This window comes from Muntiacus reevesi, chromosome 1 (genome assembly GCF_963930625.1).
Source record: "Muntiacus reevesi chromosome 1, mMunRee1.1, whole genome shotgun sequence".
NCBI classification, from domain to species: domain Eukaryota; kingdom Metazoa; phylum Chordata; class Mammalia; order Artiodactyla; family Cervidae; genus Muntiacus; species Muntiacus reevesi.
The window spans coordinates 164,103,676-164,174,602 of record NC_089249.1 but is presented as its reverse complement, the minus strand read 5'-3'; the positions used below and the strand labels follow the sequence as shown (position 1 = coordinate 164,174,602).

The 70,927-nt window shown below is 49.5% G+C and overlaps 1 protein-coding gene across 7 annotated transcripts; it reads right to left on the bottom strand.

Annotated features, from left to right (window-relative positions):
- Positions 1-18,878: 18,878 nt before the first annotated feature.
- RIMS3 (regulating synaptic membrane exocytosis 3) lies at positions 18,879-59,604 on the bottom strand. 7 transcript variants are annotated; one of them, XM_065915458.1, is made up of 9 exons: positions 59,349-59,604; positions 42,787-42,977; positions 37,654-37,822; positions 37,039-37,286; positions 31,468-31,609; positions 27,733-27,845; positions 24,189-24,290; positions 23,708-23,847; positions 18,879-22,831 (listed from the first exon to the last, which is right to left on the bottom strand). In XM_065915458.1, the coding sequence occupies exons 4-9, from the start codon at positions 37,253-37,255 to the stop codon at positions 22,619-22,621; spliced, it is 927 nt and encodes a 308-aa protein (XP_065771530.1). In that variant the 5' UTR covers positions 37,256-37,286; positions 37,654-37,822; positions 42,787-42,977; positions 59,349-59,604; the 3' UTR covers positions 18,879-22,618. The 7 variants fall into 7 exon arrangements, with proteins under 7 accessions (XP_065771530.1, XP_065771514.1, XP_065771537.1 ...); XM_065915442.1 differs by having other exon boundaries at positions 37,654-37,819; XM_065915465.1 differs by having other exon boundaries at positions 42,809-42,977.
- Positions 59,605-70,927: the final 11,323 nt, after the last annotated feature.

Sequence of the window (70,927 nt, the reverse complement as noted above, 5' to 3'; positions counted from 1 at the left end):
TTTTTAAGACACAGTCATCCCTAAACACCTACTCTACCAAGCTGCCCCCTGCTCTATATTTTTCCAGAGCATATGAAATATCCTAGATACTTATTATATTTTACTTATATATTTTCATTATATTATCCTATGTCTCTCCCCTCTCTCCCTCCCCAGACTCTAAACACCATGAAGGTAGAGTTTATCACTTTCACTGCTGTTGGTGTTTAATAATTTTATTTATTTCTTTGAGGGAGGCAGAGAGAGCAAAAAGTGAGCATAATTTTACAAAAGGAAGCCAGGAGGGAAGGCCCTTCCACCAGGCTGAGACTCACCAGAGGCAGCAGAGAGCTGTGCCGAGCGAGGCTGGCCAGGGAAGGTGCTGTCTGCTGAGCAGGGGCTCACTCAGGCTCCACGCTGCCTCTCCCTGGAACTGAGAACAGAGTCTGTCTTCACAGCCCTATTTATTGCCACCGGTAGGGAGGCCTTGATGGGATTAGGTAACAACCAGACTGAAAATCCAATCACCTTGATTCAGTTATGGGTTTTCCCCCAAACATCTCCTAAAGCATAATCCTGAGGGTGGGGACCTTCTTGGTTTATTTCCTCCACTGACCCATTTTCTTTAATTCTCCAGTGTAGGGTGGGTTCAGGGGAAGACAGTTTGCTTCAGCATCTTTAAAAAGGCGGGAGATGTGGGTATTTTGAGAAGTTATGGGATATGTTATTCCCAGTCCCTGACCAAGCACTTCCACTTGGAATTAAAATTGCTCTCACTGGGGCATTCCAGCGGTTAAGACTCCATGCTTCCAAGGCAAGGTGTGTGTGGGTTGTATCACTGGTTGGGGAACTGGGATTTTATTTTTCAGCTTGAGCCTCATGCCCCGGGTGTGGCTGAAAAATAAAAAATGAAAAAATGTAAGAAAAACAAATTGCTCTCACTACCCTCTGGCTTCCCTGATGCTCAGTTGGTAAAGAATCCACGTGCAGTGCGGGAGACCTGGATTTGATCCGTGGGTCAGGAAGAGCCCCTGGAGAAGGGGATGGTACCCACTCCAGTATTCTGGCCTGGAGAATTCCATGGACTGTATAGTCCATGGGGTCACAAAGAGTCAGACACGACTGAGCGACTTTCACTTTCACTTTCTTTCACCCTCTGACTGAATGTGGAAAGTCTGTATTTCCTTCCCTGATTGCTCACTTCTTAAAACGCTCTCTTTGTGTGCTTCCATGACACAAGCTCCTGGGTTCCTTCCTGCCTCTCAGACTACCATTTAAGTCTCCTTCCTGGGCACCTCAGTGTGACTTGGGCCATAAATGCTGTCTATTGGCTCAGGTGCTGTCCTTTCTCATTTGACACACATTTTGAAACTTATATTTCAGCAGATGCCTCTCAAAAGGGCATCCATAGTTCAGCTCTCTCTCCTGAGCTTCTGGTAGGCCACTCAAATGCCAGCTGATGTCCTCCACTGCACATGATTCCTAGTAAGTCAAAACAAGGACCACACCCACTGTCCCCCCGCCCCCCAAAAAACCTACTCTTCCTGTATTCCCCTTCACCCTGTCTCCTAAACCGGAAACTTGAGTGTTAAGCTTACTCCTCCCCATGTATTGCTCCAGTGGGCCAGGAGGTTCTACCTATTCTGTCTCCTTAATTCATCTCAGATTTCCCCCTCTATGATTTTCTTCTCCTGGTTCAGTGTAATATCTTCTTCTCCGACCCCGGTTCCTCCTGTCACTGCATCCCACACACTGAAGTCAGAGTAGTGTTTCTAAAGCATGATTCTAAACATACCTTTCTCTTTCTTCATAGATTCAGGAGCCTCCCTACATTTCATAGAATGAAATCCATTCTGTCTAAGGTGGCTTCCAAAGCCTTTCCAGAAGGGACTGCTGCTCACCATCAGTTTTTGCAAAATCTCCTTAGGAGCCCAGTTGTAATGAGCTTGGAAGCTCAGTGAACCTTCCATTGCTCTCTCTTGCCTCTAGGTCTTCATCGTTACTATTTCCTTTCCCTGATATTGCTGCCATAATATCCCCACCCTTTTTGCTCAGCTAATTCTCCTTCTTCTCTTCACCATCTGACACCACCATCTACCCTGCCCCGCCTCTAAAACTTTAAACTCGACCAAATTCTCATTCTAGTGTAGGGGCTTATTCCCATCCCATTGTTTCCATCCCATTTTCCAGTAGTCATTTAATGGAAAGAGTACAGACTCAGGTGCCAGGATTCTGGCCTTAGTACTATTATTCCAATGCTGAGTAGCCCTGGGCAAGTGCCTCTGCCAATCTGGGCATAGTTTCTTCTTGCTTAAAACGGAGGGCATGTCCCTGCCTGGTGAACTCTTAATGAGACAGTAAGAAAGATGTAGAAACATCTAATGCAAAGACTAGAGGGAGGATCTAAATTCCCCTTGACCTATCCCCCTGCTCCAGGTCTTCCTCCCCTATTCCCCATACTTCTAGCCCATTTGAGCTAAATTATTGTCGGTGGGGGTGGGGGTGGGGGTGGGGGTGTTCCCTGGTAGCTCAGCTGGTAAAGAGTCCACCTACAATTCGGGAGACCTGGGTTTGATCCCTGGGTTGGGAAGATCCCCTGGAGAAGAAAATGGCTACCCATTCCAGTATTCTCGCCTAGAGAATCCCCATAGACAAAGAAGCCTGGCAGGCTACAAGTCCACGGGGTCACAAAGAGTTGGACATGACTGAGGGACTTTCATTCACTTACTCACTCATTCTTGGAAGAGCAAGTCAGTATTGGTATTTCCTTCGTGTTCAGTCCCTTTCCTAGGTATATGTAGTGGGCTTTCTCATGGTGGGGAGATAAGAGGCTCTTTGCAGGTTCTGACAAAGCTAGACAGGGCTAGAAGGTACCTTTCAAAGATGGAGAGTAGGTACCTCCACTACCTCTATCTAGGGTGGGCCCTAATGGCCAGAGGGACCCCCTCCAGGCCCTCGAGAATCCTCCCATTTGACCCACTCCTTGACCAAGGAGTGGACTGTTTTTATGATTTCTAGATTGGATTTTGTCCAAACTATGCCCCTAACTAATTGTTGAGGGACTTTGGGAAACCCTCTGGGCCTTTGTTTCTTCATTTATAAGATGGAGAAGGCTGTACTCATGGATCTTAAAGGTATCTTCCAAGTCAAAATGCCACAGAATTTAGCACTGCCTGTTGATGCAATCTGAGTCAAAAAGGCATTAAGCACAGAATGAATGCAGAACCCTGAACCCATCACTTCTCAACCCAGAGTCATGCAGAAGGAGCTGCCCTGTCTCCTTCCTGCTCGATGGCCTCTCTGTCTGCCCAGGTTCAGCTTTTGACTCGCTTCCTTCCTCCTGTCTGGCCTTTTGTCCCTCTGCCGTCCCTGTCTCTTCACCCTGTGCCTGCCTCAGTCAGCAGCTACTCAGACCACACTGGTCCCCTTCCTACCAATGTGCAGACCGTCTCCCTCCTCTTACTGGTTTTGCCCCTTCCCACCTCCTGCCTGGATCACCTCTACCCTGGTCTATCCCCCTGCTCCTCCTCCCACCCACCTTCCCCTCTCCCTTCCATTCACTGCCCCTTCCAACTTGTTCCCCTCTTCTCTGACACACCTCCCTTGACCCCTGCCCCTCCTCCTCACCCTCCGTCTTCCCCCACCTGCGTGAGCCTTGGGCCCACATAAGCCTCCCTTGCCTCTGCTGGGACATCTGCCCCAACCAGCCCTCACCAGGCCTGAGGATCCCCACTCTCCATCATGGGCCTCCTGGCCCTCCCCGTGGGGCACCTGGCCCCTCCCAGAAGTCCTGAGAATGTGGTCTGCAGCATCCTGTGACCTGGGGGACATGTGGGACGCTGGATGATGGCCAGCAGACACACAGCCCGGTGGGACAGCTCCCTCAGGTAAGAGTCTCTTTCCCAAGATGGGCTTCTCGGCTACTTTCATGTCTTGGTTATTTTGCTGCCTGAGTTTAGCGTGTCTCTGTTCCCACTCCTTGAATCAAATGTAAATGGAGATTGTATTATTTTTATTTTTTAATATTTATTTTTACTTGTTATTTATTTGGTTTTGCCAGGTCTTAGATGTGAATATATTTTTCAGTTCAGTTCAGTTCAGTCTGTTAGTTGTGTTCAACTCTTTGCAATCCCATGGACTGCAGCATGCCAGGGTTCCCTGTCCATCACCAACTCCTGGGGCTTACTCAAACTCATGTCCATCAAGTCAGTGATGCCATCCGACTATCTCATCCTTTGTCGTCCCCTTCCCCTCCCTTCTTCAATCTTTCCCAGCATCAGGGTCTTTTCAAATGAGTCAGTTCTTCGCATTAGGTGGTCAAAGGATTGGAGTTTCAGCTTCAGCATCAGTGCTTCCAATGAATATTCAAGACTGATTTCCTTTAGGATGGACTGATTGGATCTCCTTGCTGTCCAAGGGACTCTCAAGAATCTTCTCCAACACCACAATTCAAAAGCATCAATTCTTCGCTGCTCAGCTTTCTTTAGAGTCCAAGTTTCACATCCATACCTGACTATGGAAAAACCAAAGCTTTGACTAGATGGACGTTTGTTGGCAAAGTAATGTCTCTGCTTTTTAATATGCTGTCTAGGTTGGTCATAGTTTTTCTTCCAAGAGGCAAGTGTCTTTTTAATTTCATGGCTACCGTCACCATCTGCAGTGATTTTGGAGCCCAGGAATATAAAGTCTGTCACTGTTTCCACTCTATTTGCCATGAAGTGATGGGACCAGATACCATGATCTTAGTTTTCTGAATGTTGAGTTTTAAGCCAACTTTTTCACTCTCCTCTTTCACTTTCATCAAGAGGCTCTTTAGTTCTTCTTTGCTCTCTGCCATAAGTGTGGTGTCATCTGCATATCTGAGGTTATTGATATTTGTCCGAGCAATCTTGATTCCAGTTTGTGCTTCATCCAGCCCAGCATTTCACATGATGTACACTGAATAGAAGTTAAATAAGCAGGGTGACAATACACAGCCTTGATGTACTCCTTTCCCGATTTGGAACCAGTCTATTGTTCTATGTTTAGTTCTAATTGTTGCTTCCTGACCTTCATACAGATATCCCAGGAAGCAGGTAGGGTGATCTGGTATTCCTATTTCTTGAAAAATTTTCCAGTTTGTTGTGATCCACACAGTCAAAGGCTTTGGCGTAGTCAATGAAGCAGAAATAGATGTTTTTTCTGGAACTCTCTTGCTTTTTTGAGGAGCCAACAGATGTTTGCAATTTGATCTCTGGTTCCTCTGCCTTTTCTAAATCCAGCTTGAACATTTGGAAATTCACGGTTCATGTACTGTTGAAGCCTGGCTTGGAGAATTTTGAGCATTACTTTGCTAGCGTGTGAGATGATTGCAATTGTGCAGTAGTTTGAACATTCTTTGGCACTGCCTTTCTTTGGGGTTGGAATGAAAACTGACCTTTTCCAGTCAGTGGCCATTACTGAGTTTTCCAAATTTGCTGGCATCTTGAGTGCAGCACTTTCACAGCATCATCTTTTAGGATTTGAAATAGCTCAGCTGGAATTCCATCACCTCCACTAGCTTTGTTCATAGTGATACTTCCTAAGGCCACTTGACTTTGCATTCCAGGATGTCTGGTTCTAGGTAACTGATCACATCATTGTGATCATCTGGGTTGTGAAGATCTTTTTTGTATAAATTCCTCTCTGTATCCTTGCCACCTCTTCTTAATATCTTCTGCTTCTGTTAGGTCCATACCATTTCTGTCCTTTATTGTGCCCATCTTTGCATGGAATATTCCCTTGGTGTATCTGATTTTCTTGAAGATATCTCTAGTCTTTCTCATTCTATTGTTTTCCTCTATTTCTTTGCATAGATTACTGAGGAAGGCTTTCTTATCTCTCCTTGCTATTCTTTGGAACTCTGCATTCGAATGGGTATATCTTTCCTTTTCTCCTTTGCCTTTCACTTATCTTCTTTTCACAGCTATTTGTGACGTCTCCTCAGACAACCATTTTGCCTTTTTGCATTTCTCTTTCTTGGGGATGGTCTTGATCACCATCTTGTATACACTGTCATGAACCTCCATCCATAGTTCTTAAGGCACTCTTATCTATCAGATCTAATCCCTTGACTCTATTTGTCACTTCCTCTTATAATCATAAGGGATTTGATTTAGGTCATACCTGAATAGTCCAGTGGTTTTCCCTACTTTGTTCAATTTGAGTCTGAACTTGGCAATAAGGAGTTTGTGATCTGAGCCACAGTCAACTCCCAATCTTGTTTTTGCTGAATATATTTCTTTATTTGTTTAAATTAATTTATAAATTTTATTATTATTTTTTGGCCACAGTGAGAAGCCTGACCAGTGGTTGAACCTGGGCCCTCAGCAGTGAGAACACCAAGTCCCTTTAAAATGTAACTAAGATCTGATACAGATAAATAAATAAAATGTTAAAAAAATTACCAGTCACTCCAAATCCTCAGGCAGCGCTGACTGACATTTTTCCCTACAGATGAGTTTCGTGTGGCCTAGAATTTCGTATAACAATATTTACTCTTTGTGTTTGGTGTCTTTCTTTCAGGGTACTGTTTTACCATCCTTCTGTGCTATTGCACATACCACTGATTCATTCTATTTGCTGGTGAGTGGTATCCTGCTACACTGATTTGCCACTAATTGCTTCTCCGTGGCACATGTTGCGAGATATGACTGTTGTCAATTTGTTGCCTCTCATTCCAAATCTACCCTTCATTACCTGCTCTCTGATAGCTGGGTAGCCCCCTTTACGGATTTCTCCTTCATGGTGAGAACAATATTAAGCTGTGTCAGTAGATGGCGATGGAGGGACACTGCAGGAAGAAGCTTTTCCTGGGTCTCAAGTGCTCTGTTTCTCTTCTTGGAATTGCCCTGCTCCCAGAGGCAGATGCCTGGCAGCGTCCATTAAAGTTCTGCTCCAGCTGTGTGTCCAGAACATGCCTGTGAACTCACAGCTCATGCCCACCTCACTAGAGCCTCCCACAGTGGGCTCTGTGGTCCTCAGCGTCATCCCAGTGATGAGCAGGCTTCCGACTTCCCTGTGCACCCACCTGCCAGCCTCCACCCAGCAGCGCCCTGGAAGGCTGTTTTCTCCAGACATGGGCACAAGTGTCCTAAAGCCTTCACCACTCAGCCTGCAAGTAGGTTCCTGACCTGGACTCTTCAAGGGTCTCCCTGGCAGCCTCTGCCATAAGTACCCCAGAGGGATGTTTCCTACTGGCCTGGAGGCTATGAATCAAGCCTGGCCTGGGCTCCAAGCACACCTCATATCACAGCACATGTTTTCCAACAAGTTTTGAGTCCCATCTTGAAGGAGAGGTCGTCTTTCCAATTTGTTTCTTCCTTGGACACTCCTTCAGCTTTAGAATATTTTGTATATCTCTCTTATCACCTTCTCTAACACTTGAAGAGTTAATAATTTTTAATGTTAACATTCCCTTGTTCAAGTAACTATGTGGTTTCTATTTTTTTTATCAACTCCTGACAGCTATATTAGGCATTTGTGTTGTTTCCAATGTGGGGCTATTATGAATAAAGTTGCCATAAGCATTTTTGTCTTTGGGTAGACATAGCCTTTCAATTTCCTTATAAACAGCTAGAAGTGGAATTGCTGGGTCTTGGGGTAAGTGTATAAGAAAGTTTAAAGGAATTGCCAAACTGTTTTCCAAAGTGATTATACCATTTTATGTTTCCATCAAATTGGCAATTTGTATAACTTCTTTTGTGACCCATTTGTTTGTCTTTTGCCCATTTTTTTACTTTGTCTTATTAAGTTGTCATCTTATTATGAGTCATAATGGTATATTTCAAAGAGAAGAAATTTTAATATTGATGAAATCTGATTTATCTTTTGATTTTTATTTTAGGGTTACTGCTTTTTATGTTTTAAGAAATTGCTGTTTACCATAGTTGTGAAGATATTTTTTCCTGTATTTTCTTGTAGAAGTTTTATAATTTTAGCTTTTATATTTAGATCTATGAACCATTTTGAGTTAATTTTTGTGTATATCATGAAGGGTTCATATTTTCCACTCCAGTATCCAGTTATTGCATCACCATTTGTATAGATTATTGAATGACTTTGGCACCTTTGTCAAAAACTATTTCCATAGTGTTCTATTCCATTGATCTACCTTTATTCCAATAACATTGTTACTTTATAATCAGTCTTATAATCAGATGATAGAATCTTCCAACTCAGCTGTTCCTTTTCGAAATTCCTTTAGCTATTCAAGGTCTTTTGCATTTCCAAATAAATTTTAGTATCAGTATGCCAATTTCTTCAGAGAAAACCTGTTGGGATTTTTACTGAAAATACACTGATTCTAGAGGTAAATTTGGGAGGAATTGACATCTTCACAATATAGTGCCTTCCAGTCCATAAACAGAGTATGATTAACTATCCCTATCTTCAGGTTTTAATTTTTGTCACAGTACATCTCTGACCATCCTTCTGCAATCACATCTCCTTTTGACCACAGCTGGTAAGTCTTCCATTTTTAAGACCCAGATCATTAGACTGGGCCCATCCATATAATGCAGGCTAATCTCCCTGTCCCAAAGTCCTTAATTTTGTCATATCTGCAAAGTCCCTTCTGTCATGTAAATTAACATAGTCACAGGCTCTGGGCATTAGGATGTGGGCATTTTCAGGGGGTTCACTATCCTACCAGCCCCACTTTACCACAAATAATGTCATGATGAATATTCCTTGTACATGTGCCTTTAATGGAGATATTTACAAATGTATATGTCATAGGATCTGCATATAATTAGACCAGGTAATGTCAGCTTGCTCTTCAAAATGGCTACACCAATTATACCTCCATGTCCTTGATGTCCTTTGGCATTATCAGTTTTCTAATTTTTACCAATTATTATTAGTACGAAGTGATATCTCATTATTTCTTTAATTTGTGTATCTCTGATTATAATGATTCTGAGGCTATTTTCATATGCTTATCAACTTTTGGAGTTTGCATGTTTGTTTCCTTTGCCCATCTTCCCATGGAAGTCGTTACCTATTTATTGTTGATTTGCAGGGCTTCCTTGTATATTCTATAACTGTTAGTCCTATGACATTTTTTAGCATTGTAAATTCCCATTCTTTAATCTGTTTATCAACTTCCGTCCATGGTGCCATTCATTAAATAGAAATGTTTACTTTTAATGTAATCACATTACACAGCTTTAAAAATATGGTTTGTGCTTTTGAAATATTCAAAGTTCTTCCTTGCTTTTCTTTCACAGAACTATTTATCTTACATTTTTCTCCCATTAACTTTATATTTCACCTTTCATTTTTGGGTGTACTGAACCATCTAGGGTTTATCTTTGTGTCTTGGTTCAGGTGGGTATGTGGTCAGGTCACTGGAGATGGCTGTTCTCGGGCTCTCTGTATACCCCCGGCTCCACCAGGGCCTGCTTCACTCACATGACTATCCGGTCCTTTTAATTATAGGGCTTAATCAGTAACTGCATACGTGCTTGCCTCCTTCCTGCTCCAGCCACGGGTTTCCCTGGTAACTGAGAAGCCAACCTGACTTCAATTCCCACTATAAATGGTAGCTTCCCTCTTCTCTGAGGAGCAAAGGTTGCTGCTGTGGCTGGCCTGCCAGCCAGCCAGCCAGCCATAGTGGGGTGCTTCAGACGTGTCAGATTTCCCTATCTGATAAACTGCTGCTGTCTCTGTTACTATCTCCAGGCCCTTTCTTTCATCTTGAGGCTGAGCAACTACAAGGTTTATAGGCCTGCGGGGTGCAGCCCAACAATAGGTGAACCAGTCAGGAGGCTGAGAGAACTCCTGTGAGTGCCGAGATGTCAAGAAGAAATAAGGATGGGGAATGGAGCCTTGTGGGGTGATCCTGATATAGCCATCCATTAGCTAGGGGCTCGATGGCAGCTGACGACATGAAGAGATGTCTTTCTCTTTCTTTACATTGCTGATATTTTCTCAACCTCAGAGTCTCTTTCCAGTTAAAAAGTAGAAGCCCCATGCTTGTGACTCATCTGTTGCACGGGGATGGCTGGTGAATACAGACAATGTGCAAAGACCTGGATTATCTACAAAATACAAGCATACCCCTGACCCACCACACCTAAACGAGTACTGACACAGACTTTAGGATTATTAACTCAGGGATAGGGACAGGCTTGTGAATCAGACATGGCCAGTTACTCAGAAGGGTTTGGTTAAGGCCTTTGGCAATGGCAAAATAAGAGGCCCCTTGGACTTCTGGTCCCAGCTAGGGAAGGGGACAGAACCACCATTGAGACAGGAATCCTGCTCTCAACCTATGGGCCAGGAGGCTAACTCAAGTCCTACAAACTATAACTGGACATCCCAGGAGTGATTGTGAATGCCATGTGGACCCAGAGGCAACTAGTCAACACCATATGAGTTCAACTGTTTACTACCGAAGGACTGTTGCCAACTGTTGGTCAGGATAGTAGCTCACTTTTTTGCTATCATAGGATCTGCCCCCAGGGAAACATTATAAAATGGCCCTGGGACTGTCAGGTTAGCTCCTGGTGGTTTGGGTCTGCCACCGGATGAGGAGTAGAATTAGAAGGGACTTAGAAAAAAAAAAAAAAAGAAAGGGACTTAGAGATTTCACCTATCTTCTTCCCGGCCCCACCCAAGATGACTAAGGTTATTAATCCGGAACCCGACTAGGGAAAGATGCCCCCCGCCCCATTCTATTAACTCTGTGCCATTGTTATATCACCTCTTCAGGACTGGGTACCAGCTATGGGGACAGAGGTGGACTGCGGCTGCTGCTGCTGCTAAGTCACTTCAGTCGTGTCCGACTCCGTGCAACCCCATAGACGGCAGCCCACCAGGCTCTCTGTCCCTGGGATTCTCCAGGCAAGAATACTGGAGTGGGTGGCCATTTCTTTCTCCAATGCATGCATGCATACTAAGTCACTTCAGTCGTGTCCGACTCTGTGCGTCTCCATGGACAGCAGCCCACCAGGCTCCTCTGTCCACGGGATTCTCCAGGCAAGAATACTGGAGTGGGTTGCCATTTCCTTCTCCAAGAGGTGGACAGGTGATATGGTATTTCAGGCCAGGACAAACACCTCAGGCAGGGATGGTATTATCTCAGAATGCAGTTTCTATTTTCATTTTGTATAATGGTCATGATCTCCCCTGTACTGTGCCTGTTAAACATCTCACATTTCCTCCCTAGCCTGAGTGGAGGGAATCTGTTCACGGACTGCGTGATAATGGTGACTTCACTGCAAAATGAGTCAGACTGCTAGGTCTGCAGCAATTTTCCATGCAAGAGTGACCCACCTAATGTGACCATGTAGGGACGACTGACGATTCTCACCTTCCCCCTGTCCTGCATGCCGAGTTCCTGGCTCTAAAATTGCCCACCTCTTGGCAATCCCTGTTTTTAGTGTAGCAGGTATCTTACTCTTGATGCCCTCTAGTTGCTGGTGTCTGTATGGCCTTTGTGGGATTTGGTTGCAGAGCACCTCTACATACCTGACCCCAGGGATATCATGGAAGAGAGCTGGACCAAGATTATAAGGGTCCAGCAAGGTATATAGGTGTGGTATATGGTCAGACCACCCAAGATGGCTGTTCTCTTGCCCTCTGTACACCCCCCCCAACCCCGCTCCACCAGGACCTGCCTCACTCACATGACTATCCAATCCTATTAATTATAGGGCTTAATCAGTAACTGCCTACGTGCTTGCCTCCTGCCCCAGCCACAGTCTCCCTGGTAACTGATCACGTCATTCCCCCATAGATGGTAGCCTCCCTCTCCTCTCAGGTAGCGAAGATTGCTGCCATGTCCTGCTAGTCATGTACAGTGGGGTGTCACTCCAGGATCTTTTGCTTTGGATGTGTGATACCCCCTGTCCAATAAACTGCTGCTGATTCTGGTGCTGTCTCCAGACTGCTCTTCCCTCTGCAGGCTAGGCAGCTACAAGGCTTGCAAGTCTGTGGAGTGCAACCCAACAGCAGGGATTTCTTTCTTTTTTTGTCCAAATAGTGAAAGTGTCTCTAATACATATTTTAAACAATCCACTTTTCCTCATTGTTTTAAGGTACCCCTCTCATCATGTATTAATTTCCTAGATATATTAGCTGCCACTCCTTGAGTTTTCTTTAAACAGAAGTTGATCTAACCATTAATAGACTTATATTATTGCTCATAAGTTGCAGAGTAAGTTTACTTAACATACCAACTGAAATTTTTAGCTTGTGTTGAGTTTACAGATCACCTTGGAAAGTTAATATCTTTATATTAAACTGCCTTATCTAAGAACAGGGAATGTCTGTTCATTCATCAACTCTTAAGAATTTGAAAATTCACTCTATAGAGCTCTTATGTATTCTTAATTATTTTTTAATAATTTGAATTGCTATTGTGGATAATATCTCATGTTTACTGGTTATAGCTGTTACAGAAAAAAAATGCAACTGATTTTGGTAGCGTGATCTTGTATCCAGCAACCGTGCTGCTGAATATTCTCATGAGTTCTAATAATTGTTCTTCTTAATAAGGTAGTAATCAAATTATCTATAAATGATAGCTTTATCTCTTTTTCAATCCTTCCTCTCTTTTTTTGTTTTTATGGCTTTGTACAGGATTCCTGTACAACTGTGGTGTTGGAGAAGGCTCTTGAGAGTCCCTTGGACTGAGAGGAGATCCAACCAGTCCATCCTAGGGGAAGTCGGTCCCGGGTGTTCATTGGAAGGACTGATGTTAAAGCTGAAACTCCAGTATTTCGGCCACCTGATGCGAAGAGCTGACTCATTTGAAAAGACCCTGATGTTGGGAAAGATTGAAGGCAGGAGGAGAAGGGAACGACACAGGATGAGATGGTTAAATGGTCTCACGCACATAGGTGTCATAGATTTTTCAAATTCCGCTTGTGACCAGTTTTTAATCTCCCCTCTTGATTTGGGGCTTCACTAATAGGCTGTGTCTTGCAGCTATTTCAATTGTAAGCCATTAGATCCCTATTTGTAGGGGATAAGTTGTGGGGCAGAGGAAGCCTTCTATAATATGATTGCACCTCATTTTTTTAATGGGTCCATTTCCCGTGTCATGACTTTCACAAGTGTTTTTTGAGCTTTTCGTCTCCTCTTAGGTGAGAGAGGAAATCTAGGGGGCCCCTGAGTGGGGAAAATGTGCTCCCCCAGGGTTGGGTCAGTGCAGTTCAGTTCAGTTGCATCTGACTCTTTGCAACTCTATGGACTGCAGCACACCAGGCTTCCCTGTCCATCACCACCTCTCAGAGCTTGCTCAAACTCAGGTCCATGAAATCAGTGATGCCATCCAACCATCTCATCCTCTGTTGTTCCCTTCTTTCTCCTGCCTTCAATCTTTCTCAGCATCAAGGTCTTTTCCAATGAGTCATTTCAGTAGACCTTTGTCATGGAGGAGACTCTGGATATTTTTCAGAACTTTTACCCTCTCCCTGAAAAAGACCACTAAGTTTTTCTCAGATCTCTACTTTCAGTTCAGTTCAGTTCAGTCACTCAGTCGTGTCCTACTCTTTGTGACCCCATGAATCACAACACCCCAGGCCCCCCTGTCCATCACCAACTCCCGGAGTTTACTCAAACTCATGCCCATCGAGTCGGTGATGCCATCCAGCCATCTCATCCTCTGTCATCCCCTTCTCCTCCTGCCCCCAACCCCTCCCAGCATCAGGGTCTTTTCCAATAAGACAACTCTTCCATGAGGTGGCCAAAGTATTGGAGTTTCAGCATCAGTCCTTCCAATAAACACCCAGGACTGATCTCCTTTAGGATGGACTGATTGGATCTCCTTGCAGTCCAAGGGACTCTCAAGAGTCTTCTCCAACAGCACAGTTCAAAAGCATCAATTTTTCAGCACTCAGCTTTCTTCACAGTCCAACTCTCACATCCATACATGACTACTGGAAAAACCATAGCCTTGACTAGATGGACCTTGGTTGGAAAAGTAATGTCTATGCTTTTTAATATGCTGTCTAGGTTGGTCATAACTTTCCTTCCAAGGAGTAAGCATCTTTTAATTTCATGGCTACTTTGTGTGCCTAGAAAAAAAGCCCATAAACGTTTGCCCCCTTCCTAGCCTCCAATTGTTGATCATATCCAAAGTAGTTCACACACAGCCTCCAGAAATGTTAGTATTAACATTTAAGTGTTTCCATCAGGTTTTGGCTCCAGCGAGTTCCCCTGGTAATCAAAGACTAGCTCTTATTCTCTGTGTGTGCTCTCCAGATTTCAAGGTAGCAGTTTGCCTTCCAATATCAGTTCTCTGCCAGGTCCAAGAAACATCATTGATTCTTCTGATGATGATCTTAAAGAGAATACATTAAATGTTTCTATTAACATAACATTTATTACAGGCTTTTTGGTGTATGTTTTTGTTCAGTTGCTCAGTCATGTCTGACTCTTTGCGAACCCATGGGCGGCAACACACCAGGCCTTCCTGTCCCTCACTGTCTCCCGGAGTTTGCCCAAGTTCATGTCCATTGCATCAGTGATGCCATCCAGCTGTGTCATGCTCTGATGCCCTCTTCTCCTTCTGCCCTCAATCTTTCCCAGCATCAGCGGCTTTTCCAATGAGTCGACTGTTCGCATCAGGTGACCAAAATACTGGAACTTCAGTTTCAGCATCAGTCCTTCCAACGAGTATTCAGGGTTAATTTCTTTTAAGATTGACTGGTTTGATCTCCTTGCTTGACAGTTTGAGAGTCTCCAATGGACTGTCAGAGTCTTCTCCAATACCACAGTTCGAAGGCATCGATTCTTTGGCACTCTGCCTTCTTTAGGGTCCAGCTCTCACAACCATACATGACCCCTGGGAAGACCATAGCCTTGACTATATGGATCTTTGTCAGTCTCTGCTTTTCAACACATCGTCTAGGTTTGTCATCACTTTCTTGCCAAGAAGCAATCGTCTTCTGCTTTCATGGCTGCAGTCATGATCTGTAGTGATTTTAGAGTCCAAGAAGAGGAAATCTGTCACTACTTCCACCTTTTCCCCTTCTACTTACCATGAAGTGATGGGGCCATACGCCATGATCTTAGTTTTTTTAATATTTAGTTTAAGCCAGCCTTTTCACTCTCCTCCTTCACTCCCATTAAGAGGTTCTTTAGTTCCTCTTCGGTTTCTGCCATTAGAGTGGTCTCTTATCAAAGCAAGGAAGTTGCCAGTGGTTTTATTACAAATAGGATTAAACCTTACAAAATGCTTTTTCTGCATTAGGATAATTATTTCTCTCTGTTAGTCTATTGATATGGTGAATCACAGTGAAATTTTCTATTGACTCACCCTTATATTCTGGGATAAACGCCAGTTGATCATGCGCGTGTGTGTGTGCTCAGTTGTGTCCAACTCTTTGCAGCCCCATGGACTGTAGCCCATCAGGCTCCTCTGCCCATGGACTTTTCCAGGCAAGAATACTGGAATGGGATGCTCTCTTCTACTCCAGGGGACACTCCCAACCCAGGGATTGAACCCATATCTCCTGCATTGGCAGGCAGATTCTTTACCACTAGCAAAACCTGGGAAGCCCAGGTGATCATGATTATATCATTTTTAATACACTACTAAACTTCATAGTTTATATGTAGGATTTTTTAATATATTTGATTCTATTTGTATTTTCTTAATATTTACTCTAGATTTTAGAATGGATACTTAAGGAAGATTGAAGTTATTCAGTATCTTTCACCTCCAAGAACATTCCAAGGACCAATTTATGTGCTATCATTCTCTAGTATTTTAGTTCATGACTTATAGTTTTATAATCTCTATGTTAATAGTTACTAGTCTTATTTCTTTGCTCACATTTCTTTCTTACATTTCAGCCATTCCATCATTTTCTTTACAACAGCAAACATAGTAAATGCGATGTGCCAGGCACTGTTCTGAGCACTTTAAACATATTACCTCACTGAATCCCCCCAATAACCCTATGAAGTGTGTACCGTTTTCCTTCTGTTTGAAGAACCTCTTTCAGAATGTCTCTATGGATCTCAGTTTTGTTGTCTGTCCCTCTTTTCTTAATTTTACTGACTCTCTTTTAAAATTTTTTTTTTTTTTTTTTTTTACTATCTAGAAGCATGGAAATTCTTAAAACCCATGAGAGTGTATGAGATATCTCAGAGAGCAGAAGTGGGAAAGAAAGAAAAAACAGGATGCTGGGGGAGCACCAGAGCTTAGATATAAGTCTCATGAACCTTCCAACAAGAGATGGTGCCCAGTGGAACTGCAAGGTCAAGGGCCAGAGCCAAAGCAGTGGAGTTTACTCTGAAAGGCTCTTGGTAGGCAGGTGTCAGCCTTTCCCCTGGCAAGTATGTGCTGTGACATTGCTATACTTTATCCATCTTCCATACCCCCCGATCCAGTGGCACTGCCCAGAAGTGACTATATCCTTCCTTGCGGCAAGGAAAGAAAGGTGTATTCCAGGGGTCACAGCACTGGAGGTCAACAGCTATGCTTACTGCTTGTATCCAGTGTGGCCGAGCGAGCGAGACTGCCCCAGCCACATGCCTGAGCGGAGCTTCTGGACCCAAGTGCTCAGAAAGCAGCAGTGGGTCGAGGGCAGTGGCCTCAGCTCCATCTTACCTTTCCCTCTATTTGGTTCTGGGCATCCCTTGTGGACTATGTGGGAATAGAAGGCTTTGAGGGCCTGTAACCAGGGATCCTGGGAGACAGAGCCAGGAAGCTGCCTGAAGTAGTCAGACTCCATGGCCCAGTGACATACTGTGACAATGGATTTCCCAGATGCCCAGGTCAGACCTTTCAGGGCTTTTTCTGAGATGTACTTCTCTCTCCTGCTTCTCAGCCAAGGCATCTTCCTCTTCCTTGTTTCAGTCCCCTGGAACTGTTTTCTCTCTCCTAGAATTAAGAACCATCTTCAGAAAACAACACGTGAAACCATTTTCAAACTGACTTTAATAATTTTTTTTTTTTTTGCTGCCCAAATACTGTACATGCAGAAGCCATGTGAAGGATTTTCTCCTCAAGGGAATTGGCAAGAATGTTGTAAGAAACAGCCGGTAGTCCTTCCCAGCCATCCACCTGCCACCTGGGAGCCACAACGAGTTTGGGAAGATGCTGCATATAGAAAATGTAAAAGGCTAATTGCTTCTTATCTAAACAGTGTGCTTGTCAGTCCCTATCTGCTCTCTCTCTTTGCAGGATGCATTTGGAAATTCTAAAAAAGGGGTTCCTGCCTCCTGTGAATTTACATTCTCAAGGAGTGGATGAAACAATCAAGCCAGCTTTTCCTAAGGAAGCAGCAGCCACTCTGCCTGTTGAGATGGTGTCTGCAAAAGGCATTCTGGAGAAGAGTGATATATATATATATATATATATATATTTTTTTTTTTTTTAATTCAATAAGCAAAATACTTTGAAGGGAAATAAGTTCCCTCTCTCCTCCCATCAGAGAGCCTCTTCTTTTAAGATTCTCTCACTGATCCCGTTCTAGAAGCAGAGACGAGGCCCGACCCAGCATCGTCTGCTGGTGGGGATACTGACCTACACAGGATGCAGCTGAGGCTGTGCCTCACATCCTCACCTTGGAAATTGTCCATCGCAGACAACCCTTAATTATCTCACCACATAAGAGGAAGAGAACCATAAACCATGAGGAGGTGGAAGGAGCAGAGTCCGCTGGGATTCCCAGAGTTCTTGTCAGAAGCAGCATCTGGGCGTGGATGGGTGAGGACCTGCCCCCAGGGCTGGAAGGAACCAGCCTGTGGGACCAGGTGCCAGGTATATCAGGCTCATAATCCTCATCAGCTCCAGATCAGACTTTTAAAACCTGGAGGGAACCATGGAATAACTAGCAAATGCTCTGGTTTTGCAGATGAGGAAGCTGAGACCCAGAAAAGGGAGGAGACTTGCATAAGGTCACAATTTCTCTGTATATAACAGCCTTGGATTCTCTGTAGCCGGCTGTCCAGGCCATTGACCTTTGGGGTGGATGCTCTGTTGCCTTTGGGATTCCCAGGGCCCATTTCTGTTTGCCAAGCTCTCTGGAACCCAGGTCCAAGGACCTTCCTGGCATTAGTGCGAACTGCCTGGGAGGCTGAAGGCTCCTGTCCTTGCTGGCCAAGTTTACAACCAGAACGTGGGGAGGTTCTCCTGGAGCAGTAACACGCATGCTTTGTGGAGAGCATCCTCCCCAAGCCAGTCTGGGCCCCTGGGAGAATGCAAGTTTCCCTCACAGGCATAGCCTTATTGGGCCCACAAAGGCCTGAGCTCAGGGTTGGGGGGAGAGGAAGTTGCTTTGCTACATGGAAAGATTAAGCCCTTTGTCAGAGAACAAGGTCCCACCATGGGACATGCCGACACCCAAGCCGCATGTGTGAGGCTCAGCTGGCAAAGCTGTCGCCCGAGGAGGCCAAGTTGCTCTCTTTGGCATCACTGACATCACTCTGAGATGCTCAGGCACTCTTTCAAAATAACCCTTGCCCAGCCAGCCCAGGCCGATCCAGTTCCCATCAGGCCTCACCGGATCAGGCGGGGCACGCTTGCCCTTCAGTCACGACTGTTTTTGTTTTGCCCCAATCTCTTCTGACCTGAGTGAAAAGCAGACTCAAGGGAGAAGGTAGGAGACGAGTCTTCGTTCCTATCTCCTCCCTGATCATGCAGGTGAACGGTAGTCCAGTACAGGAAGCAGCATTTTAAGGAACCTCTTTCTGGGTCAGGATATTGGAGAAGAAAACTCCGGGGAGAAGAAGAGAGAGGGAGAGAGAAAGGAGCCGGCGGGCAGCAGACCTCTCCCCCTCCCCCTCCTGGCAGCCACTGCAGATACTCTGCTGGCCAGATGGCCTCCTGGTCCTGAAGGACACACCCCCGCCCCACCCACCCCCGGACCCTCTCCACCGATGAGCAAAGGCAGCAATTTGTCCACAGGGTCACACAGTGCACGAAGCAACCAAAGAAGCAGACGAGCAACCTTTCTGAAGCCCTGCTGCTTTCTGGGCTGAAGAAGATGGGGACTCGGAGGTCATCAGGAGCTCTGGAGCCCCAGCTGGGGGGTGGGGGTGGGGGTGGGAGCCCAGCTTCTCCTGGGCTACAGGGCGTGGAACAAGGACCCTGGTCGCGTGCCAGGGCTCCTGGTAATGCAGTCTAAGATTGTGCTACATTTCATTTCCAAAGAAGTGCTCTTGCAGGGCTCTAGCGTCTTTAAAGGGGGCGGGTGGCTTCCGCTCTCCTCAAGGCTGGCAGTAAAGAAGAACTCAGGCATGCTGGCCCTGGTGGGTGTTAGGCCCCCGGAAGAACCAGTGATCCCCATGAGTGGTGAGCGAGAGGGGCAACCCTCTCTCTCGGCCCCCTGAAATGCTGGCAATGCCTGGGCTTGCTGCATACTGAGAGCCTCCTTTCCTAAGAGTGCTGGGTCAGGCAAGAGACTGGGTGGGGAGTAGTTCGGGAGATGGTTTGACAAAAGGGATGTGATCCTTCAGGGAAGAACCAAGACTTGGCCCCATTCGCTGGAGTCTGATTCATACCAAAGGCCCATCACAGCCATCCCTTTAGGAAAGGAGTCTGTGAAGGAAGTGGGACAGATTGAACACGGCAGAAACATGAAGACAGATGCTCTGAATCATCTGTCATGGTTCCTGCCCACAGCCCGGCAGCGCTGCAGGGCTGTCTGTGCCACGTCTTCCATGAAACCTGCCTGAGCAGAGGGAGATGGAGTGACAAAAAGCCCAGCCTGTCATCAGCCCCAGGGTCCCCTGGGGTAAGGAGCGGCACGTGGAGCTGTGACAGTGCATCTAACAGTGCCTGGGAGGAATCATGTTCCTCCCTCCCCACCGTGCCCTCCTCAAGGGATGGATGCTCCCCCCTCCAGGAAAGGCCAGCGGTCACATGTGCTCCCTCCTCCACTGGGACAGGCTTGCTCCAGAGCAGCCTCTCAGACAAGCCCCTGCATCCAGGAGGCCCAGACAGACCCGTAAGTCCAGCCGCTCACCACCACACGTATATGGAGCCTCACCAGACTTCATTCTCATGGGAGAAAATCCAGGTGGGGTAACTGGATTAACTTGATTTGGTACAAAGGGTTAAAGGTAATCCCCTAAGGTCGACTTGGGTGGGGAATGACTTCCCATTAGTGAGTGTCCGACCTCTAGGACAGGTCAGGCCATCCCTCTGGCTAGTATGTGCCCCCTAGCCAACCTTCCCCGGAGGTAAGGGGCCAGCAGCCTTTGACTCCCCAGCAGAGGCTCAGCTGGTAGCTCCCCATCTTTTGTCTTCCTGGGTCCCTAGGGGAAGAAGGGTGACACCCTCTCTGATAGTTCTCGTTTCCTGGGGGTGACCGCACAGTCTGGGTGTCACCGCTCCATGCCACATCAGGAAAGATCTACACAAAACTATGGGTCACGAATAACCCCACCACTCCAAAGCTGTCGAGTATTTGCACACCATTCTGAGGGTGATGGCTCTGCGTCACCCACAGGACATACAAATACTCTTCTGCAAGCAAGTTTCCTCCCTCTCCCCACCCTAGGATCCAAGACCACAGAGCCCTTTGCCATGGGAAATGCATTACCCAATCCCAATGCCAGGGGAGAAATTCTGAGAAAGAGAAAACTCAACCCAGCTGTCTCCTTTCTCCACAAACACAACAGTTCCTGTCCGGCTCCGGCAAGTCAGCCCAGGCACTCATTTTGTTAGTTCTTGCTGCCCTCACCCACATTTTGTCCGCGGGCAGTTTTCTTGGGAGGGAGGTGGTCAGGCCCTGGCTTTAGCCCAATGCAGATTCTGCCAGAAAAGGAAACCCCTCAGTGGAGAACGGTCTGTCTCAGAGAGCCTCTGTCTCCACGTCCCCGCCTCAGCATCCATCCCCATGTCCACCTGGCTTTGGTGATGAATGGAGTCCAAGCACCTCTCCACAGCTCCCCCCACGTATGCGGGTGAGAGTCACGCTGTGCTCGGGGGTGATGTCTGGGGAAGGGGCGGGGGCCCCAGACCTTGACCCCTCCTGCTACCTCTTTCTCCCCTGCAGTCATGGACCTGAGGGCTGCCATGTCCATCTTCTGGGCAACCTCTCGCCTTTCACACTAGACCCGAGGAAGCAGAGGGACAGATTTGGGTTCCTGAGCCAGACTTCAGGATTCCCAGCCGGCATCTCACAAGGTCCAGTCCAGGCCCTGGTGCCCCCCCACCCAGGGGCCCAGCTGTCCAATCAGGTCAGGGTTTGAGTGGCTTTGGGAAGCTCCAACCAGACAAAGGTGGAAAGACAGCAGAGACAGGAGTGGCATCAAGAGCAGGCCGGGCCACTCTCCGGAGGGCAGCGGCAGAGCGCGGGAGGCGGGGAGGCCGAGGGGGTGAGTATTGCTTGTACAGAGCTGGTGACTGTCACGGTCTATAGAGTGTAGAACCAGGCTGTGCGGGAGCCCAGAGGCTGGAGCTTCAGTAAGTCTGAGCTCTCAAACACAGACGCTGGTCTGGAAATGAGCAAAAAAGAAAAAAAAAAAGAAAGAAAAAAAGAAAATAGAGCCCCTAATAGTCAGCTTCATGCAGCTAATCCCTGAAGGTTGGACAGGAGTCTTAGAGCAAGTCAGTCCCAGCCCTCCTCCTTCCTGCCAGCAGCTGCGCCCTCCGTGGCCCTCAACAAGCCAGGCCCCTTCAGGATGAGCCCCGAGGGGCACAGGGCCACCCTCAGGGCCTGGGAAGGACACGGGTGCTGTCGGGGGCTGCCCACCCTGGTAGACAACGTCCCCTGGGAGGCCAACCTCTTGCAGGTCAAGACCATCCAGTCCGCACCTCCTGGGGTCCACTGGGAGGGCTCCTTTGGCATGTCGGAAGCGAGGAGGCTTAAAGGGAGACCGGAGGTGAACAATGCAAGAGGAGGCACCAGCAGTTCCCGCCAAGGTACCTGGCCTGCAGCCCTGGGAACCGACACCCCCTCGGATCTCACTTTTAGGAAGCGGGAGGTGTCAGCTGGAGGGAGAAAGCGATCTCCAAGCCCGCAGCTCCCCAGCATTTTCTGCTCCCCGGGGCCCTGGCCAGGGCCCTAGGTGAGCTGTTATATGCTGTGGATGCATTCAGTAGGAAGAGCAGCTGGAGAGCTCGGTGGAAAGGAGGGGTGTCAGGGTTCCCAGAGGGGCCTCAGTGTGGCCGGCTGCAAGGGATGCTACATTCCTCAAAAAAGAGCAGCAGTGCTGGGAGAGGCAGAGGTGGAACAAAGGACAAGACAGAAAACTAAGCAGAGACCACCAAGGACAGGCACGGCGGGGAACACGCGGGCTCGGCCCTGAGCCCGGGGCAGGCGGGAGGAACCAATGGCCGTGTCCCCCGCTTCCACCCCTGGATTCGGCAGGGGGGTGGGGGTGGGGGAGTCCTGGCCTCACAATTCTCCTTTGGGTTTCTTTACCACGAGACACCGAGAGACATGGGTTTCAGCCCATATAGTCACCAAGACCGACTACACCCAGACAAATGAATAGATCTGACATGGTCACACACAGACACACACACACACACACGCACACGCACACGCGCTAGAGACTCCAAAGACAGCTGGGCCAGGCCCAGTAGCCAACGGGCATGCAGCAGGGCAACAGGGCCAGAAAGACGTGAGGACTATGTACAGGGGGGAGGAGGTGGGAGGCGGCCACACCCCTTCTCACATCGCAGCCCGGCCTCTCCCCGAGGTCCCTAGGAGCACGAGGGGCTGGTGGCGCTCTCCAGCGAGGACTGGGACAGGCGTCTGGTAAGGGAGCCGAGCGTAGAGTCTGCCACGGAGGAGGTGGGGAAGAGTTTGTACCAGCCGGTGACTGCAGCACTCAGGTCCAGCTCGTCCAGCATGATCTGGGCCATGCCCATGAAGCACTTGTGGTCCATGCGGCCGTAGTCTCCCCAGACGATCACCTGCCAGTGGGAGGAAGAGAGAGGAGCTGAGCCAGGGCACAGATGGGACCGCGAGAGGCAGAACTCAGATGGACTTCAGGCAACAACTTATTAAGCACTTGTGGTGTGCCAGGCTTATTAAGCACTTATGGTATGCATTATGGTGTACAGACTTTATATATATTCTCTCCATTGTTACAACCATCTAGGTAGAGGTGCTGTATGGATTATTATTTTCACAAAAAGGAAATGTAGCTCAGAGTGAATAACTAACCCAAAGATACACGGCACAGCTGGGATTAGAACCTGGGCCTGACTTCCAGAGCCTCCTAGCATCCAGGATGACAGGCTTCCAGAGAGGGAAGCAGGCCGAGTCCAGGACCTGGGCCACAGCTCCCACTGTGTTGCTGGATCACAATGGGATGATAAACATTACCTCCAGGTGGAAGAAGGCAGTGGTCAAACTCTGCTTCTAGGGGACTTCCCTGGATGCCCAGTGGTTAAGAATCTGCTTTCTAATGCAAGAAGTGCAGGTTAGATCCCTGACTGGGGAGTTAAGATACCACACATCTCTTGGCCAAAAAAACCAAAACATAAGGCAGAAGCAATATTGTAACAAATTCAATAAAGACTTTAAAAATGGTCCACATAAAAAAAAATCTTAAAAAATAAAACCTGCTTCTACCTACCAGCTGTGCAACCTGGGGGCAATCGAGTTATCCCCCCAAACCTTGGTTTCCTTATGAATCAACAGGAGGCAATAACACCTCACTAGGTTGTAACAAAAAATGGGTAGAGGGTATTAAGGTGCTGGCGCAGGATAAACCATAAATACATTTAAAATGACAGTCTGCAGTCTTTGAGAGTTGCCCCGCCCCCTGGCCGCGAGATGCTCACCTGCAGCACCTTGCCCTGGGGTCCCTCGTCGAAGAGCAGAGCCTGCTGGTACAGGGGGTCACAGGTCTTCTTGGCCGCCTTCGTCTTCTTCTTGGCCAAGCAGGCCCCGTTCTCGAGTAGGTAAACCTTGATATAGGTGGCTGAGAGATGGAAGAGAGCATGATGGGGAGGGGTCCCGGGGAAACTGCTGTGGCCTGCCCCATCCCCTAACTTCCACGTGATCCTGGAGGGGAGAAGGGTGAGCAGGAGGAGCTGACCAGTGGACAGCAGGTGGACAAGATGGACCCGAATATCAACTCCTCTGTCCTCTCCTCCCATTCTGCCCCCTCACTGGCCTTCCAGGCCATCCATGACTCCACTGTTGAGAATACTGATTAGGCCAATGGGGAGCCAGGACTTGCTAGACCCAGAGCTCAGCTGTGAATCCCTCCCTGGCAGGACCCCATTTCCAAGATCCCTCATCCCAGCTGCTCTGCCTCACCTGGGAGGGATTTGGAGCCGGGTTTGGGGGTCAGGCCCCGAGCCTCAATCACTTCCACCTCCAGCTGGCCACTCCGGTCCATGATGGCAATGTGCACATCCCCTGCAAGGGAGAAGGAGGACAGTCGAGGCAGAGTCAGCCCAAGGGGCAGGCTGGCCCACAGCATGCAGTCTGCAGAGGATGCTCCAGCGCTGAAAGGGCACAAAACGGACAAAAACTGCATGCACTGGAGCTGCTCTCCAGAGGCCAATTTAAAGCAGTTGAGAAATGTTTTGATAGGGCCTTTGGGGTGGGGTGGGGGCGTGACCCTCCAGGGCCCTGCTTAGGGAATCACAAAGGAAAGCTGGGTTGGGAGAAGGGAGGGGGCCTGTTTCACTGAGCGGAATAGCAAGTTTGGGGACAGATTTCTGTATCAGGAAAACAGGGGAGGCTGTGTGCTCAATAGATGTCTTCACCTTCTACACAGCAGCCATCAGCTACTCCCCTAAATAAACATCAAACAGATACTTAAAGAATATCAGTTTGGAGAGGTGACGAGATACAAGACTGCCCGGGCCATGAGGCACGCCCTAGAAATGAGGGCCTGTTCCCACCCTTGATAAAGGATGGGGGAAGGCAGCAGATGTCCCAGGAGTACAGAGTTGTTGTTCAGTTGCTCAGTCATGTCTGACTCTTTGCAACCCATGGACTGCAGCACGCCAGGCTGCCCTGTCCTTCCCCATCTCCTGGAGCTTGCTCAAACTCATGTTCATTGAGTCAGTGATACCATCCAACCATCTCATCCTCTGTAATCTGCTTCTCCTGCCTTCAATCTTTCCCAGCATTAGGGACTTTTCTAATGAGTTGGCTCTTGGCATCAGGTGGCCAAGGAGCTTGAGCTTCAGCATCAGTCCTTCCAATGAATATCGAGGATTGATTTCCTTGCAATCCAAGGAACTCTCAAGAGTCTTTTCCAGCACCCAGCTCAAAAGCATCAGTTCTTCAGTATTCAGCCTTCTTTATGGTCCAACTCTCACATCCATACATGACTACTGGAAAAACCATGGCTTTGACTAGACAGACCTTTGTTTGCAAAATAATGTCTCTGCTTTTTAATACACTGTCTAGGTTTGTCATAGCTTTTCTTCCAAGGAGCAAGCGTCTTTTAATTTTATGGTTGCGGTCACCATCTGCAGTGATTTTGGAGCCCAAGAAAATAAAGTCTGTCACTGTTTCCATTGTTTCGCTGGGTCATTAATATCTTTTTTGTATTCTGTATATTCTTGCCACCTCTTCTTAATATCTTCTGCTTCTGTTAGGTCCATATCATTTCTGTCCTTTATTGTGCCCATCTTTGCTAGTCACTTGGGATGTCCTTCAGAAGGGTAGACAGGGAATTCTCTGGCAGTCCAGTGGTTAAGACTCTGCTTCCACTGCAGAGGCACGGGTTTGATTCCTGGTCAGGGAATTAAAATCCTGCATGCTGCATGGCCAAAAAAAGGGGGTTCAGAATCATAAGCCTGATGCAGAAAAACTAAAATGGGCCAGACTTTGGGTTCAGCCACTCATTTTAGAGTCTGAACCATTATGCCACTGTGTATTTGCACACTTTGGAAGATGGGGACTTATGACTTTCAGGAGACATCCTGCAATTCATCCCTCTCCCTCTAGCTATTCCTGACCTCCCCATGGGGAATGGGGAAGGGGAGGTCTCAGGAACACTTGTAATATCCCCAACAAGGAGAGCCAATGCAAACCTGTCCTTCCCAATCTAGGACACCAGGGGGCGCCATACACGAGTGTTCCAGGCTGCGATGGCGCATAAGCCTTGTGCAAGTGGCTGGTTTTTCTCACCACCTCCCAGTCCTTGGCTGGGCCTAGAGCTGGAAAAAGCAGACTCTCCAGCCCCTTAAAAGCCTGAAAGCAAGGACTGGGAATTAGCCAAATCCCACCCAGGAGCCAGATGGGAACTGCCACTTACCCTCTGAGGGTCCCCATGGACCCTCTTCCAGTAGACAAAGGCTCCTGTGTGAGCCGTTTCCAGGAAGTCAGGAGTGCAGTGGGAGGAGTCCTGGCCTGGAATGGAATGTCAGCTCCACTGCATGGTCACAGCAGGACACTGTCTGCACTCAACTTTCTCATTTGCTGCGGGGTCGAAGGTTAGACACTGTCTATGTGAGGGCTGAGTGCAGACGTCTGGGTCAGACACTGCTCAGGTCAGACTGATGGGGAGGGAGGGGTGGAGGCCAGCGGGCATCTCTAGGGAAGCTAGCCTGGGAGCTGCTGCTTGAAGCCAACACAGCCAGAATCTGAGGGAGAAAGAAGGGGAAGGAGCCAGAACTGCAGCTAAGAGGACCAAGAATAGACTGTAGGGAGTACTTGCTAGCTACAGAGAGGAGGGATAAGAAAATTACTAAAAGGCTTCTAGGTGCCAGGCACTGTTAGAAGTAACAAGTCAAATAAGACACAATTTCTAAGGCGTAAATGAAAATATTTCATGCAAGCATCACACAGGGACTCAAAAAATTGTCTTCAGATTGCAGAACTAAGGCAGGCATTATTATTCCCATCTTACAGATGACCATACCGAGGTTCACAGAAGGGACGTGGCTTGCCCAAGATCCCACAAAGAATCAGTGACAGAGCAGAATCCATGGACGTCGATGCCACGATAATCTTTGTTCACCATCTTATGCCTGACACTAGCACTGCCGGTCGTACTCCTGCCTGGAAAATCCCATGGACAGAGGAGCCTGGTGGGCTGCATTCCATGGGGTCTCGAAGAGTTGGACACGACTGAGCGACTTCCCTTTCATTTTTCACTTTCATGCACTGGAGAAGGAAATGGCAATCCATTCCAGTATTCTTGCCTGGAGAATCCCAGGGATGGAGGAGCCTGGTGGGCTGCCGTCTCTGGGGTCGCAGAGTCGGACACGACTGATGCGACTTAGCAGCAGCAGCAGCAGCACTGCCGGTCACATAGTAGGCGGTGAGATAGTGGGTGAGAGTGGTGATGTGAGGGAGGGAATGTGCCAGAAAATCTGCTGCAGTGTGGCCAGCAGAGAAAGGCTGGAACCCTTCTCCTCTCTGCTGTGGGAGGGACTGAGCCTCGCTATGCTGACGCCTCCTCACTGGCATAAGAGCCAGAGAGAGGGCTCCTTTCTGCAGCTTGTATTGCATCATGTGGGGCCCCCGCTGAGCTCACCTGTTCTGCTTCGTGGCTGCCACTGCCCTACTCACCCTGCCCTTAAGAAGACTCACCCAGGACTTCCCTGATGGTCCAATGGTTAAGAATCTGTCTGCCAATGCAGAGGACATGGGTTCAATCACTTGTGCAGGAAGACTCCACTTGCCTCGGGGCAACTAAGCCCATGCTCCACAACAATGGAAGCCTGAGAGCCTTACAGCCCGTGCTCCCTAACAAGGGAAGCCTCTGCAATAAGTCCGAGCACTACCACTAGAGAGCTGCTCCCACTGGCTGCAACCAGAGAAAGCCCATGTGTAGCAATGAAGACCCGGCACAGCCAAGATTAAAATAAATAATAAATAAAAGAAAAAGACTCACCCATTGGCGGTGTTGCCAGCGTCTGTCGCCCCACAATCTGGGCTGGTCCCAGCCCATCCAGGAAATCGCTGAACTGGCTTTCGGCCCCAAGCCGGGTGGTGGGGAAGATGAACCTGGAGAAGGGAGGAAAAGGGTATGTGAAGGTATCTGGGTGGAGGGAGGCAATAGCGCTGCCCCTGGGGCACTGCGTACTCCCTCTGTGCCCCCAATCTCCCCTGGATATACTGAAAGTATACCACTGTGACTGGGGACAAACAGAACCGTTCATCTCTGCACATTACAGAAAAAAACTTTGATGTCACTTGAGCAAAGAGACTAACCATCATGATATTAAATCTTCAAGCGCTAGGATTTCTAAGGTGACCCTGAAAAGGCAGGACTTGCTAGATACTTTGTGTCCTCACCAGGGGTGTTAATGCCAAGAACCAGAGACAAAGGTCAGATATTTCAATGCCTGGAGCAAGTTCCAAAAACAGAGGTTGAGTTGACTATGAGTTTGAAATCCAAGTCAGGAATGTCAGGTGGCGCCCTAAACAGCAACTGAGACCAAAATAACACAATTACAGGGTTGAGACTAATGACAAGTGATGGGGGGGTGGGGGGGTGGTCCATGGCTGTGGGTGGAAATAGTAATGAGAAAAACTGACAGTGATTGAAAGTTGGCCAGATGCCAACAGTGTACTACATGCTCCAAAGGTGTATGGTTTCATCTGCATAACCACTGTAGGTGGCAGGAGCTATAATCCAGTTTTACAGATGAGAAAACGGAGGCTCCAAGAGGTAAGAGACTTGCCTTGCCTACAAAACAGAGCTGACACTCAACTCATACAGGACGATGGTGAGGATTAGGGCAGAGGGAACAGGAGAAGTTCCAGATAGGAAACAATCGGCGGTAGTTATTGCCACTGCTGGTGTGACCATCATAGGAAATGTGCTACTTTTGTATGTCCTCAAGCCCAGATGTTCTGGGTGTGGCCAGCAGAGAAAGGACAGGTGAGGGAGGGCTGGCCCAGAACTGCCCAGAGCTATAATGGACCACAGGATATTCCCAGATCTCGTAGGACAGCCCAGGCTTCTGCCTCGAGAGAGAAAAGGCTGGCCCAGAAGCAATCCCCTGTTGGACCCTTTGGCCTGAGTCCCCTTTGGCCAGAGACAGGCAGGAAGGGGAGACAGGCTGAACACACTTATCAGAAGGGCCTGTGTCTCCCTTGCCAGGCTCAGCCTCCACTCCCTAGAAAGGGGCTTTGAGGTCCACCCAATTGTATTGGCCAGAGTTAGCAGTAGTCTAACATCACATTTTTTGGATAGTGGGATCTGAAAAGGCTAAATGAATAGCTGACAGTCTCGATTCATGCACTTGTCTCAAAACTCCACAGATCTGTAAAACACAGGCTGGTTATAAAGTCATCACCTCTGTAGAACTAAAAGTTACCTTGCAGGTTTGCTAAGTTATTTCAACTTCTTAGGTCTCAGACATATCAATGGCCCAGAGGGAGTTTACTGAACATGCCTTATGAGTATATATATATATGATGAAATATTTCTCATCACAACAAGAACACTAGAACACCTTTTAACTCAGTATTCCCAAGGCTAGGCACCCATCCCACACAGTATCAAAAGCGGGCGTGATGGACCTCCCTGGTGGCGCAGTGGCTAGGAACCCGCCTGCCAAGGCAGGGGACGCAGGTTCGATCCCTGGTCCACAAGCTGCAGAGCAACTAAGCCCATGCACCACAACTACTGAGGCCTGTATACTCAAGGGTCCGAGAGTCACGACTAATGAGCCCCTCTGCTGCAGTTACTGAACCCCATGTGCCTACAGCCTGTGTCCAGGGAAGCAACTGCAGTGAGAAGCCCTTGCACCGCAACTACGGAAAGCCTGCACACAGCAACAAAGACCCAGTGCAGCCAAAAATAAATAATAAAGTGATTAAATAAATATAGTGTGTATATGTCAAAAAAAAGAGTAGGCATGATCCCAATGTTCATAAGCAGCAGTATTCACAATAGCCAAGATGTGGAAACAATCAAAATGTCCATCAACAAATGAACGGATAAAGAAGGTGGGTGTGCTATGTATCCATAAATATATATATTTATCCATATATATATATATAAAATATATCCTCATACAATGGGATACTACTCAGCCATAAAAAAGAATGAAACAATGCCGTTGGTGGCAACATGGATGGACCTGAAGATTATCATACTCAGTGAACTAAGTGAGACAGAGAAAGACAGATGCCATATGCTATCACTTATTCATGGGATCTAAAAAAATAGTACAAATGAACTTATTTACAAAACAGAAACAGACACAGAAAACAAACATAATGGTTACCAGAGGGAGAGATGGAGGCATAAATTGCCTCCATATGGGATTAACAGATATACCCTACTATATTAAAATATAAACAGAGAACTACATTCAATATCTTGTAATAAACTATCATGGAAAAGAGTCATAAAAATAATATAGACATATACATAAACATCACCAAATCACTTTTCTATATACCTGAAACATAATATTGTAAATCAACTATACTTCAGTTTTTTAAAAAAGAGAAAGGATAACAACAAAAGGAAATATAACTCTTGAGGTCACAGAATTTCAGGAGCTTAGTATAGACAGTGCTGAGATTGTGAACAAAGATTTTGGGGTCAAATGTCCTTAATTCAAAACCTGACTTCACCATCACTTTATAGCTGTGACCTTGGGAAGGTGCCATACCCTCTTCCTGTGCCTCAGTTTCTCCATCTGTAAAATGGAGGGACTGGTAGCACCAACATCCCTGAGGGCTACTGTACTGACTGAGACACTGTTTTGGGCCTGATAGTGGCTGGTAGATTGCAGAATAAGAGGCCCTGATCTGAAGAGCCAGCAATGCCCTGCACATGGTAAGGTAAGTCCAAGCAGCTACTCGCATTCACAGAAGCAGGCATAGTACTGAGACCTGATCATAGAATCTCAAATAATAGGGCCACAGAATTCTGAAATTATTGAGCCTTAATGAAGCTGATTCAGAAAATCTTAGTCACATATCCATCATTTCATAGATTTGAAGAGATCAAGGGAATATCTAACCCAGAGACTTTCAAATTTTTTACTGCAACCCATATGTATATGTAAGAAATACATTTAACGTCATAGAACTATGTGCATCTATATATACAAAAAGAAGTTCACAAGGTAACTCTTCCTTCCTCCATAGCTTATACCTGAATTTTCTATTTCCTTTCCTAACGCTGGTTTTGACCCACTAAACTGACTTGACTTCCTGCCTGTGAGTCACCACCCAGTTTGAAAAAACACCAATCTAGTCCAAATTCCTTCTCTAAGCTCCAAGTAAGTCCACCTGTGAGAATGCCATTCATCTGCGCTGTACCAGCTGCTTTGCATTTAAAAGATTTTAGGAGCCCATTTTCCTTTCTAGCTCTCTCCTCCGGAGTGGAAGGGTGGGTGAGTCCTGGGAGGTGGGAGGCATGAAACATCCCAAAGGGATGGGCTGCTCTTGGGCCCCTGGAGTATTCTGATGGGGAACAGCGGCCAGGAGCAATAGGAAGACTGGGGCCCAGGCAGCTGGTGTCCAGGGAACCAAGGGAGGCAGGAGTACCGAGGAACTCAGATATCTGGCCTGCAAACCCAACCAGATTTTCCAGCCCTGCGCCGGTGACCAGAGGACCCAGGTGGAGGGTGGGGACACGGCGGGGGTGGGCTGAACGCACGTGCCATCGGAGCTATTGCTGTTGGTGCTCCCGTCTGTGGACTCCCGGCTGCCCTGGCGAGGGACCCGACTCCGCATCTCCACGGCAACGCCTGTCTCCGTGCTCCGCCGGATGTTGCTGCGCAGTTTCTTGGTGGCCCCTTCTGTGACCCCCCGAAGCAGAAAGAGGGAAGAAGGTCAGATCGCTGATGAGGCTTCGCTGAGATCACTGCTGAAGTCAACCTCTTGGGTGGGGGCAGGATAGGCAGGGCTCTGACTGGAGGCAGGGGCAATGCTGAGATGACCTCTAGAGCCAGCCCACAGCCTGACCCCTGGTCCTGCTCAGCGCAGTGACGCAAAGCAGATGAGAAGGATGGCTGAAGGCAGAGTGGAGATGTTGGGGCTATGGGTGGGGAGTCAGCCGAGTTCAGCCCTTGTCCCTCAGCCTCATCCTCACCAGGATCCCCTGACCCACACCTTCCCACTCAATCTCAGCCCTTGCCCCAAAGGGTTAAGTTTCTTCTTCTGGAAAGTTTGCCTTCTCCAGAATTCTCAGATTTGTTTTTCCTTTTCCAAATACTCTCATGAACCCTATCATCCCTGGAGGTCACAAACCACCTCTGTGAAAACTTCACAGGTCCTATAAAAAAATCCACATGAACTCTGGCCAAGGGCAAACTAACCACCCATTGTCAATGTGGCTCTGAATGTGGAGGGGGTTGTGTGTGGAAAGGCCACTAGAGAAAGAAGTCAGAGAGAGACTGCTAGGTTGACCCGAACTGATTTTGGCTTTGAGGAAGAACCTCAGAAGCTGTGTGTTGAGAGCTTACCCCAGTGTCTCTTTACCTCCCATCTGGGAAGGGGGGGCTCTACATCTCTAACCCACCTCTTTTGTCTTGCAAGGAACATGGGACACTTTGCTTCTCTGAGCAGCGTACCATCCTGCCTGGTTTCCACGGCAACCTCCTCAGCATTGCAGTGTGGTCCCTCTAGACACTCTCTCCTCCTGGGGGCAGGGCTAGGGCAAGTGAGGGGGCAGAAGACAGCTTGTGGGTTTGCAGGGACTTCCCCTCCTGGAGCTTGTATGCCTGAGGATCTTGATGGGGAAGGAAGTGCTGGCGCTCTGAGAGGGAGGGTACCAAAGGAACCTTCTGCCGTCACTGGTTAGAGGCCCAGGCAAATTAAGAGCGGAGTTGCTTACAGGGATGGGGAGAGGCCAGGCTGAGGCAGGCAGCACAGAAGCATGGGGAAGGTGGAGCTGGTCACCCTGGCAATTCCCACTCACACCCAGCAGCAGGTTGAGAAAGGATATTCAAGACCCCAGCCTGGGAAAAACAGGGATTTTATCCTCCTGCTTCACCCTACTTATTTTTCAGGAAGTCCCATTGGGAGAAGAAAGGCTGAGAGGGGCAGCATCACTAGTGAGTGGGATGGGGGACTGGGAGTGAGGGTGCTGGTAAGGAGGAATGTCTTCTCTGAAACCTACCTAGCTTCTGGAATATTGGAATAGCTACTATCCAGGAATCAATAAGATCATCAAAGTGTCTGTGTTTCTTACACACACACATATTCACATAGAGTCATATTAGCTCATGCATTTCTTTCACTCAGGCACACACACACAGAGTGCCAACAACCACATATGTTGATACAGTGATCTCACATACAAGGTCATGTGTTATGTTCATACATCAGTCACACAGTCACAAATGGTCCTACCAAGTTTTTGTCATATGTACACACGACATAGTTTGCCCCATGCACGTGACCTTCATACCACAGCACTAGGAGTGAACATAGTTTGCCCCATGCACGTGACCTTCACACCACAGCACTAGGAGTTGAACCCATCTGCTCAATCATATATATAGATGCAAATCCAAAAAATGATGTGTGTTCCACCACACACTGGACTGGGCAATCATTGTAGGTGGGGAAGACTCGCCCTGTCCCTTGGTCCTAACTGCCACAGCCCCTCTAATCCAGTTAGAAGACAGAAGGGTCTGTGGGGGCCGAACTTTATTCCTGAAGGATCTCCTCAAATTCCCCCAACATATACCCTGAGCTGAAGTCAGAGCCTTACTACTCACAACTCCAAACCCCCCACTTCTAGAGCTTGGGAAAGCTTTGACCCATTTGAAGAAAGTTTACTTTCTTTGAGCTGCCTGACCTACTGTGAGTCACTGCTTAGGGGAGTTACAGAATCCTGAAATGCCCCTGTCATTTCACAGATGGGGACCCTAAAGTCCAGGCACTCATAGAACTGAGTGAGACCTAGGCCCACTGACTCCCAGTCCACTGATGTGCTATTTTTCACTCCCCTCCACCAACTCCACATTGGTTTGAGATGTGATTCAGCAGAGATTAAGTTCTGTGTCTCTGGGTGGGGAGGAAGGTCTTGCAACCTCAGAGGAGATTCCTCTACTGGTTTCACACCAGTCCAGTATCTGAACCCTGTTGATCTAGGAAGTAACTTTACGTAGTCTTTCTCCTAGAGAACTGGACCAAGTTGCTTGCAATAATTCTGTGGTCCTTGGGGACCAACAGACTCCAGGAGCCATCCCATCTATCCCACCACAAACAAGGAAGAGGAAGTCAGCCTCCAACAGCACTCCCCAGGGGATCTCCTGGAATGATCCTGAGCCCTTGCCCCACCCCTGGTCCAGAGTCCAGAGCCCAGAGTGAGGCAGCAGCTGTCCTTGGTACTGAAAAGAGAAGCTCTGTTTGATCAAAGGCAAGAACAGCCAAAGATGGCCCTGTGTGGACACAGCCGAAGGCCAGACCAGAGCCCACTTGTGTCCTGGGAACCCAAAACTCTGACCCCACTTTCCTCTCTGCTCCCACAACCTAAAGAATGTTAGATCTAGAAGGAAGCTCCATTTTACAGAAGAAGAAACAGAGGCCCAGTGGGAAAGTGAGTTTCTCAAGGTCCCTCAAGTGAGAGCCAGGACTAATCCTCTAAAGTTTCAGGGTGAGTTTTTGGAAGGCCATTCTAGGGCAACATTAGGAAAATAAGATGGAAGGAACATGCAAAAAGCAGAGGAACTAGAGGGGAGGCTGGTGCAATCATCCAGGCTTTGAAATGAAGAGGAGGGAATGGGCGAGGCTCAAGTCAATGAGAGGTAAGGAAGATCCTGGGATTGGCAGACCCAGAACCCAAATAACTGGGTCCCAGAGAGGGGTTTGTCCCCACTTTACACAGCCCTGCCCTTCAGAGAACTGGGCCATCCCGGCAGGGACAGCAGGGTCACACTGCTAGGATCTTACCCCAGAGCAGAGCTTCCGGGCCAGCGTCCACAGTGATCAGCCCCATACCTCCCTCTGGGGCCAGACTGACCCACCCAGGAGGATGGGCTCTAAACTGGGACACTGGCAACCCCAAGGCCTGGGAGAAAAAAAAACAGGGACAAGGAACTATAGCTGGGAGGGGAGTATGCTACAAGCAAGGGGTGGCTAAAGAAGTCACTTCTTTTTTGGCCCTACTGTGTGACCATCAGTAATAATAACCAACAATTTACCAAGTATCTACTATGCGTCAGGCAAGAGGTGGGGGTACCTCTACCTATCCTATCTCATTCAGTCCCCTGGACAACTCAGCAAGGCATGTATTATTGTCCTCATGCTACAAATGAGGTGAAGTAGCTTGCCTAAGCTGCCCAGGTAGTAAATGACAGGTTGTCTCTCTGAAGGTCAATTTAAAGTCCTTATCTTTTCCAGGCTCAGATGCCTCATCAATGAAATGAGCACAACGGACCAGAGGGTCTCCAGGGTCCCTTTCTGCTCTGACATTTGGCAACTGGATGATTCAGAGGCCTTCAGTTAAAAGGGCAGTGGGCAATTCCTCTGGCCCCCCCAGGCCTCCAGCCGTGCCCTTGCACTGTGCAGAGACAAATGGTCCAGAAGCCCCGTCATTGATCGTTTCTCCACGAGGCTGGAGGTCGTCCTGGGGTCGGCTCCAATCCCTGCCTGCTGACTGTGGAGTCTGGGGAGGTGGACAGTCCCAGGCATATCACTGACATGTCTCTCAGTGACTCAGGCGCTTGCCCTGGCCTTGGAACACTGTCTCTCCAAATCATCTGGGCATGAAGAGACCTTTGGGTCTAAAGCTGAGTCACCTGATTCAGCCAGAGATCAGCAGGGCTTGGTTTCCTAAAGCCAGACTCCTGGGGCCCAATATCCCCTCCACTGTCATAGTCTAGTCTCCCAACGCCTTGGTCCTGTTCTAGCCCAACTCCTAGATTCTCAGATCCCCATCTCCCCGACTCCCTTAGTGTCAGGCACATTTACAGGGGCCATGCCCATCCAGGGATGCTGATAATAATCTCAAGCCCCCTCCTCGTCTGGCATTTCTTTGAGCCAGAAACCATATCGCAGCTTGATTGCTGGAAAAGACCATCCCACATGCTCCTGTGGAGGGCTTTGTAAAAATCTATTTTAAGGCCTGGAAAAATCCCCCCACCCCCAGCCCCAACCAGGAGACTTGAGGAGCATTCTCCCCAGATCCTCTGGCGCCCCCACCCCCTCACCACCCCCATCCAGCTGCCTATTTGAAGGTTTCTTAGGGAAGTTGTTACTCTGAGCAAAATAAGCAGGAAGAGATTTTAAAACAAAACCAGCTGGTGTCTGGGTTGATGCCACCAAGGGAGGAGGTCCTGGTGGGGAGGGCGGGCTGACTCCTCTGTGACGTGAGCTGGATCCAGGGCTGACTGTGTGTGACGAGGTGGGTCACCGCCAGTCTGGGGCATAAGTGGGATTCTATAACCAGCTGTTTGGGAAAGCATAATGTATTTATCAGGAGGTAGCTATTAAGGTAGTGTGTGAATGTAGCTTTGTGAGGTATGTGTGCACACATGTGTGATGTGCTTCTGTGACCACGGGCCACTGAGGGTACATACATGTTACTGTGCTTCCACAACCTGGGTCTGTGCATCTGTGTACAGAGGGCTGTGGATGATTTGCACAGCTGGTTTTATTGTGGCCATGTTTAGTGTGAATGGATGTCTTGTGTTCTCCTGGCACTAGGCGTAGCTTTTTTGAGCAGCTGCGTGTGCTAGCCACGTGACCATGCAGGGCATGTATCTTTACGTGTGTGTCTCTCTTGAGGATCGTAACATACATGTGCGGCTATTTGTACTTAAGAAACTCAGACATTAAGGTGAGACTGAATCTCCTGGATGTGTCCGTGAAGTGGCCGTGTCTGAGCATGGTGTTAGGAGCACAATGGCTGTATAATGAATAATTGCTGATTAGTGGGTAAGTCTGTAGATAGAGGCGGCAGAGTATAAAGGTTGGGAGCATGAGCTCAGAAGCCCGATGCTGGGGTTTGAATCCAGACTCCACCACCTACCAGCTGTGCAGATTAGGGCGTCTTACTTCCCTTCTCTGTGCTTCAGTACCTGTCTCAGAGAGGTACATGAGGAGTCAGTGGGTCAGGACACAGACTGGACTCAGAACACCACCTGGTGTATAGTAGTGCGACATTAAGCGTTTGTGGGGGTGGGAGTATACACCCACGAGGACAGCCCCGGGGCGCCCTGTGACCGCAAGGTGAGGTGCCCCCCCGCCCCCAGCGTGGGGTGCCCCACGGCCTCACCAGCCTGGGGGAGCTGGAGCGTGCTCTTGCTCCACTGGGTCAGGCCCACGATGGCCACCATCTTGGCCCCGAGGCTGCTGCGTCGCTTCTTGGCAGTGCTGGTCCCAGCGCCGTCCCCGGCCTGCTGGGACCCACAGATTTCCCCACTGATGCTGGAGCTCCGCACCACGTTCCTGGAGGCCGCAGCCGAGGCCGGACCTGACTCCCCGTTAAACATGGTCCACGGGGCGGCAGGACCTCAGGCAACCCTGCGGTGGGAGGGGCAGAGAGAAAGGGGTCCCACATCAGAGCCCGGGCCACTCGACCTCGGCCCCAGCCCTTCCTAGCTCTGTGACCCTGGGCAAGGCACTCAGCCTCCCTGAGGTCGCGAGGATTAAATGAACAGATCCATGTAAAGGGTGTGCACAGAATCTGGCTGCATCAATGCGACTGTTCTCATCAGCGTGTGGCTGCCCCGACAAGCGACCTGGTTTGGCAGGGAAGGTGGAGGCTGTGCAGGCATGTGACCCACTCTTGAATTCCAAGGGCCTCTACATACTAGCTGTGTGAGCTCGTGACCAAACATCTCGGGGTTTCAGTGAGCACCTCAGCAAAATGAGAAACGGAAGCACTTACCTCATAGGATTGTTGGAAGGATTAAATTAGCTCAGATGAAAGTGCCTGGAACCGTGTCAGGCAAAGCGTAAATATTCAGCAGGCGTGACTGTTGTTTTCACAGCCAGTAATGAGAGCAGAGAGAACAAATGTGGCTCCAGCCGGGCAGACTGCCGAAGGGGTCCTCCTGCTTGAAGGGAGTGGGACAGAAAAGTGTAAAGAAGCAGGAAAAAATCACCCTTAATTGCATGACTGGGAGGCAGCCACGACAGGCATTTAACCTATTTCCTCCCAGTCTCTTTTCTACACATTTAAAAAAATAACAACTCATCCTGCCAATACAATTTTCTATCCTGCTATTTTTCACTTAATGTTATATCACAAGACCGTCCCAATGTCATCAACACTTTTTAGAAATGTTTAAATGCCACCATGATGTTCCATTGTATGGGGGCAGTATAATTAAAACACTTCAATACAGTTACTGCTTAGATCAAGTTCAACTTTCTCATCTCTCTCCCTTTCCCTTTGTCTCCTGTCTTTTAAACAGCACTGCAATAAGGATCTTTGTACACTGATTTTTATCTGCTTATTTCGTTAGGATCAACTCCTGGAAATGAAGTGACTGGGCTATCGAGTGTGAATGCCGCTGGTAGCTTCTCCCTTCCTGTTTCCTGGCAGCGTGCTGGTTTTATCCACCCCATCCTTTGTTTCAGAGGCAGATCTTGATCTGTTTAAAACAATCAGTGAGCGGCATTCACCTTGGTTATTCTTACTGGTCCAAGGGTGGGCATGTGACTAAGTTGGTTCAACCTGATTTAAGGGGAAGATCTGGATTCCAGGCTTACAAGAGAGGTGGGTGCTTCTCCTTCTGTCTGTCTCTCTTTTCCCTTCCCCAAGGCCTCTCCCTGAGACACAGCCCAGCCTAGGATGAAACCAGTGCTGCTGAGGGTGGTACGGCACAGAGATGCCTCCCTGGAACCCGCCTTCTCTGGCTTTCCAGTTATGTGAGACAATGTGCTTTCCATTGCTTAAGCCAGCTTGAATCGGGTTTCTCTGTTACATCCAGAAGCATCCTACCTAACACCGACAGCATAAACATATTTCTGATTCTCGGAATACATTGCCAAATTCCTTTCCAAAGTCGACAAATTTACTCTCTAATGCTGCATTCAACAAATATTCAAAGGGAATGTAGCCAACAATTCAGAGTAACTGGGTTTCTCTGATGGCTCAGTGGTAAAGAATCTGCCTGCCAAGCAGGGGAGGCAGGTTCAATCCCTGTGTTGGGAAAAATCCCCTTGAGAAGGAAATGGCAACCCACTCCAGTATTCTTATCTGGAGAATTCCACGGACAGAGGAGCCTGGTGGACTACAGTCCGTGGGGTTGCAAAAGGGTCAGACACAACTTAGCGACTAAACAACAACCACCATGACATACTGATGTTCTCTTTGGGCTTCCCTGGTGTATCAGATGGTAAAGCGTCTGCCTACAGTGCAGGAGACCTGGGTTCGATCCCTGGGTTGGGAAGATCCCCTGGAGAAGGAAATGGCAACCCACTCCAGTACTCTTGCCTCGGAAATTCCATGGATGGAGGAGCCTTGTAGGCTACAGTCCATGGGGTTGCAAAGAATCAGATGTGACTGAGCGACTTCACTCACAGTAACTATGTATTGGAGTGGGTTGCCATTCCCTTCTCCAGGGGATCTTCCCACCCCAGGGATTGAACCTGGGTTTCCTGCATTTCACGCAGATTCTTTGCAGTCTTAGCTACCAGGGAAGCACAAATGGAGTATTGCTTTTCAAAACTGTCAATTATTATATTTATACCTATAACATATAATACTATACATTGACTATAGTTAAATTTTAAAAACTATCTCCCCCCAAAAGAAAGTCAGTTATCCCTAAATTGACCTATAGTTTCAGTGTGATCCCAATCAATATTCTAACAGGACTTCTGGTAGAAATTGGTAAGACAATGTCCTAAAATAACCAAAGCAATTTAAAATTTTTTACCTATTCATTTTTTCACATGGAACCATAAAGGCCTACAGCACTATGCTAGATTCAGGGACAGAACATAGTGATTTGGTGGTTCTATACATTACAAAATGGTCAACACAAGTGACCACAAGTTTGAACTATTATTCATATTCATGCTAAGGATCATCATTTAATAATATACTTGAGAAAAATATCTTTTCTCTGAGAATAACATTAAGAAAAAAGTAAGTCCCTAGAACTCCTGGGCCTATGCTGAGTGCCAATGACGCAGTAATGAGCCGGGCCAAATGCGTCCTGCCCTGCCAGAGCCTCTGGTTCAGGGGAGAAGACAGACAGTGAACAACTAGTTATGCAACTTGCTGTTTAGTGGCAGTTCCGATGACAGCTAGGAACTGGGAACTACTCTGGGAGCAGGATTGCAGGCGCCCAGGGCTCTGTTTAGTGTGGACGTGGGGTCTCCTGCGGTCGTCCTTGAAGTCCGAGGCCTGGGCAGGGTTCAGGAGGAACGGCTGCAGGTGGGCGCTGCACCTGGCCCTCCCAGTGAGGTCCTGGCCCCCAGGGCAGCGTCCCCCTTCCAGGGCCCTGTCATCCCGAGGGAATCTGATTTTTCAAAAGGACACAGAAAGGGGAGGGAAACGGGGGTGGGAAGGGAAGGCATCACTCCAGGCAGATAGCAAGACAGGCCCAGACAGCTGAGCATGGTTGCTTGTGCTCCTGGTCAGCATGGCTCCTGTCGGCCTGGCGAATGAGGGCTGACAGTAGGGATGAGTCAAAGCCGCGTCTTGCCTTCTTTGTGGCTGTCTGGCCTGTTCTCGCTGGCCCTGTGATGTCTGCAGAGTCTCGGATTGTATTTCTCCATCCATCCCCCATCAACCTTGCAGCTAATGGAAAGTCCCCCTGGACTTGGGTCTATGATGACCTCTTTAGTTTCCAATTCTAGTGCCAGTCTGTGTGTTTGTTTGGTATCTGCATGGTCTTCTGGTGGACGGTGGGAAAGGGCTTATCTGATACCTTGAACTGGCTACAGCATAAACCTAATTAACTCCTTAGGGTATTTCTGTTACATGCGCAGTTATCTCCACGTCACTGATGAGAAAAATGAGTCTCAGAGAACTGAAGGCCTCGCCCATCCAACTCAGCTAATAAGTAGCCAGGCCTGGACTCCTGTTCTGGGTCTTCTGTTCTCACAAAGAGACAGATACGCTCAGCAGCCCCTGCCCTTTCGCCCCAGAGCTCACCCAAAGAGGGGAGCCCGGCCCTCCTACACAGGTTTGCCCTGGATCTCCAGGCTGAGAAAACCCCAGGCAAAGTATCTGTGATCCGAAAACCTGCTCTGGCCCAGGTTGGCAATGAGCATCTGAGCGGCAGCAGAAACACCACTCAGACCACACAGCTGGAGAAGCAAGTGCTTCCTGGCTGCCACAGGGGAAGAGAAGGAAAGAGGGTAAGGGACAAAATTCTTAGCCCTGCCAGCCCAGGGGCTCATGTTTCCTCATGAATAATGAATGGAACCAACAAGCAGATGGTTTGACATCCAGGACTCTGCACCATCCACAGCCACGTTCTCATCTTTAACTGCCCGGGAGAGCTGTTGAATGTTTTGGAGGGCCCAGGGTCTCAGGGCCTGACCTCTGGTCCCAAGTCCAGGGCAGGGCAGCTGGGAGAGTTCAGAATCAGGAGGTGGGATGATAATGTATATACAGATTCTTTGTGTGACCTTCTCTGGGCCTGGGTTCCTCATCTGTGTGTAAACCGAAAGGGTCGGATAAAGTCTAACTCTTGAGTCCTTTCCACACACAAGGCAGCAGCAGGCTCAGAATGAGAGCTCCGGTTGCTTCTTGGGCAGCCAGTCGAGCTCAAGACAGAGAGCCAGTCGGAGCCAAGCACCTGGCCTCCATGAGGAAGGCAGTGCTGCTCAGAGCAGCCCCCCCAAGTCCTCAGGGCACAGGGATGGGAACAAGGCATCAGGTGGAGATGGAGCAGAGTGGAGAGGGGCCAGCACACAGCATTTCACATATTGGTGGTCCTAAGAGATGGCTAAAGGAATGTCTGCAAAAGTCACTGCAACAGTGCCCTGCCTCTGAGCAGGACTGCCCCTTTTCTAACCCAGGTCATGGCTCCTGATGGAAGGAAACCCTCCCATGATCCTCCCAGGTCATGGAAGAATCACTCTAAAGTTCTCCCTGCTGAAGCCTCTATAGTGACAGCTTGGACATCCCCTCCAGGGGTCCCTTCCCACTGTCCACCGTACCTGCCAAGCTCCATGCCAGCATATACCTTCCAAGCTCCCCAAGGAAGGAGTGTTTTCTTTCCAGCCTTCAGTGTTGGACCCCCACCCTGGGGTCTCAGTGCCCTAAAGGCTCCCCACACCCTCCCCTGAATCCTGACAAAAGCAGGACTCAAGTTTCTGCCTGGCCACCCTGGGCCCCTTGCTCCTTTTGACCATGTGTCTAACCAAGTAATAAACCTTCTCTGAGCATCAGTGAAAGTGAAAGAAGAAAGTGTTAGTCTCAGTCATGTCTGACTCTTTGCAACCCCATGGACTGTAGCCCACCAGGCTCCCCTGACCATGGAATTCTCTAGGCAAGAATATTGGAGTGGGTAGACATTTCCTTTTCCAGGGGATCTTCCTGACCCAGGGATCAAACCCAGATCTCCCACATTGCAGGCAGATTCTTTACCATTTGAGCCACCAGGGAAGCCCGTGAGTGTCGGTAAGGCTACCCAAAAGCCCAAGATGAAACTATCTACTCACTCTTTCAACAGAAAATACCAAGGAATCTGTCACAGAGTGGTGACCTGTTAGTCTGAAAAGAATGGCAAGTTACTAAGGCTCTTACCACCCCTCCCTAGACATCACTAATCCATCTCTCCTTCTCACTGGGGCCATAGTTAACTTCAGAATTCTTCTTAATACAGTGCTGCATCACCAACTGATGAGAACCAGCTCATGAGGTCAAACTGATTTGCCTCCCTATTCCAACCCAAGCCTTTCATTTTGCAGAGGAGGAAATCAAGGCTCAGAATGGGAAGGAGACACACCCAGGGTCACAGAGAAAGCTGTCAACAAAATCAGAGCTCCAAGCCAAGACTCCTAACTCCCAGGCCCTGTATCACCTGCCAGGCGTCTCCTCCTCCCCTCTCACCTTAAAGAAAACCCCGACTCACTGAACTGATGAATCCGAGTGCAGTGTTCCCATCACAGGGGGCCGCGCCCCTCCCAACAGCTCACCCCTAGGGCATTTACACAAGTCTTCTGTTAACTTCTGAGACACCAGTTTTCAAGAGAGGAGGTGAAGACAAAGTAGCTCCAAGGAGGAGGTGATGTGATAAGAGTCTGGAAGAAAAAAGGAGAGCTTAGAGGAAGGGCTGGAGAGGACACCTGCCCTCCAGGGCTTCCAGTAGCTTGTGGAGTAAAAAAAGACAGACTTTGGAGATAGTTGTGTGCACCTGAGCCAATCATTCAAACTCTTTGATGCTATTTCCTCCTTTAAAACTGTCCAAACTCCTGGGTCCCCTAACCTACCTTTTAGGGACCTCAATGGTAAATTGCTGGTGCTAATGTCAAGGGACTCCTCTAGGTCCAAATGCTAACGAGTTCTAGATCCTATTCTCCCTCTGTCTTCCCCCTGACTGATGGGGTCTGTGTCCCTCCCCAGATGCTCTGTGACACAACCAGCAGTCAGGAGTGTGTGTACTGGGGAGAGGGTGTTGGAGGGCGGGGGCCTGACTCCCAGCTCCAGCTCCGCCCCCAGTGTGTGACCCTGAGCAGGTCATTCAGCTTCTCTGAACCTCCATCTCCTCTTCTATAAAATGAAGTTTACTGGCCACTTGAATCCAGCCCAGAGAGCTGGGCTGGACTGGAGATCAGATGACTTAATGAGCATCTGTGTACAGTGCTTTTTTTTTTTAAAGCAAAGTTCTTATATAGATATATCTGTTTACTGGCTGTGCTGGGTCTCAGTGGCTGCACAGGCTTTGCTCTAGTTGTAGCAAGCGGAGTCTACTCTCTCGTGGTGCTGGCTTCTCTTGTAGAGCATGGGCTCTAGGGTGCTCAGGCTTCAGCAGTTGTGGTTCCCAGGCTCTGGAGCACAGGCCCAATAGTTGCAGTGCAGGGGCTCAGTTGGGCAGCGGCATGTGAGATCTTCCCAGACCAGGGATGGAACCTGTGTCTCCCATGCTGGCAGATGGGAACCACTGAGCTGGGAAGTCTCAGCACAGTGATTAAAAGCACAGGCTTTGAGACTTGCCTGGTGGTCCAGTGGTTAAGACTCTGTGCTTCCACTGCGGGGGGAAGTGGATTCAATCCCTGGTCAGAGAGCTAAGATTCCCACATGCTGCAATGCTGTGCAGCCAAAAAAAAAAAAAAAAAAAAAAAAAAGCACAGGCTTTGGAGGCAGACTTAGTTCAAAACCTAGATCTGTCACTTACAAGCTGTATGACGCAGGGCAATTTCCCTGAGCCTACAGTTCCTCATCTCTGAAGTGCAGATAATAATGCCTGCTTTAGGATTCTTAGATGAAATATAAGTATTGCTAAAATAAGGATTGGTACCTGCTACAGGCCCAGTTGGGCCATCATATGATTACTTTGCATAATGTGCCTTTGTAAACAGTAGAGGACTCCACAGGTGTTGGTGCTTATTAGTCTGGATTGCATACCGGGTACAACCACTTCATGGGAAGGCTCCGAGACCAACAAGATCACCTCCCACTGCAACCCTGGGTGCTTCCACCCAGAGTCTAGCATAAGTGTGAGACCTGGGTCCCTGCACTTCTCAGTTGAGGTGGGAGCTAGCATGTGATGCTGTGATCTTCCCTGCCAGCATCTCAGCTCCTGGCCCCTCATTGGACGCTGGATGCTAGGTTGAAGGCCCCTGCCTCAACCTTGGTCCAGCGCTAGGGCTTGCCCACCACACCACTCAGGCCAATCTGTACCCATGTCAGAAGCCAGACTTAACCTCAGAATCCCTCTTAACACAGTACAGCCTTACCAACTAATGAGAACCAGTTCATGAGCTAAAACTGATTTTTTTAAACCTGTATCTGCAGAAGGGGGGGGGGGGTTTCCTCATTTCTAGCCTTCACTTTCCCCCAGCAGGGTGAGAAAGGTGGGTGACAGAGCTGGTGCATGGTCGGGGACAGTGAGCTGGGCCCAGGGAGGACAGCAGCCTGAGAGGGGAGCACTCTGCCAGCTCTTCTCTTGGTTACATGACTTTTATCTGCTCCAAACCAGGTTTGCACACACACTACGCATAACAGGGAGAGACACAGGGCACAGAATTTCAAAGGCGTGACTACACATCATACAGACCCATATAAATTATATTCATTTAAAGACACAATCACCTGTGTACACACGCATGCACGCACACACACACCCGTTCCCCTGGCTCCTGCCCAGCTCAGAGAGGCAGGATGAACCTCATCCCTTCAGCGGGCAGGGAAGTAGGAAGTGTCCTTCCTGGATCTGCAGGTTCCCTTGGCCAGGCATGCATACTAGCTCTGAGCAGGCACTTGTGTGAGCCTGCACACACACACACACACACACACACACCTCATACACACTCTGGCCCCCAATCTCACCCTCCTGGCCCCCATCCCCACAGGCCGGACAAAGGATCTCATCGTGAGGTTTGTGGCGAGGAGATGAGGAGGCTGGCAGGGAGCAGCCGCTGTCACCATGGCTACAGAGCTGACCCACTTCTCCTCCACCCAGCCTGGCCCCCCTAGCCCAGACAAGGAGGGACAAGCATCTCTGGGCCGGGGGGGCCCTCTCCCGTCACATGCAGTAAAGGAGTGGCCTCTGAGGGTGTGATAAAGGAGGAGTTGAGTCTTCGTCCTGATACAAAGGCCACAGCCAGACATCGCCTGGGGAGAGCAGGGTGCTAAGCACCCGGCCCCTGGAAGACCCAGGCCTCCCCCAGCCTCGGGGCTTCTGGCCTCAGGGGCCCACACAGTTCACACACTTGCCCTGGACCCATTCTCAGGCACAGTCCTCGCAGCAGGGCAGGGGGCTGGGTGTCTGGACCCAGCCTGTGTCCTCCAGACTCCAAAGGCTCCGGGACACGCAGGGTGAGACAGGCGCAGAGCTGAGCGAGCCCGGTCTCCTGTTCGGGACGAGGGCCCTGAGGGCAAGGCTGGTCTTCCCTGCTTGGGCTGGGGGCTGCTGGGGCCCAGCCAGGCCCCCTCCTCCGACGGGGCCGCCCGTGTCCTCTCAGCCGGGGGCTCCCGAGGACACGGCCACACGTCTCCCCTCAGAGCCGGGCTCGCAGAGGCGACTCGCTGCAGACAGCTTAGCCTTGTGAGGAGCCGGCGCACAGGTAGGATGAATCACTCCAGCACGACAGCCTCCCGCGGCTCCCCACTTCCTTCAGGAGAAAGTGAAAGCCCCTCACAAGGCCCAGAGGAGAAGTGACCCAGGTCATCTGGTACTCCTGCCCTCCCTCTGTATTCCAGCCACACCGGCATTCTCTTTATTCCTCAAAAGGACCCCTTGGCCTCCTGTCAGCCTGGAATGCTCTTCTCCAGCCCGTCCCCACCCGTGTGTTCTGAAGACTGGCAGCGGTCTGTCGCACCACCTCTGCTGGCTCAGCCCCACTTCTAACCCCAACCTTCGCTGGCTGAGTCCCACTCAGTGCTCGGTCCCTGGCTGGATGTCACATCCTGGGAGGGTCTTTCCAGACAAGGTTAGACCCCCTGTCGTGCTCCCCCAGACCCTATACTGTCTTTGCCTGTTCTGGGTTGAACTCTGTTTCCGCCCACCCTCTAAAAAAAGATAAGTTTAAAAAAAAAAAAGATAAGTTTAAAGTCCTAACCCCTGGTACCTCAGACCTTGTTGGAAATAGAGTCGCTGCAGATGGCAGATGTGGTTAGCCAAACTGAGGTCATCCTGAAGGAGGGTGGGTCCCTCATCCAGAAGGACTTATAAGAACATGGCTATAGGAAGACAGAGAGAGACCACAGAAAGAACCCATGTAATGATGAAGGCAGAGACTAGGGTGACAGAGCAACAAGCCAAGGACTATCAAGCACTGCCAGCTGTCACCAGAAGCCAGGAGAGAGCCATAGGACAGCCTCCCTCGGAAGGAACCAACCCTGCTGACACCTTGATTTTAGATTTCCAGCCTCCAGAATTGTGACACAATACATTTCTGTTGTTTTAGGCCACCTGCTCTGTGGTACTTTGTTACAGCTGGTCCTAGGAAATGAATACACTGCTTGTCTTATCTTGTTCAGTGCCTGCCTCCCACACCATGCCCGCCTCGCCCCCCGCCCCAACCCGGCTGTGTGTTGCTTAGAAAGAGAAACTATGCCATCTTCTGCATCCGCAATCCTCCAGTGCCTGGCACACAGTAGGACTCTGTAAATATTTGTTGAATGAATGCATGGTGATCTAAAATAAGCATTAACATAAAATATGGTATTTATAGCTGGATAGTAGAATTGTGAGTCATTTTTATTTTCTTAATGTGACATATTGTGTTTTCTAGAGTTACTCCTTTAGAAACTGTATTAATGCTCTCATAAAGAAAAAGTGAAAATATGTATTTTTCTTTTAAAAACATACATTAAAATAACAGACATTTCCACCAGCGTGTGTGTTGTGAACAGGGAAAAGTTCTGCTCTCTTGATCACTGTCTTTTTATTGATTAATTGATTTCTTCTCATGTCACAGGAGTGCCTTCTAGAGTCAGATTTACAGCTTAAGCTATGGGGCCTTGCGGGGCATAGCTTTCAGGGGAAAACATCCAGGCAGAGTGCACGTGCTTCCTAGCCATCTCCATCACCCAACCCGTCTCACAGCTCGTGGCCAGATGTGGCCACTATTGCCTGACAGGGGCTGTGAAACTTGGTCCTTAAGTATTGGACTAGAAAATACCGCGGGGCTGAAGACCACTCCCAAACAGAAGCAAGATGCTGCCCTCAGTGGACACACCAGTCCAGAGCTTCTCAAACTTAAATGTGGGAATCAGACTGAAACACAGATTCTCATTCCAGGGGTTACAGGAAGGTGGAGCTTGAGTTTTTGCATTTCAAACAAGTTCTCAAGTGATACCGCAGTTGGTTGGAGGACCACCCAAAGCACCAAGAGGTCAAGATAAAAATACCCTGGCTGCTCTGCAGAAGGAGTGAACTCTTTAGGATGGGAAGACCAGGGCAGGCATCATGGATCAATTCACGGCAGAACACCTCAAGAGATGGGTGTGATTTGGAGGGGAAAGAGGTGGAAACTAGCTGGGAAGGACCAGAGGAGGAATGGTATGCTCAGAGGCTGGTGAACAGAGCAGTGCAGTTGAAGCAGGAGGTGGGTGCAGCTGCGGAAGAGAGGGCTGGGAACGTAGGCTGGGAACAGCCCAGAAAGGGCTCTGAATGCAGGGCTGAGAAGGTTGGCTTTAATCCTGAAGGGAGTGAAATCTGACATGGCTTAGATGTAACATTTTACAGAGATCAATCGGACACAGTGCAGAATCAGAAGAAAGCCTGACGGCAGGAAGAGCAGTCAGGAGGCATGTAAGAAGGGCTGCACTCCTTCAGACAGTGTTCATGGAAAGAGAGAAGGGGTGCAAGGAGTCGTGGAAGGGCTTGGGGGACTGCCTGGAGTTGGTGATGGGACAAAGTTGGCGAAAGGGAAAAAAACAGAATCCAACATGATTTACAGGAAAGGTGGGGGCTGACAGGTGCCATCAGCAGAGCATGTGGTCCTGGAGGGAAAAGTTGGCTTAAAGGAAACATGAGTGCCTGTTTCTGATATGATAAGTCTGAGATACTTTTGCAATTCCCCCATGGAGGTATTGGGCAGGTAAGCAGATTCCCTGGAGTTCAGGAGAGCAGAGTGGGTAGGCAGGATTTGGGTGTGTACCCGAGAGGGAAAAGTGGAGTGTGGAAAGGAAGGAGAATGTCTGGAGGAGGGTGAGGAAAGAGTGAGAGGTAATGCCCACAGTTAGGGGGAGGAGGAAAATGAAATCCACCGAAGGAGGGAAAGTCAGCAAGTCAGGGTAGGAGAACTCAGAGAAAATGTTACGAGTACAAGGATGACCAATCTGAAGACCTGACCACACCCTGACATGGAGACCAAGGAGAGGCCTGCGTAGCTCAGGATGCAGGAGGGCAAAGGAAGCCCAGAGCAAGAGCGCAGCTTGAATGGAAAGCAGAATTTGGACTAGTGGAGAAGGGAGCTGGAATCCCTGGGGAAGGTCTGGGTTGCAGCAGGTTGCAGCAGGTTGCAGCAAGCCCTTATTCTGGCTCAGCCCATGCACAAGAAAGATAGTATCCCCAACCCACAGCACCTGCACATCCACCGACTACAGAACGCCCCGGGGGCAGAGCAGACAACTGGGGGAAAAGGTCTTTGGAGCAAAGTCTATTGCTGGGCAGCATAATTCATCATCCAATTAGGACTCTTTCTAAGAGTGCGCAGAGACACTACTAACAATCACACCACAGTAAGTTAAGACTGTCCCAGGCAAACCTTAGCCCTGGGGGATACTGGATCCCCCCAAATATTTATTTGGTCCCTGTCCGCCCTTCCTAGAAGGGGTGGTGGAACTGGCAGGTGACAGGGACAGCCTAGCTCAGCCTCAGAAGCAGAAGCCCCACTACGGATGTGGGTGGATAGAGAAATCTCTCCCTCTCCCAGCCCCGCTTTAGCCTGAGAGCTGACGCCCCCGCCAGGGACGCGGCAGCACCACGGACAGCGCCGCCACTGCCCTCCCCCGCCCCCCACCCCCACACACCCCCACCCCACGCGCGCTCCCTGCTCGCCTGGCCCTATTTGGTCAGGGCCACGGCTGGGTCGGATCAATATTTCATGGAGTAAGGGGCTCCGGTTACCAGGCCCGCTCTGAGCCGGAAGGCGCCGCCTGTGCCCGCCTCCTGCCCTGGGGACCCTCCCAGGGAAGCCAGCAATCCTCCCGGCCCCAGCCCAGACAGACACCGCCCTCAAAGCCCTCCGCCTCCCCGCCCTGCAACCCCGGCCCCGCACCCTCTCTGAGACACAAAGCCCCAAGTGCCTGCCACATGCTTGCACGCAGCCACTCAGACACACCACACGGCCAGACATGCACTCTACAAAGATGAGGACATACACAGAACAACAGGCACACACCACACCCAGCACGCAAGCAACCTAGACACACGGCACATACACATACACATCAGATGCCTCACAGACACACTCACCACAGACCCAAAGGCACATCACACAGAAGACACCCTGCCATTCACACACACACACACACCGCACAGAGCCTCCCCACATAGACCCTCAGAGCATCACTCAGAGCTCCATTCACCATGCACACATACATAGAGTCTCTCTCTCTCTCTCACACGCGCACACACACACACACAATATATGCCTTCACAGAGACCCTTAGACATTTGCCATGGATACACAAGCACATGTCCCACACGACCCAGGCCCCCACCCTCCTGGAGCCCAGGCCTGCCCTCCCACTGTGAGCATGGCAGTGGGGAGGGGCAGGCAGGACTTCCCTCTGCCCACCTGGCCCTGGTCTCGAGCCCTAAGGATACATCCTCTGTGTCCTCTGAGGGGCCCCTCAAGGTCACTGTCCAATCCCCAGGGGCAGGAGTTCAGCGGCACAAAGAGGTGGGAAAGGGGACAGCAAGCAGAACAGGGCCTTTGAGACCCCAAAGCCTCCTGGCTTTGCTGTGGCTGGGCCCTAAACTTTGGGGACAGCCTCACCCTCACCTGCGGCCGCCACGGCCTCAGCACTGTCTGGGACTCCAGCCCTCTGGGAGGACTTGAGGCCTGTCTTGTGCATGGAGGTCAGGGGGACTGTGGAGTCTGTAGCTCCTGTTCCTCCCAGGAGTGCCCAAGTCCTGCTCAGAGGCAAGGGACACCCATCCAGACACCCCCAATTCCAGGAGTCCCCCTCTCAAGCAAAGTGGAGGACAGTGGCCCACATTCTTCTATCTACACGACAATCATGGTAGGATTCTCTGAAAGCACCCCATGCCAGGGCACTGTGTGAGGAGAAGGGAGTAGGCTGGCACAGTATAAGACACTCCCAAATTCTCCAGGCAGATGGAAGGGAGCTTAAAGATTATCCAGGTCCACATACTTGATGTCTCTGGACAACTTCCCAGTCTTGCACTATCTACATAACACCGTGTGTCCCTCAGTGATTTATGCCAAATCTCCATACCCCTGTATGGCTCATTATTTCCTTGAAATTGACACTATTAACTTAAATGCATTTATTTTACGTAGAAATTTTGCATGACTATGCGGAAAGCCAGTACCAATTTTAATAAATAGAAAATGACAGTAAAATAAGTACAGTGAAAACAAAGATATATTATTAAAATTTAGCTACACAGAGCTGCCAGTCAAGATCTCTGTGGGGTTTTTTTGTTTGTTTTTTTACTATGCCACATAGTTTGCAGGATCTTGGTTCCCCAGCCAGGGATCAAACCCAGATCCCTGCAGAGAAAGGGCTGAGTCCTAACCTCTGGACTGCCAGGGAATCCCCAACATCTCTGTTTAAAGAGGAGGGCAGCAAATGTTGGAAAGTTGTCAAAGACACACCACCACGGCACCTTCTCCCTGGGACAAGTGTGGACTTGACAGAGCTGAAAGGGAGCCAGTTTTCTCAGTATGCAAGCCAAGGGCGGGCAGTAACACATTCATGAGCCACTGAAAGTCATCTCAGTTCTCTCTGATGGTAGCAGGCCCATGTTGGGAAGGAAGCTCTAGGCCTGCCTGCCTCCTGCAGGAGCTTGGGTGGCACGGAGGCCAGCTGGCGCCCTGTTGCCACATTCCATTCTGGTAATAACAATCCTTAAAAATTGCTAGGTTCTCTCCTATTTACGAATTGTTCTTACACCTACTATCTAATACAAGCCTCACGGCAGGGATGACCATGCCCATTTCTGAATGAGAAAATGAGGTTCTGAAAAGTTAAAAGTCTCCCAGAGCCACACAGCTACATGGGGTAGGTCCACACGGAGGAGCCCCTCAACTCCTAGGCAGATGCTTTTTCTACCCTGCCTGCATCCTTCCACCCCACAGTTGAGAGCCCTTGCTCTGAGCTGGCCCCACGCTGGGCAGTAGGGAGCAGACACAGTAACCTGGTGTCTGCCTGTGAGGCCCAAACAATCCTGAAAGGCAAAGGGGCAAGTGAGTAAGGAGCTAAGGTTAAGAACTTTCCCTTGGGAGTCACACACTGCTGTCTGTCCCTAGCCTGTAAATGTCACTCTCTGAACCTCAGTTTCCTTGTCTTTAAAATGGGAATAACAGAGACTTTCCTAGTGGTCCATGGCTAAGACTCTGTGCTCCCAGTTTCAGGGGGTCTGGGTTTGATTCTGGTCAGGGAACTAGATCCCATGGGCCACAACTAAAGATCCCAAATGATGCAATGAAGATGGAAGATCCTGCATGCCACAACAAAGACCTGGATCAGCTAAATAAATAAATACTAAAAAAAAAAAAAATGTGGATAATAATAGTACCTATCTTATAGGGTGTGCGGGTTAAATGAAATAATACATGTGGGGGCTTCCTTGGTGGCTCAGTGGTAAAGAATCTATCTGCCAAGGCAGGAGACACTAGGGAGTTTGATTCCACATGCCCAAGAGCAACTAAGTCCATGTGCCACTATGCATCTGTGCTCTAGAGCCCAGGAACCTCAACTACTGAGCCACACACCCCAGCTACTGAAGCCCTTGCACCCTATAGCCCATGATCTACAACAAGAGAAGCCACTGCAATGAGAAGCCCGTGCACTGCAACTAGAGAGTACTTCCCACTCGCTGCAACTAGAGAAAAAGCCCGAATAGCAACAAAGACCCAGCACAGCCAAAATAATTTTTAAAAATTTTTAAATAATAATAATGCACGTGTATAGAGTCTGGTACAGAGTAAGTGCTCAAAAAAACTGCTTATTACTAGGGAAGTATAATACTAGAAATGATACAGGTAAAGAATGCCTGATGGGGAGAAATGAAGGCATGCATGGTGCTTCACTGAGGGGAGGAAACGAGTGGAGTTCTAGGAGATGCATATGATTCTGGAAGAGAGAACTGTCCTGACTGCTCATGTCCTTCTCAAGCCTTTCTCTCTACTCTAAAGAGAGGTGAGAAAATCAGGGTCTCACCTCCCTAACTCTCTGTTCAGGCCTCTGAATGACATTTGACAGGTTCTTCAGTTCCTGCCCTGGGTACTACTGCTGCCTAAGGAAAAGACCCCCCTTACAGTCAAAATCCTAGGTCTGTTTTGCCCACCTGGCACTGTAAGGATTATAGCAGATGTCTCTTGAAGTACTTGCCCAGATAACTGACAAACAAGAGCCATGTCTGTGTGTCTGACTTTGTGATCCTTCCCTGCAGGCTGCAGTTGATTGGACCAAGGTGGGCACCTGGCCTCCCCAGAGTCAATCAGATCCTCTCCTGGGAGTCTGGACTTGGGTCTGCCAAGCCCTGGGTTCTAGCTCTGAATGTAGCTGGAACTGAGGGATGAAATACAGGAACTATAGGTGGCCCCCATGTCTGGAAAAGCAGAGAAAACCGAGTAGGTGGAGAGAGAAAGGTGAAGGCAGTCAACAAGGCACAGAAATCAGTTGCTTCCATTTCTCTTGGCCAACAGGTCTCACCTTCTAGAAGCTAATGATTTGCCTAGTCCTCAGTTCCCAGGAACCCCTTGTGTCCTCATAAGAAACCCTTCTTTGTTACTGAGGCTGGTTTGAGTGGGTTTCTGTTTATAAGCACAGACCTAATTAAGGACAGGGGAGAAGCTGGAGTCCAGACGCACAAGATGAACAATCACTGTGCCTGCACCGGAAGAGCTCGGCTTCACTGGAGACTAGGAAGAGAAGATGTGGACTCCGTGCAGATATGACTGAGGGTGGGGGACTCGGCTCAGGAAGGGCCGGGAGGGTTCCTCGGAGGCTTCACAGCAAAAGAGGCAGCTAAGTTTGATTTTGAAGAATGAAGGATGTTCTCCAGGGAGACAAAGCAGAGGTGGGGAGGCATTCTGGGCAGGGGGAGCTAGAAGGGCAGAGGCACAGAGGCACAAAACAGCCTGATGCATTAGAGGACCAGGGGTTCAAAGTGCAGGAAGCGGGTAAGGGGAGACGAGGCTGGAGGGGGTACAGATCATAAAGGGCTTTGAATCCCATGCTAAAAAGCCGAGGCACTTCCTGCCCTCAGTGGGGAGCTACTGAAGTATTTTAAGTAGCAGGGGGTGACAGGGTCAGTTCTGTGTTTTGGGAAGATCGCTCTGGGGTTGGACAGAGAAAGGCCTGGAGAAGGCAAGCCTGGAGGCAGAGAGGCCAGTTAGGATGCTGCAGCAACGATTCATCTAATCCTTTCATTCATAGAACAACTCACTGTTTATCTACTGTGCGCAAGGACCAGGCAAAACTAGATTCCTGATCCCACAGAGCCCACAGTCTAATGAGAAAGAGGGACGAGGAAAAGCGGGTCAGTTGTGACGAGTGTCGTGAAGAAGTACAGGGTCCAATGGAGGGGGCTGATGTTTAGTTTCTGGTTTAGGCATCTCTGCAGAAATGATGTTCGAGCTGGTACCTATCTGAAGGAGATAGATAAGGAGGGGGAGGGCATTCCAGAATGAGGGGACAACAGCCGAGGGAGAGGGCGAACGGTACAGACGATCCAAAAAGGTAGGCAAGGACCAGATCTCATTACAGCCTTGCAGACTACGTCAGTTTGGCTTTTATTCCAAGAAATCTTGGAAGGGTCTTAAGCAGGGAAATGACAGAATCAAACATTTATCTTTAGAAGATCACTCTGACTACAGTGTGAAACATAAAATGAAGCCGGGCAAGAACAGAAACGTCAGGAGACCAGTTTAGGAGGCCGTCACTGTGGTCCAGGTTGAGAGCTGAGGCTGGGCTGGAGCAGCGCAGTGGACAGAGAGAAAGATGACGGAATGGGGAGGGAGTCAGGAGAACCAACAGCACTTGCTGAGGACCGGCTGTGGAATGTGGGGGTGAAGGAGAGGGAGGTGTCCAGGAGGACTTCCAGCTTTCCAGCTTGAGCAAGTGGGTGGCTGGTGGTGGCGGAGACAAGCTGGGGACACGAGGCAGAGCAGGTGCCAGCGGGTGGAGCTGGGGCCCGAGTTTCCACCTGAGACTGACGGTGAGACATCTAAATGTGGCCCATGAAGTAGTCAGACAGGTCTTGAGCCCAAAAGAGATTAAAGTCAAGTCAAGGAGATTACCGGGGAGTGGGGGAAGAGTGGGCGGTACAGGACAGCTATGAGGAATCGTGGTCACAGCAGGGCCTGGGAGCAGAGGGATCAGAAGCTCTGAGCTTGGAAAATCAGAACCGTGAAATCCAAAGGCCACCTCTCAACCCTGGGAGGCATCTGGCTTCAGCTCCATCTCTCCTGGCCAAGTATCACTTCCGGGCACAGGCACTTCCCGGCTGAGATAGCCCTCCCCTCCCCACACACCTCCTTCCTTCTCGGCAAACTTCAAGTTACCCTGCAGACCCAGCTCATCCGGGTGAAGACGTCCCTGGTCCAGGCATATGCTCTTCCATCTGACATCCTGGGGTTGGAACCCCAGCTCTGTCACTTGATGGCTGTGTGACTTTGGCCAAGAAACTGACTCTCCCTCTCACCATCTATACGATCTCCCTACCTATTTCATAGGGCTGTTTGAAGATGTCAAGTGCTTAGCAGACAACCCAGCACACAGTAAGCACTAAATAAATGTTACTATTATTAACATCCCACCCACCTTGGGACAGTTAGTCATGCCCTCCACCTCACATCTCCTCCATGTGGGGACTATTTGCAGTCTGTATTGCTCTCTGCCTCTTCCTATTCCAACCTCGTTTGTGGGGCCATATAATACGCAGGGCCCAGTGCTAAATGAAAAAGCAAGACCTCTTGTTCAAAATTATTAAGAATTGCAAAACGGCGACAGCTAAATATTTAAATGAAGTGTGGGGTCCTTCCAAGCACAGGTTGCCTTGTGCAACCACAGACTGGTGAATCCAGCCTTGCCCTCACCCCCTGCCAGCCCAGGGCCTGGCCTGGAGTCAGGGTCAGCCTCAACGCAAGAGTTAAAATGCCAACTGACATTGCAAAAGGGTTTTGTGATTTCCATCTGGAATTTCATTTTATCCTTCCTATGGACACACAACATCAACACAGCCGAGGATACTGAAGATCAGAGACAGGTGTGCCTTGCCAGAGGTTCCCCACCCCCATGAACTGCAGAGCTGGGATGTGAATATACGCCTGCCTGCTGCCAAAGCCCTGCCTCTTACGCTCTGGTTCCCCAGGGAGGTTGGGAGAACATGGGCCCAAGAGATAAACTTCGTCAACAAGGCCCAGAGAGAGGGAGCTGAAGGGACTGGGACTGGCCTCCTCCCCCCAGAACGAATCTCATAAACAACGTGCTCCCTGGGCGCCCAGGCTGCTGTGCAGGGAAGGGATATGAGAGGGCAGAAGGTCACCCCCAAGAAGGCTCCGCCTGAGGGCAGCAGGCCCCAGCCTGTACACTCTGGAAATCAGCCCTCGCTCTTTCTGCCTCAGAATCTTCAGAGGCTGCCATCGGCTTCAGGATAATTCCCAAGTCTTTAGTGTCCTGCTAGACAGACCAGGAGGTCTGGCCTGACTGTGCTGACTCCTGTCCCGTCCCTCCCCTCTCCTGCCCTCCCCACCAGGCCAGGCCTGTTTCTGCAACATCAAGGTCTTAGCACACGCAGTTCCCTCCTCCTCTGCCTCCTCAACTCCTTGTCATGCTAGCCTACCTGCATCTCCTTTTTCCAACACATGTCACATGTGTTATTACCTGCTCTGGGCCGTCTCTGGCTAGAATGCCCACTCCAGGGAGGCAGGAGCTGCCCGACACACAGAGGTTAGTGCATCAGGTGTCCTGCGACAGACGCAGAAGGGCCCTGTACTCTTTCCCCCCTTCCCCCCTCACCTCCCCAACCCACCTTTTCTTGTCCAGGCATCCTGAACTCAAGGTGTGAGGAGCCCAAATTTACAAAGACAAGAGAATCATCACATAGCCTGCACCCTCCGTCCGTCAGTCCTGGGCTAGGGGCTGTTCATCCGTTACATTGAATTCACCAAGCATCTTCCAGATGGGGTGGGGCAGTATGGGTGTAAATGATTCCTATTTTCCAGAGACGTCTGAGTCCTGAAGTATAACAGAGGCTGAAGTGGAGGATGTGGGTCCTGAACCCAGGTCTCTCTGGTGCCCAAGAACCTGGAGTCCTCTCTGCCTCTGTGACTCACTCACTGTTCCCAGGCAGCTCACCTCCAGCCAGAGAGCAACTGTTTTCTAACTCGTGGCCTCAGTTCACACACAGCCCAGGCAGCACATCTCCTTTGTCAGGTCAGCAAAACACCAGGGCAGGAGACAGCTTCACTGTCACTGAGAAGCCAGTGCAGAAGGCACCCCTCCCCTGAGTTAACAAGATGTCAGTGGGGGAGAATCACACCCCGGGTCAGCCAAACAGTAGAAGGGGAGACACCCCTAACTGTCAGCACAATGCAGATACAGGAAGCATTCTCACACCCCAAGTCAGTAAAAAGGCCAGTGTGGGAGACACTTCCCTATCTCCTCCTGCTTGTCTTGGGTGTATACAAAATGCTCCCAGGTGGTGCTCCCGGGGTGGGGGGTGGGGTGGGGTGGGGTAGGAGATTCAGTGGGGCTGGATTTCAGCTGCTGCCCAGGGCAGACAAGGCTGCCGCCTGGGAGTGGGATAGACCCGGGTGAGAGTTCTCACATGGCACTAATGAAATCAACCACCAGCCTGCCCCCTCCTCCCCAGGGACCCTCCAGCCTCCAGCTGATGCAATGCCCGGGCCAGATAATTGTTTTCTTCCCTCCTTAAAGGGCCAGCTGCTGTTCCAGCTGCAGGCATCACCCAGACCCCTGACAGACCCCACAGAGCTTAGCACCTGGTTAGGAACAGGGCACGCCCAGAAAGGAGCAGCTCAGCCCTGGGCTCTGCACAGTAAAATCCAATTATGTACAGAGAACCAGAAGTGTCTGTGGGCGAGAAGGGAGGGAGAGTTCAGGCAGAGACAGTGCCTGGCCCACTGAGACCTCATGCCCCAAGGGATGGGATCTTGTCCCTGCGGAGTCCTCAGCCCTGGCTCTTGTCTGCCTGTCCCATCGGGTCCTTGGCCCTGGGCTTGCTCAGGAGTTCAGCAGTTACCTACTGAGCTCCCCTGAGTGCCAGCTTCTGTGCTAAGCAGCTCAAATCCACCATTTCATTTTCTCCTCCCAGCAGATCTAGAAGGTGGGTATGTTTTACTGAAGGAGGCTCAGAGAGAAGTGATTTCCTCAATAGCGCATAGCCAGAAAGTGGCAGAGCCTGGGTTGGAAGCCAAGTTTGCCTGACTCTGGGCTTCGTTCCCTGCAGAGGGTAGGGTAGGTATGGAACCCCAGGGCTGGAGGTCTCTAAGCCAGGCATCCGGACAGAGGGCGGGGAAGTGGTCTGTGGGCCCTAAACAGGCTCTGAAGGACACAGAGTTTGGGCTGCGCACAGATTTCACAGACCCCTTCCTCCCCCCCTCCCCCACCTCCACAAGAGAATGCCCCATTAGGCTGCCCACATGCCCCCAGGGATAGTTGGCAGCTGCCTGATGACAGACTAATTGGTGGCTGGCAGCAACGGTGGGGCTGGTTAGTTAACCCGTTGGTGACCAGGCCTGGCCCCAAAAGGCCCTTGCCCCACCACTTCAGGCCCCAAATTCAAGGACCCCAGACTTAAGTCATCATGTGCAGAAGACTGGACCAAAGGGGTGGCAGCCTTCCTGTCTCCATCCAGACCACACCCCTGGGGCTGGAATTGGACAGTGATCTTCATCCAGGCTCCCCAGCTGCAAAGGGCCACATCCAGAGAGCCCCCAGGTGGCAGGGCAGCCAGCGCCCCTGTTCTCTGGCCTTGGGATGGCATTGCTCTTCCCAGCCAGGACCACGGGGGCTATGGGCCTTCCCTGGGTTTCCAGGCCCAGGGTGCTGGGAAGAAACCCCTCCTCAGGATGGGTTGTTCAGAGAAGGTGATATGGGCATGAGTCCAGGCATCCTGGGGCCAGGAGGTGAAAACACCCTCCTCTTGAATGAGAGGATGCCCAGTTTGTGCACCAAGGGTCTTGCCAAGCCTCCTTGAACCCTGGATTCCCCACCATGGATTAACCAACTGCCTTTCCTGGCTTCCCAGGAGTCCCCTCTCCCCACGCTAGGGCTGGAGTGGGCATTACCCCTTTTCTTTATATGGGGTAGGAGTGGGGGGGGGGTCCTCTAGGCACCACCATGATATCTCATTGGAGGAAAGAGTGGCCAGCTTCTCAACCAGGGCACAGGCAGCAAAAAGAAAGGCAGGCTGCCTGCCAGCTCCCTTTCCAGGATAGATTTTAAGCACTTTCCAAAAATGCCATGGAAGGCAGTGCTGTTGAGGAGCAGGGGCCCAGGTGCTCTGAGCATCAGCAAAGAACTCAAGACTCTGGGGCCCTCTACTCCATTTTCCGGGCTTCTCCAAACACCTAACGTTCCCTTCCCAAACCTTAGCCCCCACCCGAGTCCTTACACACACTGTCATCCTTCCCGAAACCCCCGCCCTAGATCCTGAACACTTAGGTCCCTACGTGGCGCCTCACCATCAGAGACCCTTCCCCCGCCCCGTGGTCCCCCGGACCTCCGCCATCCCCTCCCCACATCCATTCCTAGGCAAGCAAGGCCTATCGACTTACCCGGAGGTGGGGCCGGGGTCCAGACAGGGAGGGGTCTCGGCTGGCCCAGGAGACTCCGCCAGGCGGGGCAGGTGCTGCCCCGGGACCCCGCCCCGCGGACCCGGCGGTAGGCGCGGCCCGGTCCCAGGCGCGCGGCGGACTCCGAGGGGCAGGGGCGCGGGGCGGGGAGGGGCGACGAGAGAGGCTCACGGGGGCATCGCCCGCCACCGGGCCGGGCACCTCCGCTCCGTCCGCCTGCGCTGCGGACTCCGCAGCCGCCACGGTTCTCAGCCGCCGCCGGGTGCAAAGCCCAAGCCCCGGCTGGCGGGAGGCAAAGAGGGAGGCGGGGCCTGGTGGGGGCGGGGCCTCGGGCGGGGGGCGGGGCCTCGGGCGGGCGGGTGGGGCCATTGAAAGGGGCGGGGCCGGTGGGGCAGGGCCTATGGTGGTGGGCGGGGCCTAAGGGAATCTGGAGAGCCTCGGTTTGCCTGGTTGGGGGCGACCTACGCTAATAAGGCCTCGAAGGGGCGGGGTCAGGGGACACCCCCAAGTCTCTACTTTTCTCCAGAACGCTCCTGCTAATGCTTGTTTCCCGCCCCCTCCTCCGCTCCCACCTCTACGTCTTTCTGTTCTTTCTCATCTTCCTTCTCTCTGGGGGATCTCCCAGGACTTTACTGGCACCACGAGACCCCTGTCACACCGTGGACCAGATCCAGGAATATCGGGTGGTGAGAGAAGGGGGCGATGATCTACAAACTTCAAATCCAGTTTACAGATGCAAAACCCGAAGCCCAGAGAGGAGAGAAGGCTTGCCCAAGTGCCTGCTATGAAGAAAAAGACTTTACGGTGTCCCTTTCAGACAGAGGGTAAGAGAGTAGTGTCCTGCCCTGAGACCCAAGTTAACTCCCTCCCTCTCTGCTCTCCTCTTCTTCTAGAGCAGTGGTTTACAACTTAGGGTAATTCTCCTTGCCCTAACTCCAGAGTGTCTGGAGACATCTTTGGTGTTCACATCTGAGATTGCTACTGGCATCTAGTGAGAAGAAATGAAGGCTGCTGCAAGACATCTACCAATGCACAGGACACCCCCAAATGTCACTAATGCCAAAGCTGAAAAGCCCTGCCCTAGGACTTTGCCCTCGGCCTAACTGGAGCTTCCAAGTGGGCTCCCCGAGCACTGGGATTCAAGGATGCTGTATACAGTCCCTCCTAGAGTATGTCTGTCCCATCTTCCTGGGCCTCATGTTGCTCAGCTGGTCAATTCCAGTGTTGCTCCAGTGTTTTGGGGGGGGCTCCAGTGTTCTAAATTCACTGATTTACAGAGGCACCAGTATTATTACTATTTGCCTTCCTAACTGTTCCCTGAAGGCAGGCAAAGCAAGTAGTCTCCCAGCTGAGGGCACGGATTACAAAGTGACTGGGGAATGGAAAGGTGAGGGGCAGGGGGAAGGAAAATGACTGGGATTCTTTAATAAAAACAACCCTCCTGGGGATGGTGGAGGTGAAGGACAGGGAGAGCAGAGTCTGTGACGGTGTGGAAGAGATGGGAGGAATCCAGATTGCTCTGTGCTCCTCCCATGTGTCCCATCACAAAGCCATGTAAACCAGTGGATCCCTTGGGAATTGAGGTCCCTTCACACATCTGATGAAAACTTGGACACTCCTTCTGGAGAAATGTGCATATGTACACTTCTACATAATTTCAGGGACTCCAAGGCTCCATAATGGCTTCTAGAAGGATTGGGCAGGGGGTAGAGGGAGGGGTAGAGCTTGATCCTTAAGTGCACGTAGGAGGATAAACATGTAGAGACAAATAAATAAAGCTAGAAAGAAGGAATGAAAAGGCATTTGCCTTACCTGATTCCCCCCACCCTCCGCATTGCGCAGCTTGTGGGATCTTACTTCCCGGAGGGGGATTGAAGCCGTGCTCAGCAGTGAAAGTGCCCAGTCCTAACCACTGGACATCCGGGGAACTCCTGCACCTTACCTGATACTAAAACATCGTCAAGGGGCTTCCCTGGTGGCTCAGTGGTCAAGAATCCACCTTCTTCTGCAGGAGACACGGGTTCAACCCCTGGCCCGGGAAGATTCCACATGCTGTGGATCAGCTAGGCCCATGCACAACTATTAAGCCTGAGCTCTAGAGCCTGGAAGTCACAACTGCTGAGCCCATGTGCCGAAACGTCTGAAGCTCGCTTATCCTGGAGCCCGTGCCCTGAAACCAGAGAAGCCACCACAACGAGAGACCTTCGCACCGCAACTAGAGAGTAGTTGCTGCTCGCCGCAACTAGAGAAAAGCCCAAGCAACCACAAAGACCCAGCAGAGCCAAAAATAAATAAAACAAAAACCATATTCCAAAGCCAGTGTATTCAAAGCAGTATGGTATTGAAGCAGAACTAGAGGAATCAGTGAAACAAAATGGAGAGCAGAAATGGACAACCACACAGGGGAATTTGGTGTTGGATGAAGGTAGAACTTCAGGTAAATGAGAGGAAATTCAGTATAGGCCTTTTAACAAATAGGTGGACTATCAAGCAAGTTACTTGGGAAAATACGAGAAAGCTGTGTTCTTACCCTACACAGGTAATATAAATTCCAGGTGGCTCCCATATTTAAATAATAATGCCAATAATGTACCAGAAGAAAAATAAGTGAATGTTTTCACAATCTGGGAGGATGGAATGGAAAAGATTTTTCTAAGCATGGTGAAACCTGTACGCCAAAGGGTGTACATTGATAAATTTGACTATAAAAATTACAAAACTGTAAAAATTTGTATAGAGAAGTGTGATCATATTCAAGTTTGAAAGACTTGAAAGATAAACTGGAAGGCCTACATTCCAGGCCCTCTTCTCTTGCCTCTCTGGCCTGCCGGCCCCTCCCCCAAGCTGCGAAGGGCATGAGCAGAAGGGACGGACGTGACTGTAACAGTCAAGGCAGAGTACATCGCGAAGGCTCCTCCCACGGCACCCTGGCCAGAGCCCACCTGTTCAGGGGCCGGGAAGCCCCGGAAATCCCAGCCTGGCCATCTGGGTCCACAGCAGGTGCCTTCGCACAGCGGAGCCAGTCTGTGCCAAGGCTGCTCACCACTTCCCTCGTGTGGCCGTAGTAGGAACTGCAACCTTCGATTCCGCTCATGCCGCTTGCCAGAGTTAAGGCAGGAAGACTTTTTCTTAATGTAAATAAGAGTTAAATCTTTTGAGGAAGCTAATAATGTCCCAGGTCTTGTGCTAAACACTTAACATAGACTATTTCCTTTGACCCTTAAAACAGCTCTCCTAGGTGGGTCCACTGTATTATCATCTCCATTTGACACATGAGGAAAGAGAATTCGAAAGAAGTGACCTGTCCAGTCGGTTAAGTGATGCCATCAGGATTCAAGGTCTGACTCTTGGCCCTACATTTAATGCAAGAAAGACAAGTCCTTGGAGAAACCAATAAAACAACGTTGTTGTTTTTTAAATTAACCTTGATCCTGGCCTTATCCCAGGTGCTGGCAATTTAGAATTGAGAAAAACAGCCATTAGGAGAGACAGGCAGAGAAACATTTCTGACCCAATGAATCCTGGAAATAGCAGAGAACATGTTAACCCCAGGAAGGGGTGGAGGGAATGGGGAGGGATCCCAGAGATGTCCTTGAAGCTGAATCTTGTCGAGTTTCAAGGAGGGGTGAAGGAGTGGAACAGAACTTACAAGTATCCTTTGAGAAGGAAGACTGGGGTTTGGGGAGGAGCTGTTGGGATAGCTGGAGATGAGGCCGGACAAGCATACTTGACCAAGCTAGAGTTTGGGCACAGAGGAGTCAGGGCACAAAGATTTTGAGAACTTTTCCATATTTCTGTTGATTTGGTCTAGGGACCACCTACTCTGCCAATCCAGCTTGCCTGGTTCCTCCCAGATGTTCCCCACCTGGGGTCAAGGTGCAGGTTGCCTAAACCAGAAACGTGGGAGTCAGTGTTGACTCACCCTTGTCCTCAGTTCAGTTCAGTCGCTCAGTCATGTCCAACTCTTTGCAACCCCATGAACCGCAGCACGCCAGGCCTCCCTGTCCCTCACCAACTGCTGGAGTCCACCCAAACCCATGTCCATTGAGCTGATGATGCCATCCAAGCATCTCATCCCCTGTAGTCCCCTTCTCCTCCAGCCCTCAGTCTTTCCCAGCATCGGGGTCTTTTCCAATGAGTCAGCTATTCACATCAGGTGGCCAAAGTATTGGAGTTTCAGCTTCAACAACAGTCCTTCCAATGAACACCCAGGACTGATCTCCTTTAGGATGGACTGGCTGGATCTCCTTGCAGTCCAAGGACCCTCAAGACTCTTCTCCAACACCATAGTTTAAAAGCATCAATTCTTTGGCTCTCAGCTTTCTTTATAGTCTAACTCTCACATCCATACATGACCACTGGAAAAACCATAGCCTTGACCAGACGGACTTTTGTTGGCAAAGTAATGTCTCTGTTTTTTAATATGCTGTCTAGGTTGGTCATAACTTTCCTTCCCAGGAGTAAGCGTCTTTTAATTTCATGGCTGCAATCACCATCTACAGTGATTTTGGAGCCCAGAAAAATAAAGTCAGCCACTGTTTCCACTGTTTCCCCATCTATCTGCCATGAAGTGATGGGACCGGATGCCATGATCTTAGTTTTCTGAATGTTGAGCTCTAAGCCAACTTTTTCACTCTCCTCTTTCACTTTCATCAAGAGGCTCTTTAGTTCTTCTTCACTTTCTGCCATAAGGGTGGTGTCATCTGCATATCTGAGGTTATTGATATTTCGCCCGGCATCTTGATTCCAGCTTGTGCTTCCTCCAGCCCAGCGTTTCTCATGATGTACTCTGCATATAAGTTAAATAAGCAGGGTGACAATATACAGCCTTGATGTACTCCTTTTCCTATTTGGAACCAGTCTGTTTTTCCATGTCCAGTTCTAACTGTTGCTTTCTGACCTGCATACAGGTTTCTCAAGAGGCAGGTCAGGTGGTCTGATATGCCCATCTCTTTCATAATTTTCCACAGTTTATTGTGATCCACACAGTCAAAGGCTTTGGCATAGTCAATAAAGCAGAAATAGATGTTTTTCTGGAACTCTCTTGCTTTTTCGATGATCCAGCAGATGTTGGCAATTTGATCTCTGGTTCCTCTGCCTTTTCTAAAACCAGCTTGAACATTTGGAAGTTCATGTTTCACATATTGCTGAAGCCTGGCTTGGAGAATTTTGAGCATTACTTTACTAGCGTGTGAGATGAGTGCAATTGTGCAGTAGTTTGAGCATTCTTTGGCATTGCCTTTCTTTGGACTTGGAATGAAAACGGACCTTTTCCAGTCCTGTGGCCACTGCTGAGTTTTCCATATTTGCTGGCATATTGAGTGCAGCACTTTCACAGCATCATCTTTCAGAATTTGAAATGGCTCAACTGGAATTCCATTACCTCCATTAGCTTTTGTTTGTAGTGATGCTCCCTAAGGCCCACTTGACTTCACATTCCAGGATGTCTGGCTCTAGGTGAGTGATCACACCATTGTGATTATCTGGCTCGTGAGGATCTTTTTTGTACAGTTCTTCCGTGTATTCTTGCCGCCTCTTCTTAATATCTTCTGTTAGGTCCATACCATTTCTGTCCTTTATTGAGCCCATCTTTGCATGAAATGTTTCCTTGGTGTCTCTAGTTTTCTTGAAGAGATCTCTAGTCTTTCCCATTCTATTGTTTTCCTCACCTCCATCCAATTAATTTCAGGGCCTGCCCTGCCTACCTCCTAATGCTCCCCAGATTCCCTGTCTGCTCTCCACCACCGTGGCCACCCCCCTCCTCCAGAGGGCCATCCTCGATCCTGAATCCAGCTGTTGAATCCAGTGACTGGGTCTCACCACCTCCAGACCTTCACATATGTGAAATCCGTCTACAGCAAATCTGACCACCTTCCCCCTCCTATGGAAAACTCTTTCACTATTACATATGCAAATGGGTAAATAATGAGGTCCTACTGTATAGCTTAAGGAACTATATTCAGTATCCTCTAATAAATTCATAATGGAAAATAATATGAAAAAGTATATATGTACAACTGAACCACTTGGTTGTATATCAGAAATTAACACAATATCATAAGTCAACAAAACTTCAATAAAATTTGAAAAAAGAAAACCCTTTTTATCAATTCATTCAACAGATATTGAGCAAGCATTTGTTCCATGTCGAGTAGTGAGGAGATAACAACGGGAAGGACATAGAATTTAAAGCCGATTTGGGTGCCAGACATCAGGCCAATGATTACAAGCTGGGATATGTGTCTGAAGAGGGCCTGACCTCCCTAGAAAGGGAGGTCCTAGAATGTTCCCCACAGTATCCATCCAAAGTTTGAATAGCAGTCAACCAGATCAAAGAGTCAAGGATGGGGTAAGAATTGATGCAAAAACTCTGAAGGTGCTCCTCTGAGCCTTAGTTTTCTTATCTGTGTAAGAAGATTAACTGAGTCACTGCGTGTAAAGTCCTCAGAACAAGTCCTAGGATATAATAAATTTTCCATAAGTATTAACTATAATAACAATAAGACTTATTATTATTTAAATGGAGAGTCACTGGAAGTATATCAGCAAAGAATTACATGAGACTAGCACGACTGAACGACTTCACTTTCACTGTTCACTTTCATGCATGGAGAAGGAAATGGCAACCCACTCCAGTGTTCTTGCCTGGAGAATCCCAGGGATGGGGGAGCCTGGTGGGCTGCCGTCTATGGGGTTGCACGGAGTCGGACACGACTGAAGTGACTTAGCAGCAGCAGCAGTACTTTTTAAAGATCATTCTGGCTGTAGGAATCATGGGTTGGAACAAGGAAATAGTAGATTTGGAGGGGTTAATGAGGAGACTTTAACAGGGGTTCATTGAGAGCTATGGGACATTTAAACTAAGGCAGCAGAGGGGATTTGGAGAGATTCTATGATTTAGGCGGTAGAAACTACTAACCTTGAAATTTGATGGGTGATGGATGCTATAAGGGGTGGCAAGGGACCTCCCCACGTAGTGACCCTGGCAGCAGGGGATGGTGGTGATGTTCTTTACTAGGTGGGGGAGGCTAGAGCGGGGCCAGGCTGGGGAGATGCTGAGTCCAATTCTGGACGTGTTCAGGTTCAGGTACGTTGGAGTATCCTGGAAGACGAGCTGTAGAAGCACCTGGTTAGGTCTGGAGTTCAGAGAAGAAACTGTGTTGGGAGACATAAGATTGAAATTGTTGGCAAATACATGAATGTTGTGACACAATCAATCCATCTGGAAAAGGTGGGAGGAAGGAGATAAATAAATGATTTTTAAGGTTTCTCCTGGTTCCAACACATGTAGGATTCCTAATGCTGAGGTTGGTGGTACTCCAGAGACAAAGAGAAAAAAACCCGCATGGCCTGAACTTGGCAGAGGCCCCTGGGAGGCTGTTTGTTATTCTTTCATCTGACTTTCTGTTACTGAGCAGCTACTATGAGCCACATGCTCTGCTGGAGATGGAAGGGTCAAAAGGCCCAACCCCTGTCCTCAGGGAACTCACAGCCTAGTGGGGAAACAGAAAGGGCAGGAGCAATTCCAAAACAGGAACTCAAGTGCCCTAAGGCAAGCCTGGGAGACCTAGGGATGCTTCCTGGAGGAAGTGGTATCCAAGGCAAGAGTGGAAGGTGAGCAGAAGAACGGTGTGTGGAGGTGTGTGGAGAATCTGGGCAGAGAGGGTTGTTCACGTGGTTATTTTAAAGGTTCTCATTCCTCTTGGGTTTTCCACTTTGGACTCTACCGATGTGCTCTGAGAGTCCATTTCAGATGCTGAAAAACAGACACTACTATTTGCATCTCTCAGGCTGTGTTGAATTCACCTTCTTCTCCTGGATCCTTCTCCTCAAAACTCTTCCAGCAAACTCCACCCTCCCTGCCAGGTCTTGGATGAGGGTGGGGCAAGAGAGGTGCCCAGGGTGCAGATTTAGGGAGGCACTCACTCTTAGGGGCAGGCAACCTGCTTCCCTGATCACACAGGTGATGTTCACACATGTGGATCCTTCTGTTTACAGTGACCCTCCCCCCACCCCCTGAATATTCATTGGAAGGACTGATGCTGAAGTTGACGCTCCAATACTTTGGCCACCTGATGCCAAGAGCTGACTCATTGGAAAAGACCCTGATGCTGAGAAAGATTGAAGGCAGGAGGAGAAGGGGAAAACAGAGGACGAGATGGTTAGATAGCATCACTGACTCTATGGACATGAATTTGAGCAAGATCCCAGGAGACAGTGAAGGACAGGGAAGCCTGGCATGCAGTCCATGGGGTTGCAAAGAGTCAGACACAGCTTAGTGACTGAACAACAGCAACCTCCCCACCGTGTCCTACTCCAAGGCTCAGTTCAGACATCAACTCCTCCTGGACGCCTCCTGCTCTCCACAGTCCTCCCCCTGCCTCCTCCCGAGTCCAGGGTAGTCCTCTGTGCTCACAGCATGGTGAAGACTGCACGACACAATGGTTGCCAGAGCAGGCCTTGGCATCAGAGTCCTGCCGTGCTATTTATTATCTGCGAACTACTCTCTGAGCCTGTTTTCACTTGTGTCAAATGTGGTACCAACTTCACAGGAGAGCTGTAAAGATTAAATGAGAAAAATGTTTGTAAAGTGATCTGGCGTGATTGGTACAGGGAACTCAGTAAGTGTTTGCTATTATGACTTTGTTTATATTTCCTTCTAAAGCATTCCTACGCGTAGAGATGTAATCTAATTGTTTTCCTGTCTTCACTATATCATACGTTCCTCTGGGCAGGGAAGAGGAGTAGGAGGGAGAGATGAAGGAGGAGGAAGAAGACCTTCCTGGATGACATTTAGCAGGAATGAAGTCTTGTCTGTGATATAACTCAAGGAGAGAAATGACAAATCGTCTGGGAAAAGTTCTGGGCAGGAAATCTGGAGCCTTGGGCTCGAGTCACATGGTTCCAGGGATGGCACAGTACCTGCCAGACTCATGTCCACTTTGAGGAAAGGCTGCCGAGACCACAAACCCGGTGGGGCTCAGCTTTAGACCATATGGCCTCTCCGACCTCTAGATGTAGCAGATGGGGGCCAGCCCTGAGCCAGGGGTTACCATCCATGATTAGCTGGTGACCTTTAACTAATAGTCCAGCACAGTCATCCGAGACAGGCCAGTTAGAGGCTCTCTTGAACCAAGGAACAGAAAGAAATTGTCAGGTGACAGAGGGAGGTGAGGTAGGGGGGTCTGGCTCCAGTGAAGCCCTGAGCGGAGATGAAGAGCAGGGACCAGCAGTGAGCAGCGGCCCGGCTGGAGGGAGGGAGGGGCAGGACTGTGCAGAGACCGGGAGGCTGTGAGCAGGGAGTCCTAGAGCTGCCTCTGGCGTTTGGATGCCAGTCCTTGAGAAAAGCTCCTTTACATGTGAGCCGGAGGGGTCGGTTTACTGTTCCTGGCCACCTGATGAGTCTGACTCCACTTATCTCGGCAAGTCTCTGCTCCTCACTGGGCCTCAGTTGGCCTAGACCATCCTTAAGGTCCTCCCCAGATGGATGCTCCCTTTGAACATAACATGCAGTGGTTTTTAGGTTGTGGACCACTGAGTTCAGCATTAGTTAAGCATGCCCACGATACCCTGGGTCCCTAGAGAGCTTAGTGGCGGGCTGAGGAGCCTGGAGGAGGAGCCCAGCACACAGCTGGCTTTGAATCCGAACCTCTCCCTTCTGCTGCATCCTTCGCTGGATCACAGAAGCGAGGAACCAGCCTGGGTATTTCTCCAGTGTCTTTTGGCTGCTGGATGCCCTACCTGTCCCCGGAACACTTTCCTGGACCTGTGTCAGCCTTCAGAGGATTTCAGCGCCAGGTCTGCGCCAAAGAAAGTACCACTCCAGGAAGAATTTGAACAAAGAAAATTTCCTTTTTTGGTGATAAGATCTCCTGCCTTCCAGCTGTTTGGCTTTCAGCCTATGCCCTGCCTTCATCCCTCGATGCTAACGACTATGTTGATAATAACACTTTCTTGCCTTTTTATGGGGCTTTGTGCTTTTCAGGGCCTTTTCATGCTTGTTGACTTATTTGATACAGAAACCCAGGGAGGATGGGCAAGAAGGAGGGATAGAAGTTAACACCTATCATTTCTCCCATGCCATCTATCCCCTTAAAACAACGTATTCTAAAATAAATTTAGAAAAATTATGCCTTTGTTCTTTTTAATTTTGTTTCTGCCATGCCACCCAGCTTGTGGGACCAGGGATCAAACCCATACCCCCTGCAGGGGAAGCTAGGAATCCTAACCAGCGGACGGCCTTTTCTGCTCTTTAACAAACAGATGGAAACGCTGAGATTGAACTTGATTAAGTGATTTGCCCAAGATCACAGAGCAAATTAGTGGCTGACTGGGTTTAGGAGGTTTCCAATCATGGATCATACTTGAGTGGGGCTTGCCTAACACCATCTTGCAAGATGTTACTGGCCGTAGCAAGGTGCCTCTGAGAAAAGCGGTGTTTTGGGCACAGCTGCTCCTTTGAGGCTTCCAGGAGTCATCCACAATCTCACTTCTCCAGGCCCTCAAGAGACTTGACTAACCCCCAGTGGCTTGGATAGCAACAGGAACCCACAGTAGTAAAGGTAAGACATAAGGATTCAGTAACAGTTTCTCTGGTATCAGTCATGATAAATGCCATTGGAAGAGTCTGTTTTCTTGTTTTGATTGAAGAGCACTTGGGGAAGGGTAACACAGGAAACGTTGAGAACTGCGGGTTTATCTCCTCTGAAAAAGAGGATGCAGAGGTGATAGTTCCCACCCCTCCTCCCTTCCTAAACCTCATTGGCAGCCAGGGCACACCCTTTCCCCACCTGTCCTTGTTGGGACCCCTGCCAATTGTGTTTGTTTTTCTATTCCCACCTCATCATTCCAGAGCCCATCCCTTCCAGCCACAGCATGGAGTCAAGTTATCTTGGGAGGCAGGCAGTGAGTTCTCCGTCACACGGTTCTAATAGGTAAAGATGAGGAAGCAAAAGGAGCGTGAGACTTTCTCTGTGCTCTCTCCAGGGTCCCCCTTGCTCCCGTCCCAGTGCCCCAGCAAGGGGCTTAATTGCTGCTCTGTGGCATCACCCAGCTCAACATCTGCAAGCAGCACACCTGGGAAATTAATCATGGCAGTCAGCTCAATGGCCAGGGCAATCCCACGCCAGTCTGGGTGAGGACAAGAAAACAGAAAGGGTGCTTGGAATTTCAAACAGAGGTAGTTATTTCAGAGAACTGCTTGGCTTGAGGGAGCAAAAGGGTAAGGTGGAGAAGACTAGAGATTAGTAGCTGCAGGAAGCTTCTACCATCCCTAGACCTGGAGGATCAAGTGGAAGGGTACTACTAGATCCAGAAGTGCTACTGATGCTACTGGGATATTGCTTTTGAAATGATGCTGCTGGCAGAACTACCAGTGGTCACTGGAGCCTAGAGCCACCTCTCCAGTACCACTGACACATTTGGAAATACTGAAGGTCTCTGAACCCAGAATCACCAGCTGCTGCCAGAGTCTCCAGCAGATGCAGAAAGAAAATGCTTTCACTTCTCCTCCAGTCATCCCATCTCCAGCCATACGGTTTCCCACCTGTACTTCCCATTGA

What these genes read in the sequence shown, in the direction of transcription:
- RIMS3 (XM_065915458.1), bottom strand. Translation starts at nt 37,255, where the DNA reads ATGTTTAACGGGGAGTCAGGTCCGGCCTCGGCTGCGGCCTCCAGGAAC. An exon ending in GCTGGCAACACCGCCAATGG is followed by an intron (nt 24,291 to 27,732) that starts GTGAGTCTTTTT and finishes TCTCCCTTGCAG; the next exon opens with GGGATGTGCACATTGCCATC. An exon ending in CCCAGGGCAAGGTGCTGCAG is followed by an intron (nt 22,832 to 23,707) that starts GTGAGCATCTCG and finishes TCCCACTGGCAG; the next exon opens with GTGATCGTCTGGGGAGACTA.